The 60,948-nt window shown below is 45.5% G+C and overlaps 1 protein-coding gene across 4 annotated transcripts; it reads left to right on the top strand.

Annotated features, from left to right (window-relative positions):
- Window positions 1-9,339: 9,339 nt before the first annotated feature.
- Window positions 9,340-35,435, top strand: LOC309345753 (sialic acid-binding Ig-like lectin 13). Of its 4 annotated transcripts, XR_014158363.1 has the most exons (10): window positions 9,340-9,454; window positions 9,772-10,149; window positions 11,832-12,116; window positions 13,394-13,441; window positions 15,089-15,346; window positions 16,967-17,263; window positions 23,241-23,343; window positions 30,960-30,991; window positions 32,245-32,335; window positions 33,869-33,999. XR_014158363.1 is itself a non-coding variant. In XM_081869100.1 (9 exons), exons 1-9 carry the CDS (start codon window positions 9,394-9,396, stop codon window positions 34,064-34,066), a joined length of 1,719 nt encoding a protein of 572 aa, XP_081725226.1. In that variant the 5' UTR covers window positions 9,340-9,393; the 3' UTR covers window positions 34,067-35,435. The 4 variants fall into 4 exon arrangements, 3 of the variants coding, with proteins under 3 accessions (XP_081725226.1, XP_081725228.1, XP_081725227.1); XM_081869100.1 differs by lacking the exon at window positions 30,960-30,991 and having other exon boundaries at window positions 33,869-35,435; XM_081869102.1 differs by lacking the exon at window positions 32,245-32,335.
- The last annotated feature ends 25,513 nt before the right edge of the window (window positions 35,436-60,948 follow it).

The following is a 60,948-nucleotide window of genomic DNA, read 5'->3' as shown; positions in this document are numbered from 1 at the left end:
TTACGAGGTAGACGGAAGTTAAGCATTATAGAGAAACTGATGAATATGAATATGTAATGAAATAAAAACAGATTATAAATATAATTGTAAAGAGAAAAGATGGTGTGTAAGATGTGTAAAGTTTTAAATTGCAATAATTTTTTTTATTATTTTTTTAAAAAGAGTGATGCAATCAACGTTAGTCATGATACAGAGAAAAAGCCTCCATTTTCTTCCTAATTATGAATCATGCTACAGGTCCCATTGCTGTTATCCTGTTGGCGACATATGCCCAGTTTAGGAAGAAGATTGCCTGAGGAAAAAAAAAAATTGGTTAAGACCATCTGGTATATTCCTTATTATAGGATGAAACTCATTGAACCAGACTCAGTTCATGACATAAAGGAAATTGGGCTGAGGACTTAGTTCATATGAATGCCCACACCAACCCCCCGTCCCCCACACCACTGGGTCTTCTAAGACTTGAAAGGAAATTCTGCAGAATTTCAGAACATGTTGGACAGTGGGAAGATTTGGGGAGGACTGGCAATGGGGGGGCACTTGGATGAACCATAATCCTCAGGCTCACAGATTTCATTTTGTTAAAGAGTAAGTTTCTAGCATTTGTAGAACCTGAGACAAGAGACAGAAAAGGTACAGCATGACTAAGCCGCTTCTGGCGAAACCAAAGAAGCGCACAGAAACGCCATTTACCTTCCCTCCAGAGCGGTACCTATTTATCTACTTGCACTTTGACGTGCTTTCGAACTGCTAGGTTGGCAGGAGCAGGGACCAAGCAACGGGAGCTCACTCTGGGGATTCGAATCGCCAACCTTCTGATCGGCAAGCCCAAGAGGCTCAGTGGTTTAGACCACAGGCTCACCCTATTCATACCCAAATGTGCCCTTAAGGCAGGATTTGTGAGCACAGAGACAATGGGGAGGCTGTTCCCGTTTCCATCCAAACCGCAGAGGAATATTTGAGGTCACTGAAAAAGTCAAAATGGCTTTAGGACTGTTTTCCTGTACTGTTTCAGACATGTGGTTTATGTATTTATGTATGTGTTTGCCTGGTACATTTATGAACATTTATTTTATATTTTAGACCTTATAATTCTCATAACAGTCTATATTATTACATGCACACAATAGACTCCTTGGGGAAGGGCCATGGCTCAGTGGGAGAGAAACAGGCTTTGTATTTATGGATGAAGTGCGGCATACAAATTTAATAAATAATAATAAGATTGGGACGCGGGTGGCACTGTGGGTTAAACCACAGAGCCTAGGACTTGCCGATCAGAAGGTCGGCGGTTCAAATCCCTGCGACGGGGTGAGCTCCCGTTCCTTGGTCCCTACTCCTGCCAACCTAGCAGTTCGAAAGCACATCAAAGTGCAAGTAGATAAATAGGTACCGCTCCGGCGGGAAGGTAAACAGCATTTCTGTACTCTCCTCTGGTTCGCCAGAAGTGGCTTAGTCATGCTGGCCACATGACCCGGAAGCTGTACGCCAGCTCCCTTGGCCAATAAAGCGAGATGAGCGCTGCAACCCCAGAGTCGGCCACGACTGGACCTAATGGTCAGGGGTCCCTTTACCTTTAATAAAATTATTTCAAAACGATGGTAAATCCTTGTTTTAGGAGTACTTCTAGAACAGCAGGTCTAAATGACACAGACCCCACACCATGGTATCTGGATAAATAGCTCCCTGACCATGTAAGAGTTTTCAAAACTATTTGGGCAAAGATGGGCAGCTCAACAAGAACACGTGGCAGGAAAATTATATGGAGCACTCAAATGTTAATGAGTTTCTTCCAAGCAAAAGGTTATAATTTCATCCCTGCTGTGCTTGACGTTTTTAAGGTTAAACCTTCAGTTCAATAATTTTATGGGATTCAGATTTGGGCTGAAGCCAATTCATGCCCACTGGAAGTTGTACAGTCTGAATTCTTCAGGTAAATTTTCCCTGAACCAGGATATGTTTTGAATGCATCTTTATGATTTGACACAGATCTCCCCTCCATTTTCATCCAGGCCTGGCTCAGGACATTTAAAGATAGATACTGAATGGCTTCCTTCCTTTATTTCTGCTTCATTTGCATGAAATCAGCTGGATGAAAGCCATCGGTTTAAGATTACGCCCTTTGGACTTTTCACTATAACAGTTAACTAAACTGAGGTCTCAACAAAGCAAAAGATGTAAGGAGTCAGTGCCTATTTGATAATGAACAACAACCAGCCTGCAATGAGAAAACTGTGCCCCTGGTATGACTGTTTTCCAACTTCTCCATACAATGGCATCTTATCTACAGCATCTAACTATTCTAAAATATTGAAGAGCTCTCTCAGGTTCGCGGTTTTAATGTGCCACTCTCAGCAGTACTTGAGGGCTGTTTTAAGAGAACTCCTTTTCAGAATCACATGTGTTCATGCAGAGATGGTAATACTGAAATACCAGCTCCTGTATTGCTGTTTTGCTCCTTTTGCAGAGATTTGTGTGGAGAGTTAATCACCCCATTATCATCATCTCAACCGTGGTGTTCAGCTGATTCTTTATGTGACTTTTCTCCTTGCAGATCCAGATAAGCCGGTGACTGCAAAGACTGCAAATTTTCTAGCGGCAGCTGTTAAAATAAGGGCCACAATGATGCTCTCTGAGTTTTAATGTGTGTAATTTTTAATTTAATGTTGCAGATGAATTTGCCTATTTGGGCTCATCTATGTCACTTTGCACACAAATCGCAATGGCTGGGGGCTGGATGGAAATGCCTTTGAAAAAGCAAAGTGAAATCAGACAGATTTATCTAGTTCGGCAGGGGGCAATTTTAATCAAGACCAGGCTGGGTGGGGGGTTAAATTCTCCTCTCTATGTGCCACCATCCCATACCCTGATCATGTTCCCCTGCTCCACAGTCACTATTTAAGAAGAACTGAAATCTTGGCATATTCAGTGTAATTATGCATTAAACATCACATCTCCTAGGGTTGCCATATGTCAGGAATTTATTGGACATAGCCGGAACACTGCAATTGGAAGCAGTGTCTGGGCAGAAATCGCTCAAAATGTCCAAGAAAATTTGGATGTATGGTAACCCGTGTTGGCAGTGTTGTTTCTAGCGATTTCCCCTAAAAATTGCATTTTTGCCAAAAAAGTTCAACAACAACAACAACAAAACTTTTGTCTTTGGATTTTCACTTTTTGAAATATGGCGACCCTATTCTAGACTGGCCGTAAGCCTTCTCACAACCCAAGTCACAGCAATGTCCTCTTAAACCCATTGATGTGGGGGGGTGGAGGGCAAGGTGAATAAACTGCCTTTTCCCCTTTCGCATAAACTTTTGCTTAAATTGTAAGTGTTTCCTTTTTCTCTCTGCATTCCCTCTGAATAGATATTGCATTTCCTGTCTTTTCCCAGCATAGTATCCATTTCTTCTCCCCTGGGTTTGTTATCACTTGGCACACAACTGCAGGAGTGAGACAGCCTTCAGATGAAGATCAGGAGACTTCAAAGCAGAAGAGAAACAGTAACTCAAGTGTAACAGTCACTGTAATTTAGATAATAGAATATTAGAATTGTAGAGCTGGAACGGACCCTGAGGAACATCTAGCCCAACCCCTGCAATACAGGAATATGTAGCTGTCCCATACAGGGATCGGACCTGCAACCTTGGTGTTATCAGCACCACGCTCTAACCAAATGAGGACAGGTTAAAAAGACATTTTCCAGGCTGTTCAGAATATACACCTATTGCCAAAACACTTGGGAATGTATCTGCCACAAGGAGAGGCTTGGCCCCCCTGCCCCAGATCCATTTGAGACAAATCCTGCATCACTGATGCTCAAGCAACCATCCCCAGTGACCCATTGCTTGCCCAACCCGTCATCATGTATTTCACTATTCATGGCCCATCGGCTTTGCAAAACTGATTGCAAAGCATAACCACTTCTGCTTTTTGCAGGTATTTATTTCTGGCAAACCTTCTCCCCGGCACTGCTATTCTGATCAGAGAGCAGGTCAGGCTCATTGGCAGAAGGGCTCCTGGCGAGGGTTTGGGTGAACACTACAGCCATTGTAAGCAGGTAAGAACATTTTTCTTTTTGTTGAATACAAAATTCTGCCAAAACATAAGAAGCTTTAGAAACCATCGTTTTCAGAGGGCTGAGACCAAAAGGACTTTGGAAGTGCATAATGTTGGCTGTGTTTGACTCTCATTGAATTTGCTTTCTTTTTCCTACAGTCATTTCTTTTCTTAATTAGTGGTGGTTCTTCAGCTTAGTCAAGTGGGATATCTCAGCGCTTAAGCCTGTTAGTTGTTTTGGAATTTCCTGGTTATATGACAAGCAATTTCATAATGTCGCTAAAGAGGCCTGTCTTGTTGTATGACGCTCCTGCCCTCTCACTAGAGGGAATCCTATTGAATGATATTTTCATTTTGACTCATGCCCTTGCTGTTAAGTATATGCAGGGTTTATAAATCACAGAGGATTCTGTACCACAGATAATGCTGAAGAGTTTTGTGTAACTGACCCCCACCTGTAAGAATAGGAAGTGTGCAGATCTATTTTGATTAATAGTACTGAAACAGGTTTAGAGACAGATCTAATTTTGGGGGGAAAACTCAGGTGGCAGTTTTGAAATCTCTCACATGTATAATTGCAGAACTTTTGAAATCTCTCACATGTATAATTGCAGAACTTTGAAATGCCCAGGAAGAACTTTATGTTCTAGGAAGAGTGTTGTGTGGTTTGAGTTGGCTGTATGGCATTTACAGTACAACTCAAGCAGGCTTACTCAACTTCCGTTTAATGAAACTTAAGTCTACGATCCATTCACATTTCCCTAGGCACATGTCCCCACAAACCCACAAAGGTTTACTGTTCCGCATAGGTATGTTCAGGGATGCCTCAGTTAGTGGCTGTGGGTTGTATCTGACAATAGTCCTACTCAGATAAGACCCTGGAGTCAAAGGGTTCAAATCTATTAATTCTGATCAGCTTACTCTGAGTAGGACCAACAAGGGATACAATGCTGTGTATGGAATTGCTGCGCAACAGGGAAACGAATGGTAAGGAGAGGAATTTGAATGGGCAAATTAAGCTTGCTTTATGAGAAGGCATTTTGGGGTGTTTATCTTAGTAACCTATCACTCTGGTTCCTCTCTGCTTTCCTGTATAATATGGTGGTCACCAGTGAGTCTTTTTAATGAAAAAATAAAGGGGGGAGAGAGAGAGAGAGAGAGAGAGAGAGAGAGAGAGAGAGAGAGAGGAATTATGGGAGTTCCCAGACTGGTTGTTTATTGGACACTCAGGCTATGCTTGCCCAGAGCTTGCATGTTGCTGGAGGTTCTATGACACCACCAGTTTATAGAGCATTGATCCTGATCTGCCCGGGCAACAGTTACATGGCATGGCCAGCTAAAGTTTGTTAACCTGCACTTTCCAGTTTCAATTACCCATCACTTTTCCATGGGACTTTTGCGCTGTTTGTATGCACTATATTTGGTTGTTATCCCACGTTTTCTAGCGCAACGATTCCTTTGCTTTTCTCATCACAAAAAGGCGAAGGAATCTTACCAATGGAAAATGTGGGATAACAACCAAATATGATGCGCACAAACAGCCCATCTGCAAGCGCCCCGTGACTAGGAATGTTGACATTCCTTCACCTGACCCCCAGGGGCATCTAATAGTGGCTGCCTGCTCTGTGACTGCTTTAGTATTACAAAACCCAGAAAGTCAGGGCAAGAAGACAACCTTGGTTTATAAAACTATACGTGCTGTGGAGAAAGTGACTAGAGATTTTTTTTTTCACCCTCTCTTGCCAATGCTAGAACTCAGGGCCATCTAAAGAAGCTGAACCTTGAGAAATTCTGGACAGACAAAAGTTTCCTCACAATGCACATAGTTAAACTATGAGGTTTGCTACCCCAAGATGTGGTGATGATCACCAGTTTCAATGGCTTTAAACAGTGCTTTTTTCTGGGGGGACGCAGGGGGACGTGTACCCCTAAACATTTTGTGAATCTAACAGGAGAAAAAACTTTTTTAAACAAAACAAAACAAATGTTTCTTCTCTAGAACGGTGAATCGTCAGTTCCGTTGTTACCCCTATGCATGTTCTTTGTACTTTTGTCCATTTACTGTATTTATTTCCCCCGATTTAAACTATAACATTCTAATTTTCTTGAGTCAAAATGAGAGTACCCTTAAACATTTTTTAAAGAAAAAACCCCCACTGGCTTTAAAAGTGAAATGGGCAAATTTATGGATAAGCCTATCAGTGGCTGCTAGGCATGTTGTCAGTTCGTATCTGTACCCAGTTGAAGCTGCACACGTTTAAAGCCCTTCATGACTTTGACCTGAAAGACTTTGTCCTTCCCTACAACCCTCTTAGCTCTGAAGATCAAGGAAGGGAGCCATCTTGGTTGTTCCACCATCCTCAGAAGCTCAGGGTGGTGGTGGCCCAGGAGAGGGCATTTTCGGTGGTGGCCCCTAAGTTGTGAAACTCCCTCCCCAGAGCTGCCTCTGGCACCTTCATTATTACAGCTTTCTTCAAATGCTGAAGAGGCCCCTGTTTACCCTGGCCTTTGACACCTGAGGTGTATATTTCTAGGACCCACCTTGTTTCTGAGTTTTAAGTGGATTAAAAACTGTTTTTAATCTTGTGTTTTAAGGCTGCAACTTACCCTTGAATGCCGGTTGCTGGAGAGCAACAGTGGGCGTCGGCATTTGCACTCACTTCCTGCTTATGGGTTTGCCAACGGCATCTGTGTGGCCACTGTGAGAAACAGGAAGGTGGAGAAGCATCCACTGGTCTGATCCAGAGTATGACTCAGTGATTTCTGCACCACTATCAATCTCTTCCTATCACGTACAGCCACAGAAGGGCCTTGGGTGTGCTTTAGGTCACTTTCTCCAGTAGGAACTACTTGGTGTGGTTCAGATGTTGTAATATTTAGTTCTCTCAGTTCAATAATGCATACACTCCAACATTTATCTGATGAAAATAGGGACATCCTTAATAATAATGATAACAACAACAACAACAACAATACTGTGGTACCTCGGTTTTTGGATGTCTCCACTGCCAAACATTTTGGTTTTCAAACACCAAAAACATGGAAGTAAATGCTTCCGTTTTCAAACTTGCCTCGGAAGTTGAATGGCTTCTGCTGCATATATCAGTTGTTTTTCACAATTCTATCTATTGAATTGGCAGACTGTACCTCAGTATTCGAATGTTTTGGAAGTCAAATGGTCTTCCGGAATGGATTATGTTCGAAAACTGAGGTACCACTGTACTTTTATTATTTATCCCTCATCTATATCACTGGTTGTTTATTGAGCATGCATGATATGTTTGCCCAGTGCTTGCATGTTGCTGAAGGTTCTATGACATCACCAGTATACAGAGCATTGATCCTGATACGTCCGGGCAACAGTCACATGGCATTGCCAGCTAAAGGTTGTCATCCTGCACTTTCCAGTTTCAATTACCCATCACTTTTCCATGGGACTTTTGTGCTGTTTGTATGCACCATATTTGGTCATTATCCCACGTTTTCTAACACAACGATTCCTTCGCTTTTCTCATCACAAAAAGGCAAAGGAATCTTTGCAATGGAAAATGTGGGATAACAACCAAATATGATGCGCACAAACAGCCCATCTGCAAGCGCCCCGTGACTAGGAATGTTGACATTCCTTCACCTGACCCCCAGGGGCATCTAATAGTGGCAGCCTGCTTTGTGACTTTGTAAATAATAATAAGAATAGGAATAAGAATAAGAATAAGAATAAGAATACAGTGGCACCTTGGTTCTCAAACTTAATCTGCTCTGGAAATCCATTCCAAAACCAAAGCGTTCTAAAACCAAGGTGTGCTTTCCCATAGAAAGTAATGCAAAATGGATTAATCCATTCCAGACTTTTAAAAACAACCCCTAAAACAGCAATTTAACATGAATTTTATGATCTAATGAGACCATTAATCCATAAAATGAAAGCAATAATATATGTACTATAGTATAAAATAAATAAGACAGTCTTGTAGATGATAAAAATTAACTTTTTTTTCCTTACCTGCACTGATGATAGTCATTGTTTGGATGGGGGGGCTGTTCTCCATTTCCACATACAATTAAGCAATCAGTAGCTTAACTGGGTTCCACACAGTCACAAAAACAAATTAACTGAAAAAGCCTCAAAAAAAAAAACAAAAAAAAAACGAAATAAATAGCAAAAACAAAAGTGCCAAACTTAATCCATTCCAGAAGTCAGTTTGACTTCCGAAATGATCGAAAACCAAGGCGCAGCTTCTGATTGGCGAAGGTGCCCCAGAAACAATAGCCGACAGCCACATCGGATATTCGACTTCCAAAAAACATTTGAAAACCAGAATACTCACTTCTGGGTTTTCAGCGTTTGAAAACCAAGGTATTTTAGTACCAATGCGTTTGAGAACCAAGGTACCACTGTAATAATAATAATAATAATAATAATAATAATAATAATAATAATACTGTAATTTATCCCTCATCTAACGGACTGGCTTTTATTGGGTTACTGTAATTGAAAACTAATAAAAATTATTATACGAAAATGGGATCACGTATGACTTTTCCAGAGAGCACAATGAGCACAAATCATCATAAATGCCGGGGGGGGGGGGAGGATGTCTGGAGGGGGCCCTGAAAAATATACTCTCCTCATTGTCTTCTGACATACCAACCAGACAAGTTATTTGTGTCTTGTGTATCAAAGACACTTATGGTGATTTAAATCTTTCAAATAAAGGAGTCAATAATTCAATGTGGCAGTACCTAGGCTTTGGCACTCCTTGCCTGATAGAATCATAAAATCCTAGAGTTGGAAGGGACCCTGGGGTTCATCTAGTCCAACCCCTTGCAATGCAGGAATTTCAGCTAAAGCATTCAGGACAGAGGGCCATCTGACTTCTGCTTAAAGACCTCCAAGGATAGAGAGTCTACACCCTCTCCGGGGAAGTGTATTCCACTGTCCAAAAGCTCTTACTTAGGGCTGGCAACCTCTGGTATTAGATGCCCACTAAAACCTTTGTTGTTGTTGTTGTTGCAGCAAGTCTATCAAGACTCATAATAATAAGTTACACATCTTCGTTTTTAACTTTTTGCTCACACCATCTGTGTAATATTGATAACTATGTTATATTACTTTCTCCATACTCCTTAGACATCATCATCATCATCATTAAGTGCTTTATATTTTTCTATGTAGAAATAAAATCATTAAAACAGGCTGAGAGTGGCATAGTTCCTAAATTATTCGAAAGCAGACCCATTTTTTTTCTGAACTCACTTTTCCTGCTTGTTCTTTCAGTTTTTTTGGGCTCCTTTCCAGCAGAGGGACAAAGAGCTTTTGGAAGGAGACGCAAGATGAGTTATCCCCTTAGAGCCTTCATTTTCGGACTGCTTTCAACCTGCCTGCATTGGGAAGGTAAAGAGAAGACTGAAAGGGCAGCGCTATGGGGACAACGCAGGGGGCTCATCCATGCTTCCTCTAGTCCTGCTTCTTCTTGCCAGGAAAAGCTGCTCTTTAGCGCTCAATTGGAGCATATGGCAATTTGAGTTTTCTCTGGATTGATGTTTGCTCCCATTTAGCACTAAAGAGTGGGAAAGGAGCAGGGCAAGTGGAAATGTTGAGGAACCCAGGATCTACACCCTGAAATATCCAGTCTTTTCCAGTAATGGGGGAGGGAGGAGTGGGTGTTCTGGAATAGGCTGATGAAGTTTCTTATTGTCTTCTCCACACAGGTGCTCAATGCCTTCCAGGGTACAACCTGACAGTCCCCCCTGAAGTGAGAGTACAGGAGGGGTTCTGTGTCATCATCCCCTGCAAATTCACTTACCCAGCATCAACTGACACCAGGGGTGTTGAATTGCATGGATATTGGTATACCGTAGGCAGCAGAACTCACAATGATGCAGTGGCCACCAATGATGGGAATAAATATATAGAACGCTTCGCTCGCAATCGCTTCCTTCTGTCAGGGGACTTGGAACAAGGAGACTGTTCCCTCACCATCAACAATACCCGCAAAAGCTCCGATGAAAGAGCATACTATTTCAGAGTAGAGAAAGGCACAATAAAATTTAGCTACTCAGATTTACCTACATTAGTGAAAGTGGCAGGTGAGTGGCTGGAAGAATGCCTGGCTCTCTGCTGTCTGTCTGTCTGCCCCTGAGCCTTTGGGTGAAGGAACCTGTCTCAGCACTCTTGACCTCACCGCCAACACGGCCAGAGTGACCTCTCCCTGCCTCGGAGCCAAGCAGGGCCACACTGTGGTGCCTGCCCATTCACACAGGGGGAGCCCAGCCAGATGAACTGGCACTTGTCGGGTGCAAAGAAGGTGTCTGGCACCCCCAGTGTGGCCCAGCACTGTGCTCCTCTCTGCAGGCATTGGTATCACCTACGCTGGGAGAGAAGCACCAGAAAATTAAAATCTGCTGTGTATGAACCGACACATCTACCTGTGCTTAAACCCCCCAATTAATCTAACCTGTTAAGACAGCTTGGGAAAACACTTGGCTTTGCAAGAATTTTCTTTATTTCTTCCAGAGTACTGGAAAAAGCCCTTGAGATTTTGAGCATTGTTTGCTGTTATACAGTTGTACCTTGGTTCTGGAATGCCTTGTGACTCGAATATTTTGGCTCCAAAATGCCACAAACCCGGAAGTGAGTGTTCCGGTTTGCAAACGTTCTTTGGAACTCGAATGTCCGATGTGGCTTCTGAACGTTTTGGAAGTCGAACAGACTTCTGGAACGGATTCTGTCCAACTTCTGAGGTACCACTGTATTCTAATGGATCATGGAATATTGCTTTGTTTTATATAAGTTAGGGTTGCCATATGTCCGGGATTTGGTCATCAGAAACAGTGCCCAGGCAGAAATTACTGGAACGTCTGGGGGGGGGGGGAAAGCTGTGTCGGAAGTGTATATTTTGTTGAATTTTCTTAAAAGTAGCTCAACAACTTTGACAAAGTTTCACTTCCTGAAATATGGCAACCCCAATAAAAGTTGTTAGTTTTAAAGTTATGTTCTTATGACTTTCCCCCCCATTGGATCAGGTTATTAGGTGTGTGATCTTTGCTTTCTACTTTGTTGTTTCTTCAGCTTGTAAACTGCCTTGCATATAGTAATATAGAAAGTATACAAATTAAAAATTAAAATGAAATGGAACAGAGAGCTCACACCCACTTTTGTCTTTCCCATGCCTGGAAAGCATGTATCTGAGCGGTTTTCTGCTTTTTCCATATTTTCTAGGAGGGCTCTAAGCGGCTTTGCCTTGACCCCGCCACTCCGCCCCCGAAAGCATGCTCTTCTGCATTAAATCAGACCAAAGGGCAATCTGAGGGCAACCTGCTTGCCATTTGCTCTGAATCAGTGCTGAATAGTGGGTTTTTCCGGGAGAAAGTGGTGGGGGGAAACGCAAGCGTGGATGAGCTCAAATGCTCACTGAAAAAAGACTGACTCTCCATGTTGGTGCATCCCTCAGCCCATTCTTTTGCCCATGGAATTAGCAAAGCTCCTTTCCCCACTCATCACTTATCAGCCCCCATTTCCATGCCCCTTTTCTTGCTCAAAATACTCTGCATTGCCATAAAGGTGCTCAGAATTCCAGAGCTGTGCAGATAAGGATGCATGTCAAGTCTCCAACAGAACTAATATAGCAAAGGATCATGGCTTTAAAGAGCAACAACAAATGATCAGAAACCCATTATCTCTTTTTCTGAAGTGATGCCAATGGCCATCACAAATATAAGGCTGGTTGAGGTTGCGATATACTCATGCATCTTCTTTCCCATAAATCCAGAGAAACCTGAAATACAGATACCAGGAAAGCTTCGGGCAGGACATCCAGTGAATATCAGTTGTACAACCCCAGGAAGCTGTTCTTCGCAGGTGGACCTCACCTGGCGAGGCGTTTCTGTAGCCAACACATCGAGGACCACAAGCGAGCTGACAAATGAAATCAAGGTTTACGGTACCTTCATACCCTCAATTGCTGACCATGGCCAGAATCTCATCTGCAATGCCAGCTACAACCAAGGGACCCATCCTGTGAAAACGGAGGAGAGGATCCAGTTGGACGTCAGCTGTGAGTGACTCTGGGTGTTGTTGTTCTTGTTGCTGCTGCTGCTGCTGCCGTTTTAAACACCAAACTTCTAATCTAGCTGAGCTGGAACTGAAACGACATGGGGGAAAGACTTGTTAAGGAAACTCTAGCTCAATTTTGCCTAGAAGAGTTGTGAGCCATGACGCTCACTCTCTTGCCTCTGAGGGCAGGTCTGTAGTCTGGCTTTTGCCCCTGGGCATCCCTTTTGTGGGGGACCTCTTCCTCTTTTTATGTTTCAGGAAGAGTGAGGCCACCTGAGACAGACCAGTGTGCTTAACTATGAGTTAATTACAGAGCTAATTCAAGGCAAAACTATGAAGCAGACAATCTGAGGCAAGGCTAGAGAAGCACAAAGCGTTAGCGTGTATCTCAGTTTGTCATTTGAGGCTGGCTCCTCCTGTGTCCATTACTTGGTGGAACAGCAACTGTCTATATCCTGGAAACAGTGTGGTCTCCTTCGGATCAATGGGCTGCAAAACTGGGGTAGAGCAACTTGAGTTCAGTAGGGCAATAGAAAACTACATTCTGCAATAGAAAACTACTGATGCTGAAAAATGCAGGAAGACACAACATTGCCACCAGGGCTGGCTTTGCCACAGGTATGGGCAACCTGCTGCCCCCCAGATGTTGGTGGCATCTATCTCCCTTTAGCCCCATCCAGCATGACCAGTAGTGAGGAATGGTGGGAGATGGAGTCCATAAAAATCTGGAAGGCCACAGGATCCCCATGCCTTCTATATAGTGCCTATGACACATTTTTTTGGGGGGGGACTAGAAGTACCCCACTTTATATGGCATGGCTCACCATAACCTCCATCTGGAAGGAACAGAATGCTGGAGATGGTCAATTTTGGTCTTCTAAACCAGCAATGTCTTCCGCATTCAAAGTACCAGACAGGAAAATGGCCAAGGATGTTGGTCATCTGTTGCAGAATGGGGAACCACCAGCCCACCCAGGTTGACTACAACTCCCATCAGCCCCATCCAGCATGGCAGATGCTTAGGAATGATGGGAAGTGCAGTGTGACATCTGGAAGGCAACAGGTTCTCCATCTCTGTGCAATGATGATCAGAGGACAAAGTGGCAAAACCTTGACTGGGTGGGCAGATGAAGCAGGTTGGATGTGGGCCCCCAAAACTACTTACAGAGAAAGATGCCTGTGGATGCAATATCCTAGGATTAGACTCTCTCCCTGCCTTTGCTAAATCCCCACTTGACAGGGCCACTCCCTCACAGGGCTTGTGCTTGCCTTTTACAGACCCACCAATGCTGTGGTTCAGTGGGATACTTGAACATCCTGGTGGAAGTAAGTATTTTACGTATTTTTTAGCCATTATACAGACCATGAAAATAAAGATGGCTGCCTAAACCGTGGTAGCCACAGTTCCTTGGAGCAAGCAGCACTAAATGTATGTGAGTCTATTTGTGTGTGGATTTTACTTGTTTTTAAAGCACGGACTCTTCCACGGATAAGTGTCAGGATGCTGTCAGTGGCTGTTGGCTGGTTGCCCAGGAAAGTACAAAGACGAGGGAAAGTTTCTTGCAGTCCTTTTTTATTTCAGTCTTTACAGAGTGAGGCTCTAGAACCCAGCCTCTTGGATGATGGCGTTGTCCCAAATGAATCTCCACCCCCCTTCTCTCCCACTTCCTCATTCATCATCATCATCACCTCCTCTATGGGTGCTGCTACATGCCCTCTGTCTTCAAGTTCTTTGCTCTCCTACTTTCAAGGCTTGCCCGGTTCTGGGAGATGGTGGGTCTGGAATGCTTTCTAGTGATAACGTATCAGCCAGCTGCTGCTGTGGCTCTGCCTCCTCCTCTCCCATTATTTCCCAACTTTCCCCCTCATCTGCCTCTGAGCTGCGATCTCCCACAAACCCCTGTTGTAAATCTATACTGTCTTCCTCTTCCTCCTCCCTGGAAGGGTCAGGATGGGGAGGCTGTCTCCACAACTCCTCATCCTCTGCCCAGTCCCTGACAATAAGGTTCTGCCAGTGGCAGACCTTGGCATCTCAAATTTCGGTGTTCCGTGAGATGCCAAAATCCACCCCCCCGCCTCTCACCTTCACTTGGATGTCATAGCTGCATCACCTACTGTGGTCCCCTGGAAGCTCAGTGCTCAGTACAATTGCAGTGGTCACACTCCCCTGGATTCACCTTTGGTTGCGTGCCTTGAAAGTAAACACTGCCCAGTAAATAGGATGTTACACTTGAGGAGCAAGAGAGAGTGATGCTTTGCCCCAAGGCAGGCATATGTCCCTAGTCGATCACTGAGACCACCTTGGGGAGCAGCATCACTGCTCCCACATGGACCAGAAGCACCACCAGTGCCATTTTCCTAGAAAAAGAGGTGCCCAAACTCACCATGAACATTCTCTTAGAATGGCAATGGTGCCCACCTGAGAGGTGCCGGAACTGAGTTCTGGGGAGTTCCTCAGAAAAAGAGCCCTGAGCACCACTCATGTTAATGAGGAATCATGTCTTCAGTTTTGTGGGCCCAACTCATCAGAACCTCCCTGTGGAAACCAGATAGGCATCATCCCTGTTATATTTCAGGTGCCTGGTTCAAACGGTTTTTCTCCTAGTAGGCTTTGCTCCATGAATGTTGCTGTAATGTTTCAATCACCTGATGTTTCAATCGCTCATGTTCAGTTTATGTTTTATGTTTTAGATAGTGTAAATATTGTATGCTTTTTATTTGTTTGTCGTTGGGCGCTGCAACCACCCAGCCTTTGTTTCCTGTCTGCAAAATGGGGATTTTGAAGATTTGGCAGCCCAACCATTATTTGAAACATTGTCCTCCTCTGACAAGCAAGCTGTCATCTCTTCATATTGTGTTGCATCTGGAGATGGTTGGATAAGAACTGTTTTCTTTGACTGGGATGGGAGGGCGGCCAGACCAGAAGCTTGATAACCGCTGTGACATCCCACTGTCCTGTCTGGAATCTTGCAGGTCGGAGAAACTTCACAGGAGTTTCCCATATCGAAGTCCAGGAAGGTGACTCCATCACGTTGTTCTGCGAGATAAAGAGCAACCCCTCAGCCAATGCGGCCTGGGTGACAAAATCACAAACGACCACTGGTTGGCAATCCTCCAAAACTAATATCCTGACAATTTTGAATTTGAAGCTGGCGGACATAGGGGGATACAAATGCCGTGCATCGAACACAGAGGGCGAGACTGATGCCACCTTCCAGCTCTATGTAGCATGTAAGGAAGACAAAACTGGGGTTCATGAAGTTGGGTGTTGCTGAGAGATAAAATAAAACCTTTCAAGGAGATTCAGACATGGTAGAGGATATTGTTGGGAACGTTGGGGATGACTCTGGAACTCCTTGCTACAACGGGGCATTGTTGTGGCAAATATGGGGAATTACGGTAGCTAGGTATATTGCTGCAAAAGACATCAGGTTGCGCCGGGAAACCTCTTCCTGCATGACTAGTGCTATTGGGGTTTGCTCCTGTGCATTTCCCAGGCGATGGAATCACCCTTTGAATTTCCCCACTCCATGTCAGGAAGACTTCATACAGGCCTTGGTCACACACATACGGCTTGTCCACACTCCCGCTTGTCTCATGCCTAGAATACATGGGTCTGAGTGGTTTTCTGCTTGACCCATGCTTTGTAGGGACAGGTCTGAGTGCATACTCTCCCATGAAAATCATGGGAGCATCTTTTGATGCTGCGCTGCCATGCAAGTTAGCTGGTTCACAAAGGAGCATCTTTGGGTGCCATGCTCTTACAGGAGCCAGATGGCTCGCATGAGAGCACAACACTGCTACAAGTGCCCGCTGTAAGCACCGACTCACCCTCCTTCCGGAGCTTGGGGGCGGTACTTGAGGGGGTGGGAAATTCCAGGATCAAATTGGAAGATGGGATGGCTTCTGTAATTGTGTGATGTCAAGGGGAAATTGCAACACTTGAAGGGCATGTGAGTGGTTTTCCCTCGGCCCTCTCCTTTCCAGGGAAAACCCATTCTTTAGTGCTAAATTGGAGCAAACGTCAATTCAGAGAAAACCCAAATTGCCATTTGCTCCAATTGCGTGGTTAAGAGCTCTTTCCCTCAGGGGAAGCAGAGGGACAAGAGTAAGTGTGGATTAGCCCAGAGGCTCTCTATTCCCGCCACACAGAAAAATCACAGGGCTCACAGATCTGATTTTGCTTTCTTGGTCACATTTTGGGAATTACTGGCCTAGCAGAGGGAATTTGCCTCTCTTGATCTCAAAGTGAAAAAGAAAAACAGCTGCTAGGGCCACAAATGCAGCCAGAGTGATGTATCTGGGCCAGAAACCATATCGAGATGGGTCCAGGAAATGGATGGCTCAAGTTCATTAGTTTATTGTTGGAGTCAAAGCCCATGACAAGCTTGTATTAAGCAATAGTATTGATAAAATAATACAGAACATACATCCATAATATAAAAATCCATAATACAAAAAAGGCTTTTCAAAGTTCCTGAGCATTAAAAGACAGTTTCCTTTGTGCATCTCTGACAACTCCAATTCTAATGTTATTTCTGCCTTTCAAAAATCCAGTTTGCCAACATCCATGATGTAAGAGAAAGAAGTTACCAGAGACACTAACAAACTCAAATCCATCTTCACTGTTAGAGCGCATGCTTTGCATTCATAAAGTGAATCCCTAGTTTTTCCCCGAGAGCCATACCCACTGCTATAGTGTAGAGAGGATAGCCAACATGGTATACAGAGCCAAAAGAAGATTGGGCTGTTGTTGGAACTAATAGTCTGGCCTTGCTGGAGCAAAAGGAAACTAGAATAAGCGGTGGCAGAAGATCCTGACACTGATCATTCTGTTTCATCCTTTTCCAGACAGCCCCAGGCCATGTGAACAGAATAATTCCCGATGTTGGAAAGATGGCAATGGATTCCAGTGCAACTGTTCCGTCTGCTCCTATCCTGCATCTAGAATTCAGTGGCAAGTGAATGGGAAGAACTTGGAGGGGAACTACTCTGATGAGACCATGAAGGTCACTTCCTGGAATAAGACGGAAGAAGCCACCAGCACTCTGCACTTGACAGGGGACTTGGATGGAGAGCAGCATATTGTCTGCCTTGGAACCAACCCCAGCGGACAGATTCCCTTGAAGTTCTTTGTGGCTAGTTCAGGTAAGTCTCTGGGATGCAGATCGGTCCAATAGAGTTACCTAGAGCCCTGCTTTAGATAGCAGCCACACTTAGGGTTGCCATATTTCAAAAAGTAAAAACCAGGACACCCCAAAAGCCTTTGAAATCCCGGTCATATGGCAGCCTAGGCACACTCACAAACTACATACAGGATTGCCAATTGATGCTGCACTTAAACCCCAGCTTTTGGAGGAAAAAGTGAAAACACCATATTTATTGAATACTTTTCAGATAGCCAAAGACTGCTGCAGAATTCTGTAGTAATGTGTGAGTGTGTTAACAAACATTCGGGGCTTTTTTTTCAGCCGGAACTTACCGGAACTCAGTTCCGGCATTTTTCAGGACGGTAATAGATTGAGGACACAGAGTTGCTGCAGATGAACTGTTTATCTAGTATTCATCCTGATTTGCTTACAGAAAGTTAACACAGTGGTTAAACTGCACTCAAGTTTGCTCTTATTTGTTTATGGGGCACTGATAGGACAACAAGCCTTAGTCCTGATTTTCATGTGGGGCCTCAACACAGCTTTCTGTTAAACGTTTATCCACCCCACTCTGCTGGGTGCATTTCACTATCCATTTCCCGACTGCAAAAAGTAGCCCATTGTTTAAAAAGTGGGTTTGTTGCATTAGGGCACCAGAGCTCTTTAACATGTTTTAATTGTGCAAATCTACATTTCCAGTATGTGCTCAGATCCCTGTCCCAAAACAGTAGGTCTGGTTGCCCCTGCAATCCTTCCATAGAATGACAGAGTGATTGAACTAAGGTTAGCTTTTGGTTGTCCCCCCCCCCCCCCGCCAAAGAAGCCAGCCAGAGCATGAAGACATGATCCAACTGTGCATTAAAGACGGGGTGATAGTACCTTCTTTCAATTCTGAGTGGCAATGAATTCCTACAGAGGCCTCAGGCTTTGGGATTGCTTGGTAGCGGTGATGACTGGCCTGGAAGCTTACGTTTTCCCCACCTCTGTCTCAGTGGGCTGGGAAATGCACTCTGCACATGTTCAGAGGCACCCATTTCTTTACTCACATCCTGTGGCCTTGAAAGCAGCTCCTAGGGGCTGATCCCTGGCTGAAATGAAGCCCCAGCTTGTCATGTGCTTCAAAACGAGGCTTTTACGATCCAATCTCCAATCTCCTAAAGAGCTTTCGGCGTCTGGCCTGCAGACAAGCCCAAGTGCGGTTTTTATTAAGTGTATCTGTGTTAATAACTTTAATTTTAGAGATAAATGATTGCCATTAGAATAATTTAGTACTGAAGTATTAAAAGTTTATTATTTTCTTCTAATAGCCGGGGGGGGGGGGAGAGAGGGGGAGAGATTATCGCCAGTACTTCCATGTATTTATTTTTTAATTGAAGAGATAATGCCTTCGATCTTTTAAAATCATCACAATGATTTTAAGTGCTATTTTAATGGGGGATAATGCTGGCAATTACCGCTCATTTGATGCTAGACGGATCACTGGAAGATGCAGATGCATGTGGTGGATGCTGCTTAGGAGAGCTGTCGCAATGGAGTGGCAGCCAAAATTGCAATCTGATGCTTTAGTTGGGTTTCCTGCATTGCAGGGGGTCGGACTAGATGACCGTTGGGGGTCCCTTCCCACACTACAATTCTATGACACCCCCTTCCTTCGTATGAACTCAATGGCACCTGCTTCTGAGTAGGCATGTGTAGAATTTCACTGGAAGAGGCGTGAGCCCCGAAGTTGGGGTGGGCACAGATGCATTAACCAAGAATGAAGAAGCGCATCTCTGCAAAAGAGGGCATATTTGCATAAAATTCTGATATGTAAATTTCCATGCCTATCTGCAAATTTAGGGGGAATCTGTGATTTAAATAAAATACAATACATCTCACCATAGTCAGGAAGATGGATCCAGTGACTTGCGTATCAGTCCAGTCTGTTGCTTCATGGGCAACTTCAAGGCAATACAATTTCAGGGCAATAAGGACTCCGCTCTGTGTAGGGTTTCATCCTCATACAGATGCAGTTGAAACTTTTCCCTGTTTAGGGAAGCTTTTAATGTTTGATGTTTTATCGTGTTTTTAATATTCTGTTGAGAGCTGCCCAGAGTGGCTGGGGAAACCCGGCCAGATGGGCGGGGTATAAATAATATATTACTACTACTACAGGGACGCGGGTGGCGCTGTGGGTTAAACCACAGAGCCTAGGACTTGCCAATCAGAAGGTTGGCAGTTCAAATCCCCGCGACGGTGTGAGCTCCCGTGTCTCGGTCCCTGCTCCTGCCAACCTAGCAGTTCGAAAGCACATCAAAGTGCAAGTAGATAAATAGGTACTGCTCTGGTGGGAAGGTCAACGGCGTTTCCATGCGCTGCTCTGGTTTGCCAGAAGCGGCTTAGTCATGCTGGCCACATGACCCGGAAGCTGTACGCCAGCTCCCTCGGCCAATAAAGCGAGATGAGCACCGCAACCCCAGAGTCGCCCACGACTGGACCTAATGGTCAGGGGTCCCTTTACCTTTACCTTTACTACTACTACTATTTCAGAGAGAGTAAAAGGACATCTCCCTCCATGGTTTTCGAAGGCAACCGGCAACCTTAGGGGATTGCATGGCTCTGCTATCTACAAAGGGGAATTGGTTGGGGACACCATTAGCCAGTGGAGGCTGTTTCATGGGGCATCTCTGGCATAGCCCCACCAGCTCAACCTGCTGTCAGCTATTCCCTGCCTACCTGCTTCTTTATGGACACTCAAATGGTTCTGCCTGTCATTGGTTCTGGCAACCTCCACTGTTGGGTTCCGTGACTTGATGGGCACCAGCCGCTGCTGGCAGGGGCATCACAAGGGGTGTGTGTGGGGGGGTGCGGTCCACCTTGGGTGTCATGTCTGGGTGTGTGTGACAAAATCCCCCCAGGCGGTTAGCGCTATCGACTAATGGCGGATTCCCTCTGAGCTCCGGAGGGAATCGGCTCCGCAGGATCGGGTCTTGCCGCGGCGGCGACGTGGGGACCCCTAAAAATCACAGGCGCAGAAGCCTGTGAGCGTGGTGACTCGGTGGGCACCATTTGCGCCCCCCCAGCTGCGAAAGAGCCTTTTTAAAGGCTCCGGAACGGTGTGGGGTGAGCGGCGCGGTGCTGAGAGTAGACTGCTTCTTCTGCGGAGTGAAGCCGCAATGCCATTGTCGGAGAGCACTGACTTTTGCCTTTGAACAACCAGACTCTAAAGTAACAACCCGTGAGTAGTATGGAAATTGGAATTTTTTAAAAAAAAAATTGACGAATTTGGCACGAGCGGGGGAGGTTTAAAAAGGAAGTCCGCCCCCCCTCTTTGTAAATAATTTAAAGCAAAGGACCTGCTAACTAAGGTCGAGAGAATCCTTTTCTTTTTTGTAAAAGACTTTAATTTCACGGTTTGGCTTTACGAGAAATTTTACTGGAGGGCGCTGAAGCTTCACCCCCCCGGACCCGGGAGCGTCCCGTGAGAGAGCCTGATGATGAAGTATTGAAGAGTTTGACAGCTGTCAAGTTAGCTGTCAAGACGGAAAAAAGAGAACTTTGTTTCTGTTGCTTCTGCTGGCTATATTTGTTACAATTTGTTGAAAATAAGGAAGGGCTGATACAAACTAACTTGACTTTTGGATTTGAGCTGAAAGGAACATTAAGGAACCAAAATCCCCCTATAGGGGGTTTAGGGACATTACAAGAATGGCTGGAGGAGGGAAAATCCAGGCTGAACTGGACAGAGCATTTGTTCTCTTGGGAAAGTTACAAGGCCAAATTGATGTTTTGGCTATAAATGTTACAACTCTGGACTTAACAGTAAATAACATTGTTGAATCTGATAAGGATTTGGACAAATAGAGAAACTTGAGAGCTTTGAGAATATGGAGAAGGAGATATATGTTGCCCCTGAAGAAAAGAAAGGAGGAGCTGTAATATCGCAGATGTTAAAGGAGAGCCGTAACTTGAGGCCTGACATGACGGCAACAAAGGAAAATAAAAATTTGATGTGGAAAACCTGGCCTGAATTGGAGAGTGAAAAATTGAGAGATCTCCTTATGTGGAGATCTGAAGACCGAAGGATTATAAACTTGATTAAGGTGGAAGTTGGAGCCTTGGGGACATTTGGACTTGAAAGGAGTATGAAACAAGATTTTGAATACCCCATAGGCCTTACTTTCAAGTATGGAGGTCTGGCTGGAAGAAATATGGACCCTGTTGGGCCGGAGCCTCTCCGAGACTTGGGGTTGAATATTAAGGACTATCAAAATGACCGGCAGAGAGGAACTGAGAGAGAATTACGAGCCTCAGATGTGAGATCTCCAGGCTAATAGTATATTGAGGCTGATGGACACTTGTTGGGGACTGAAACCGGGAAAGGGGTGGGTGGACTCTGGGAATCCAAAGGATACATAATTATAATTTGTTCTGTTTTTATTTTGTTTTGTTATTTGTACAAAAAATGGGAAAGCCGTGGAAGGGAATTTTGGTCGATTTTAGGAAAAATGGTTAAGAATGAGTATTGATCTATAAGTATTGATGTCTAAGTTTGGATAAGTTTAAAACTGGTTTTTAAAATGACCTAAATTAAGTGAAAATAAGGTTTGCAAAAATAAATTGAGGAAATGGATGAAAGAGAAAAAGTAAAATAATAACATGTAAAAATTAATTATTAAGCTAAAGTTGAGAAATAAGTAATAAGCATTTGCTGAGCTAATAATTAGTATTGGAATACAAGAAGGGGAGGTGTGAAGAGGTCTGAGAAACAAGTTGAAGAAAATAAGCAATTGAAATTTTATGTGTTTTTTTAATTGTTTTTTAAGTTTTGTATTTTTGTATTTTTGTCATTTTTTTTGTTTTATTTTTGTTTTTGTATTATTGAAAATGCTAATAAATATTCATTTAAAAAAAACAAAAAGCAAAATCCCCCCAGGCGGATCGTTGTGGTGGTGCTCGCACCCCCATGGGTGAATTTTTGTGATTGGTGCAATAGTTGTTGTGAAAATTGGCCCGCTGATTGTGCAAATATGCCCGGCGATCAGACCGGCAACCCCCGGCGGGGGGTATTTGCACCCCCCGGCAGGCAGCGCTCGAATCCCCGGTGGGCTGTTTTATGTGATTGCACAGGGGTAGGCAACCTAAGACCCGGGGGCTAGATGTGGCCCAATTACCTTCTCAATCCGGCCCACGGACAGTCCAGGAATCAGCGTGTTTTTACATGAGTAGAATGTGTCCTTTTATTTAAAATGCATCTCTGGGTTATTTGTGGGGCATAGGAATTCGTTCATTCCCCCCCACCAAAAATAAAATACTCCGGCCCACCACATGGTCTGAGAGATGGTGGACTGGCCCATAGCTGAAAAAGGTTGCTGACCCCTGCGATCGCCTATGGGCAGGTGGATTTTTGTGGGCGGCGCTGACACAGTGTGATGTGATCATCGGTCGGATTTGCGACCTGTGGGCGTATCTGTTTCACGGCCAACCCTCCCTTAAAAAAGTTCAATGACTTTAGGGTACCATCCCTAAAAAAAGCTCACCGGGTAAATTTTTGCACTGGGTATCACCTGACCTTGCTATGCCTCTGGCTGCTGGTTACCACCACTGCCTTCCTCCCTCATTAGCATTTTAGCATCTTCCTGCCATGGCTGCAGCAATGCTTCTCAATACCAGTTGCTGGAAGCCACAGGAGGCAAGAGTGCTCTTGTGCTCAGGTCCTCCTTCCCAGATTCCCAGAAGCATCTGGGTGGCCAGTGTGAGAGCAGGATCCTGACTGGGCAATTGTCCTGTTCCAGCAATACTCTTTTGATGTCCTTAGCATTTTCTGCCTGAGGCACTGGCCTCATTCTGCCTATTGATAGCCCTGGATTCTCTTAGCTCTTTGGGACAAACAGAACGAAGTCACTTCAAACGTTGGGTTGAGATGTGGGGTGGGTGGGAATGGAGAAGCTGGTTCTCTGTGGCTTCACCAGACCTGTTCTCCTCTGGACCAACAGGAGACTCTCTAAAAAGGAACCTAATCAGCGGCGTAATGGGTGCCCTCGTCATGTTGGCTGTCGTCATGCTGATCGTTATCATCGTCGTTCTGATTTCCAGAAGGTAAGTAACGGTTAGCATCTGTCTGTTTCCGTAGTACTTGAGGGGAGCGGAGTCTCTTTTGCGCTGGACGTTGATGGAGAGGAAGGCTCCACCTGGAGTGAATTTTTTGGTTCGGTACTATGTTCTGCAGGAGGGAGGGCCCAATGCTGTCGTTGGCAGTACGTTGAAACGTCAACACCAATGTTGTGACTGAGCAGACTCCAAGCCAATCACCGCCTTGCACCTTCATGGAAGGTGGATGGCGGTGGTGCTTTTTTGGCTTGCAAAAAACTGTGTGTTGGTGCTGGCCTACTCTGCAGAGCTTTCCAGACACTCATCTTTCCTCCGGGAGACTGATCAGGCATGACACAGCCGCTTGGTGTCGCCCTAGCAAGTGCCGCTGTTGCTGGCAAATGACTATTGTCCAGCAATCAGTCCGCTGATTTGAAGTCTGGGAATTGTCAGGTTTTTGCAGTGATCTTGGCCATTGGGGTGCACAGGTGGGGAGGGGAGTGAGTTCTCAGCCCAGGTGATCAGGAAGCATGTAAAATAGCCCAGATTAGGCAGGTATCTGGTTCCAGAGCCAGCGGCTGCTCTATTCTCCATCCCTGGATTAGGGTGTGTGCATGGAATACATTCTATTATTACAGTTTTGTTATTATTTCCTTGGCTTTTCATTAGTTTGGTTTGCTAGCCTTTGTTAGGAATTTGGGCATATTTAAAGACGGGGCAAAATGTTAGTCAATAAAAGCAATACGGGTAATACATAAATGTGCTTTTTTTGTACTGGTATGTGGCCTCCGAAGAACTGCCCATAAGGGAGCAATAATAATAATAATAATAATAATAATAATAATAATAATAATACCCCACGCATCTGGCTGGGTTTAAATATGAGGTTCCCAACCCCTTGTGCAAAGAGTTTGCGCTACACTGAAGCACATGGGAACAGTGGCGTAGCGTGGGTTGTCAGCACCCGGGGCAAGGCAAATAATTTGCGCCCCCTAACCCATGGATTTGCGCCCCCTAATCCTAACCCCCAGATGTTGCGCCCGGTGCGGCCGGCCCCCCCCCTGCACCCCCCACGCTACGCCACTGCATGGGAAGCACAGCATTTGGGAACATACGGGAACCTGGGGCTACCTTTGAAGGTGACCCGGAAACTGCAATTAATCCAGAATGAGGCAGCTAGACTGGTGACTGGGAGTGGCTGCTGGGACCACATAACAGAGTGGCTGGGGAAACTCAGCCAGATGGGTGGGGTAAAAGTAATAAATTATTATTACTATTACTATTATTATTAACCTCCATAAGATATTGGACACCACTTCCCATCACCCCCGACCACTGGCCATGCGAGAAACATTGGGAGGGCCACAGACACCCCTTCCCTGTGAATGGGGTTTTCCCCCCATAAAATTAGACATGGTGGGGAGAAAGTTGGTAGGCTTTCTCTCTCTTTCTCCTCCTCCTTGCTTTGATGGTTTTAAAAGAGGATGAGAGAAGTTCAGGAGGGTAAGACTATCTCTGGCAATTGGGTCCTAATAACAATGGCTCAACAACTTGCGCCCCCCCCACTTTGCCAAAAATGCTCAACAATTTCTGTGTCCAGATTTTCACTCTTTGAAATATGGCAACCCTAACTAAAGGAAGGGCTAACACGAACGGTAACTGATTGAAGAAGCAGGAGGAAGGAAGTAAAGCCTGATGGAGAAAACACAATCTGTAGGTTGTTATTTAAGAAGGAATCACCGAGGGAAGACTAGGGGCTTATCCTCACCTCTGTTTGCCCTGCTTCATTCCCCTGGGGAAAACCCGTGGCTTAGCACTGAATCGGAACAAATGGCAATCAGGTTTCCTGCAGATTGCTGTTTGTTCCAATTTAGTGCTAAAGAACAGGGTTTTCTGGGGGAAGGTGTCAGGGCAAAGGCAAAACCTCCTGGACCCATGCCTAGAAAACCCATTATTTTTTGGCACAAGACAACTGAAAGTGTGGATGAGGTCTTCATTACCTTTCTGCCTACTGTCCCTCACTGGTTCAGGCAATTTATTGCAAGCGTTGTTGCCTTAATCGCAACACTTTGGACTCATGCACTCTTCTGCTCGTCCCATGCCTAGATAACACGGGTCAGAGCGGTTTCCCCCTTTCCCCACTTCTTTCCCAGGGAAAACCCGCTCTTTAGTGCTCAGTTGGAGCAAACGTCAATCTGGAGAAAACCCCAAATTATGTTTGCTCTGATTGGGAGTGGTCTTCTCCAGGAGAAAGCAGGGGGCAAGAGGAAGGGTGGATCAGCCCTCAATGAAAGAGGAGGCTTTCTGAGCATTCAAGCCAACCCAAATGCCAGCTCCAGCCAGCTGCTCTGCCTCCCCTAGGGACTCAAATAAAATAAACCACCTTGGGGAAAGCAGCCAGCAGGGGGTTGGAGGTGCAAAGGCAGACAGAGGCAGAGAGGCCTGCTCTAGGTGTGCTGTTTCTACTGACTTCCACCATGTCAAGCAGGTGTGCTCCCAAGTTTAAGTGCATCCCTGCTTCAAATTTTTTTGGGGGGTCAGCAGACTGAGGGGTTGCACAATACCAAAGCAGCCTAGAAAGGTACAAAAACGCACATTCAGACGTTGCCTATACTGTTTTTATTGACCCGTTTCAACTTTGTAGCCCATCAACGATGCATCTTTAAGATTTGTTGCACAAGCATCCTTTGTATTTCCTACGGAAGCTGACCTCTTCCTCTTTTGTCTATCCGCCGCTTGCAACATCTCAGTCTCGCTAATATATTCCTCCCTCCCTTTGCCTCTTTCTCCTTTAATTCAAGTATGAAGAAACTGTTATGAATCCCTCCACATACAAGCTTTATTAGTTTCTCATACAGTTAGTTTATTCTTCTCAGGAGTATTATTAAGTCTGAAAAATCCCCTTAGTTCATCAGTACGCAACCTCGTTGTCTGACAGTAACAAATTATTTAATTTCCTCGAGCAAAGTTGCTCTTATTTATAATTGATCAAGTTAAATGTGTTGCAGTCAGTTTATATACTGAGGCATCTATTGGGAAGCTGGCAAAAGCTATTTCTTATGTGGAGAAGTAATCAGACGTATGAAATCTGCCTTACTGCTCAACCTGGTTTACGCAATCATACCCTGACTTAGAACTCTTGTGCTCTTGGAGACAGAATGTCTCTGAATACTAGTTGCTGGCCAGCACAAGGGAGGAGAGGGTGGTTGTGCTCAAGTCTTGCTTGCAGGCTTCCCAAAAGCATTAGGCTGGCCATTGTGAGAACAGGATTCTGGACTAGATGGGTCTTTGGTCTGATCCAGCAGAGTTCTTCTTTATCTCTTTGTGTTCTGCACAAGCAGAGGGAGAATGCAAGAAGCATGAACTACAGCTTTCTGTTAAGTCTAAACTGGGGAAACTGAAACAAGATTTGTTTCCTAAGTCAACTTTTCACCCATGGCTACATACCCTGGTTGTTTGGAAGCCATTAACCATGGTTTCCTGGTGCAGAAGTCACGGGAACCATGGTTAGCTGAACACCTCCTCTCCCGTTCTACTTCCACTGCAGACCACAGGAGTGGGATTGTGCTCTTGTGCTTGGCTCCTGCTTGTGGACTTTCCATAGGCATCCAGTCAGCCACTGCGAGAACAAGATGCTGGGATGATGGGCCTGATCCTGCAGAGCTCTTCTTATGTTCTGTAATAGAGGGCAGCAAAATGAGGGCAAAGGGACTGCATGCAACTCATTGCATTTCTTGGCTTCTTGAGTCAGGATTTGACTGTCCAAACTTGGCCACTGACCTATTTAGCCTCGTATTGTATTCTGACAAGAAGGGCAGGTGGTGCTGTGGTCTAAACCACTGAGACTCTTGAGCAGGCATAGGCAAACTCGGCCCTCCAGATGTTTTGGGACTACAACTCCTATCATACCTGACCACTGGTCCTGTTAGCTAGGGATGATGGGAGTTGTAGTCCCAAAACATCTGGAGGGCCGAGTTTGCCTATGCCTGTTCTTGGGAATGTCGATCAGAAGGTCGGCGGTTTGAATCCCTGCAACAGGGTGAGCTCCTGTTGCTCTGTCCCAGCTCCTGTCAATCTAGCAGTTCAAAAGCACACCAGTGCAAGTAGATAAATAGGTACCGCTGCAGCGGGAAGGTAAACAACGTTTTAGTGCGCTCTGGCACTGGTCACGGTGTTCCATTGCGCCAGAAGCAGTTTAGTCATGCTGGCCACATGACCCGGAAAGCTTGGCTGGAAAAGCAAGATGAGTGCTGCAACCCCATAGTCACCTTTGACTGGACTTAACCGTCCAGGGGCCCTTTACCTTTACCTTTTACCTGTATTCTGACTGGCAGTGACTCTCAAAAGGAAAGGTCCTTTGCTAGTGCTCTTGCTTGAGATCTTATTTTTTCTAAAAAAAGCTGGAGGGCCTAGGGCAGCTTTCCTCAACTTGATGCCCTCTTTATGTTGTTCGATTTCAGCCCCCATCATCCTTGACCCTTGAACAAGCTGGCTGGAGGATGAGGGACTTGATGGAGAGGAATTACAGCTCAGTAGTGAAGGTTCAATCTCTGGCATCTTCAGGCTGGGCTGGCAAAAACTCCCTGCCTGGAACCCTGAATAGCTGCTACCTGTCAGGTAGATGATACTGAGCTAGACTGACCAGTGTTTATCACTTGGTCGAAAGCAGCTTCTGATGGGCACCAGGTTGAAGAAGGCTAAGCCATAGACTGAACCAGGGACCTTCTGCATCTGCTCTACCAGATGCATCCTCCAATTTTTAGAATCATAGAATTTTAGAATTGGAAGGGACCCCAAGGGTCATCTAGTCCAACCCCCTGCAAAGCAGGAATGCTTCATTTTTTAAAATAATGTATTTTATTGATTTTTAAGAAGGCTTCCTTAGGTACATTGGAGCAGCAAGCCTAATGTCTATAAAGTTGGAGTCTTCTAGGCCTCGTTTGCTTAAGAAACAGTGTACACCTTTATTCAACACTTTAGAAGCATGAAGTGTTATAAACATTACTCTGACCCAATCTGCCAACATAAGTGACCCATAACACTCCTCATTTCTTGACCTATCAAAGTGTCTCCTTCTATGAAGTCTAATAAAATATCGACCTTGTTTTCTAAACCTCCCTCCCTCTTTCTCCCCTGTTTGTGATTTGGTGCGTGAGCCCACAGAAGCATTAGTTTCGCTCAGGAATAAATCCTTCATCATCAAGATTCTCCCATCCTTGTCAATATATTGATAGACTACAACATATTTTACATTGCAAAAATCCAAGTTGGCTTGTTTTCCCCTCATGCAGATTGTTTGACACAGTAGTAACTGGAGATGAAAATGTCTCCCTCGATTTTAATTTTGTAATGAATTCTGGTGCCTTCAGCCTAAATCAATATGCATTTCCTGAATTATTAACATAGTCTTACTTTCCTTGCATACCTTTTGAGAGAGAGAGAAATTCTCCCTTACTTATCGTGTTATGTAACAACCCAGGAGAAGGCAGAAAGTAAATCAGGATCTTCTTGTAAATCTCTGGGTGATTTGCAGTAGATCACCAGGGTTTTCAGACTTCCAGTTATTTTAATTACTGTAACAATAAAAAGGCAGCCCTAGCCACCATCAAATTGCAACTGCCTTCTCAACTGAACTGCTGGGATGAAGAAACCTGGAATGGATTCTTGTGTAGCAGGACTGTAAGCTTCGTTCCGGTGCTGAAGACATGTTATTGGGATCTGCATGCACTCAGAGGCACCCTGTTTGTTAATTCCTTATTGCCCCATTTGAAGCAACTATTTGCACAAGGCTTCAGTTGCTGTATTTTGTGGTCCTAGTAACACCTCTAGTATTAAACATTGTGGTTCTAGCAAAAAAAAAAAAAAAAATCAATCAAATCCCAAATAGAACTCACAAGCCTGAAATCTCCATGCCCCAATTAAATCCATTTAGTATTTTTAGAATGCATTTAATCAGTGGTGCCTGGTGCCCAATGAAACCAGTAGGGGGGCAGGCAGGGAGCCCACCAAAAAGGCGGAGCCAGAGCCCAGGGTGGGAGGAGCCAACTAATTCTACTTTTGTCCCGATGAGTTCTACAAAGGCAGCACTGAGTAAGAAGGAGGAAGGGGGGGGGTAAAGGGGACCCCTGACCGTTTGGGCCAGTCGCAGACGACTCTGGGGTTGCAGCGCTCAACTTGCTTTATTGGCTGAGGGAGCTGGTGTACAGCTTCCGAGTCATGTGGCCAGCATGACTAAGCCGCTTCTGGCGAACCAGAGCAGCACATGGAAACACCGTTTACCTTCCTGCCAGAGTGGTAGTTATTTATCTACTTGCACTTTGATGTGCTTTCGAACTGCTAGGTTGGCAGGAGTAGGGACCGAGCAATGGGAGCTCACCCCGTCGCAGGGATTCGAACCGCCGACCTTCTGATCGGCAAGCCCTAGGCTCTGTGGTTTAGACCACAGCACCACCCGCGTCCCTCAAGGAGGAGGAAGCTGGCTGCCAATGGACCGGTTTGTAAGTAAGAAGGCAGGTGGGGGGGGGGGCCCTGGCTGAGATCAGACTGAGGCTGGTGGGGCAGTGCCCCATTTGCCCTCACGAAGTAGCCTCCCCAAAGAAAACTGCAACAGGAAGCAGGTGGGGAATTATACAACAGGTGCAAGGAAGTTGTACCATGGGCCCAAGCATGGTGAGATACGGGGAGGCATAACAGAGTCCTGCTCCTCCATCTTCCGGCGGTGTACAGAGGTGCAGGCAAGTCCCCAAGCTGTCTCTGAGGACTATGAAAGTGCATGTCCTAGGGTCAAAAGACACTTCTGTCGTGTTTGCATTCAGGTAATGCACCTGGGGTAAGAGAGTAGATCTGTCCCCATAGAAGAAAGTAGAAGAAAGTAATATACTACATGACTGCAAATGATTTTCCTCTATCAGTGGGAGGATTACTAGTGCAGCATTTGCTGTGCTATCTTGTTTGTCTTATTTATCTGAACACAGAGCATACCCATGAATAATCTTTCGAACAATTCCAGGAAATCACTGCAAAGTTTTCAATTAACCCCCCCCCCAATAAAACCATTTCTATCGAAACAGAACCTTAAAATGTTATCTGTATACAGTGGTACCTTGGTAGTCGAATGGCTTGGCTCCTGAACAAATCGGCTGCTGAACGCTGCAAACCCGGAAGTGAGTGTTCCGGTGTGTGAACGTTTTTCAGAAGCTGAACATCCAACATGGCTTCCACGGCTTCCGACTGAGTGCAGGAAGCTCCTGCAGCCAATCGGAAGCTGTGCCTTGGTTTTCGAACCGTTTGGGGAGTTGAATGGACTCCCTGAATGGATTAAATTTGAGAACCAAGTTTCCTTGGTTCTTGTTCCTTGGTACTTGTTTTCTTTGGTTACTTTATCTGTTAAGAATTTTCCTCACTTTCTCTCTTATCTCAAAGTAATCCCCAGTCAAAGTGATAAGCAGATTCTTTGTATGTATTCCATTTTGTTTGCATAGCAGCACCTTTGGAATTGTAGTTCTGAAACCGAACCAAGGCACCTCATGTTTATAAGAATATACACTGTTAGTTCTCAGAGCTGCTTAAAACAGCGTTGCTCATTCACAAGGCTTCCCACTAAACTAGCCAATAATCTTTTCCAGGTCTTCTGCTAAATTTTCTCCATCCACTTCAGGTAAGCCTCTTGACTTGAACATTTCTCTCACCCTGTTGTCTGATTCATCATTGTTCTCTTCTAACCGTCTTTTAATCTTCTTGGTCACTTACAATCTCAACTACTTTTGTAGCCGAATCAAAACTTCCCAAATTTTGCTTCTATATACCGTACATGTAACCTCTCTCCTCATCTCCTCCAGCTCTTTGTTTATGATGTCAGGAATTTCTGTCTGTCTCTTTCTGGCTGCGATCCAGAACACACTTTCCACCTCTATGATTCTGTGATTTCTTTGAAATCTGGGTTCACTACTGAATAACATCCATAGGACCAGATTGTGATGTACATAGCCTTGATTCCAGCGTCATCTGTCCCCCACAATCTGGGGCTAAGCCATCTCGTTGATATTTGTGTTTTCCTCACCCTGGCCTCTGCTGGCCTGTATAACTCAAACTTTTTTTTCCTTCAATTTTTATTTTATTTTAGGGTTCCCCATCTCCTTTGGTACATGAGGAATAGCAGGCATGGTGTCAGGGTTTAGGGCTTGTACAACACTTAAAAGAGACATGAGATCATTTCCTTGGGGAGATGGTGGCTGCATTCACATGGCAGTCTATTCTGCTCTCCCAACATTTCCCTGCTAATTTTTGCATTATGCTTGTGTGCATCCCCTCTAGAAATATAGCAGAATATAGCAAAAGTCCAGAGCTTATTTTCATGTTTTTTTGCTTCTGCAAAAAAAAAATATGTTTTTGCAAATAACTGAGAAATGAGCACTAAACTTGTGCTATAGTTGGCTACATACTAGGAGTGGCTTACACACTGTGTGAAAGCTCAAATATAAAGCAAAAATTAATGGTTGGGGAAATGCTGGGGAAATGGAATGAACTGCTGTATGAATGCAGCTGGTGAGTGTCTGGAACAGCTCCTGTAACGAGGGAAGAAATTGGAGTTTCTCATCTGTGCACACCAAGCACTGCAAGTTTTGACTTCCACCAGTGGTGGCTGGTGCCAGGTTTGTAAGTAAGAAGGCAGGCAAGTGGGGGCTGCCTGGGATTGGTGGGGAAGTTCCCCATTTGCCCTAAGAAACCAGCCTCCTCCGACTTACACAACTGCAGCTTATGCCAATGCTAAGATTCAGCACTCCTGTCCCTGTTGTGCGCATGTTCTGGACATTAAAAATAAAAATAAAAATGGATTGAGAAGTGGCATGAGCCAACTGGAGGTGGCGTGAGGTCAGTTAAATGAAAAGGGGATGAAATTTCTCTCTGCAGGTACCCAAAGGACAGAAAACCTTTGACTGCCTCAGAATCTTTCGCAAAGCCCTTGACTCACGTCCACAGCGAGCTTTCCCCAGATGTCAAGGTCTGTAGCACCTGCCTCTCAGCTGTCACGTTAAAAAAGTCCACATGGCGGTGGACAAATGCCAGCCTCACTCCCTCCCCAAAGTCATCATTTTCATGTACATGTCCCCTGTCCCTGCTCAATCCCTGACCTTCCTCGTGCTGCATAGAGAAGACCTCCACAGGGAGTTTTGCTTGGCATCCATCTGTCTCAGGAGATGATGAAAGAATAAGCCTTTGAGGGTGAAGTCAAACCATTGGGAGAGTTACAGCGTCTGCTGTGGCTGTAGGGAGCGATGGGGGAGAGACATGTTTTGCTGCAGCTGGGTCAGATGAAGGCGTCCGGTTGTTTGCTGCTGCAGAAGCACCACAGGGTTTCTTCTCCCAGCGGTCATTACTGTTGGTCATGGCTGTGGATTTACAACCTGACTGCCTGTCTCCAGGTGCTGTGGTTATCTGCAAGGGATTCCCACACAGCGGGGTTGATGTTGCAAGGCTTCATGCCATGTTGGCAGCTGAATCCCTTGAACAATGGGGGACCCTTCTTTATCAGATCGCACATTGCAGGGAGGGAAACCTCAGTCTTGAAGGCTGAATGTAGCCCTCCAAGCCCCTTGGGACTCTGCAGTGGCGGAGCAAGCCTATTGGGTGCCTGGCGCCCATGGGGAGGGGCAAGCCAGGGCAGGACGCTCCGCAGGCCCTCCGAGGAGTCTGCCTGCCTCCTCCCACTCAGCCGCCCTACAGCTGGGGGGGGGGAGAGGCAGTGGGCAGACCATTTGGGGAAGCCTGAGGGTTTCCAAGCCATTGCGTCACTCCCAGGAGAGACACATGGCTTGGGCGCACTGCAGGCCCCGCGGTGAGTGCCGCCCGGCATTTTGTCACACCCCCCCAGTGGTGACACCCGGGGTGACCCGCCCCCACCGCACCCACTTCCTCCGCCCCTGGAACTCTGCCCAGGCCCCATTGACCCAGCTCATGCCTCTCACAGCTCAACACCCTCCTGTAGTGAGTTTTCCTGGCTGGGATATTTCCTTGAACTGTAAATTTTCACCTTGCTTGTCAGGCTGGAGAATGGTTACACACATTTTTTACACTCCCGCCACTGGGATGCAGCTCCCAAAGGGCTTCCCACAAGGCATGTGTCCCTTGGGTGGAAAAAAAGTTCCCAACTCCGGACAGAAATCATTCCACTTGTGTTCAAGGAAAGGTTTATAGGTTCCTGAAGCAATACGAGGAAAGTCAGGGACTGAGCAAGGCAGACATGAGGACACTGGGAATGGGGCTTGTGTATATCCCCATGGCCTCAGATTACCATGCACCCCTTCATTCATTCACAGAGATTAAACTTGGGTTTTGTTTGTTTCTAATTTAAAAGGAAAAAGCTTCAAGGGCCTTTTAAGGTTAGAAATAAGGCAAAGAAGGAAGAGCGTGCTCAAGATTTGGGGGAGGGAGAAGCTGTTTGTTCTTAAGTTTCACAGTCCAGGTTATGGATAAGCTTTAAAGTAGCTCAATCCTGGGTTTTGCATAATGTTTGCTTGTTGTTTTTCACCAACAGCGTAACAGCCTCACGGTCCCTAATCTGGACAACGGCGCTCCTGAAGATCAAGAGAAGTTTGACGAATTCCCCGACCAAATCTCCAACGACCCCGAAGAGTTGCATTACGCATCTCTCAACTTTGGTGAACTGAAATGTTTACCGGAACCCACTTCAGAAGAATCCAAATCAGATTATGCTGAAATCAAGAAGGTCTAGTCTGCAGATGTTGAAAGAGGAGCCGAAGAGGCAGTTTTAAGAGGATTTCTCAAGTCTAGTTGGCACTGCGAACAAAGGAGGTCACCTCCTGGTTCTGATCTGCTGTCTGCCCTCTGAAGAAACCTCTTCCTCATAGTGTGCATGTGTCAATTACCGGTACCCTTCCTGCTCTTGTCCATTTCTCTATACCCCCTTTGGGGGAAGCATAGGCTGCCCATTGTTTACTCTGAAACGTGATCTGCAGCAAGTGAAGGAAGGGGGAAAGGGGCCTGTAGCTTTGTGGCAGAGCACATGCTTTTCATGCGCAAAACCCTGGGTTCAACCCTCCAGCCAAAGGCCCCGAGGCTTCAGAGGTGGGAGACAATGCCCACCTGGGATCCTTAGAAACCACCTCTTGTCAGTAAGGCCGGCCTGAACATTAGGCAGAGTAAGGTGACTGCCTCAGGTGGCAAATGTTGAGGAGCAGCAGGGGCAGCTGCCTAGCTGTTTGCCAGTATTGAAGTGAGATTCAACTGCCACTCTAGGCAGCTCCTTTGTGTAGAAAGCAGGGGGCACCATCTTGTCCTATACCTCAACAGCAAAATGTATTGGGACAGCTCTGGCCATCGGAGCAAAGAGCATTTATTTTAAGGGAGCTTTGTTGGCTCAGTTTAGCCCCCTCCTGCAAAAAGCTCCACCCTCTGCTTTTTAACGGGTGTCAAACTTGCTAAAAGCAGAGGTGAGAGCCTGAGCAATGTCTCTACCCCACCTCACTCGTGTCTCATCAAAACATAGGAAGATGTTTTCTACTGTGTCAAGCCATCTGTCCATTAAGCTCAGGACTGCCTACACTGGCTGGTAGCAGAACTCCAAGGTTTGGGGCAGTGGGAAGTCCCTATCTGGAGATGTCAGGGTTGAACCCTCAATGCAGAGCAGGTGCTCTTCAAAAATTTGCGTGCACGCAGAGGACTTCTGAGCACAGCCTTTTCGATTTCAGCCGTGTGTTTCAGAAATAAGATCTCAGGCTGAATATGTGTTATTCATTCTATAGGAATGGCATTGCAAGAATTAAGGCTGCAACACCATGGTAGCTAGTTGGAGACTCCTAAGGATACAGACAAGGGAGCAACTCCCAGGATATTTTATTTAGGATAGATGTTTCTAGCTGTCTTCATTTGCTAATAATCTTATTGTTTTGTTCTTTATGTAAACCGCTTTGAGGGTTTGCGACAATCGAGCGGCATATAAATATTGCGAAATGAACGAATAAAATCAACAAAGTCTTGCAGCTCCGCCTGCCAGTCAACCAAAGAGTGACATCTCACAGCATGTGCTTTTGTGCAGGCATTGATTTGCAGCCTGCTGCAGGCTTTGAAATGGAATCCTCAGAGTCCCAGTGTTGTTGTTTTCCATTAAAGAAAGAAACAACCAGCCATATCACAAAATGCCATTTACTACAGACTCATAAATAACCACTTGTCCAATCGCCTATGGAAAGCCAGAGCTGCCTCTGGGGCAGTCTTGACTTTTGCAGGCTGGAATATAGCGGAGGCCGGTCCATTACGGGGACCTCAGCCTGCCTTCAGGCATGGGATGGGCAGGTAAAGATGTGGCTGGGGCTGCCTTGTCCACAAACCCCCTGCAGTTTAATAGATGAATCCCAGGATAACTTCCTGCGTGGGAATTACATCCTCCTCAAGGCCATTTGGATGCCTGTAAAGACTGCATTGTGCCTACAGTACGACTAGTTTCTGGTTTATTTATTTTTTACTTCCCCCTAGCCTTCTATCTTTTCCAGCTACATGCATAAACACACACACTCTTTAACTGCATTGTTGGCATGATTCTGATGAAAAGGTGTGTTCTCGTTTTGTAAACAATGCATTATAATCAGTGTTTTATTTCTAGAAAAATAGGGGCAGGTACTCACCACGAAGTTGTAACAGTAAATACAGTGGTACCTCGGGTTAAGAACTTAATTCGTTCCGGAGGTCCGTTCTTAACCTGAAACTGTTCTTAACCTGAGGTACCACTTTAGCTAATGGGGCCTCCTGCTGCGGCAACGCGATTTCTGTTCTCATCCTGAAGCAAAGTTCTTAACCCCGAGGTACTATTTCTGGGTTAGCGAAGTCTGTAACCTGAAGCGCCTGTAACCTGAAGCGTCTGTAACCCAAAGTACCACTGTATCACACTTCTTAACAATAACAAAATTAGGTGCCAGTACTGCATACCCTGGAGAGAGAGGGGGAAAGCACTGATTATAGTCCTGCTGTTTTTTTAAAAAAACCCTGCAAAACAAAGCATACAAAAATGATGCCAACAATGACTCAGAAATTGCAGGACACGGAGAGTACAAAATGAACGAAGGAGAAATATCTTGCCCTGCCTTCTCTGGAAGAAAAGTGAGTGCTGGGGAGAGAGTAATAAAACCTTCTGTCCACCTGTCAATGTGTATTGGAATGCTTTGCGACAGCGCAGCCTGTGTGACGATTCCAATGGCCCTTTCCGCCGCTTGCTGCCCGGCACAAACCAAGCTGCGCAATCCTCTGGCCGCAAGAATGAGACGGTTGCCTCCTCTATAAATAAATAGCCGCTCACTGTCGAACCAGCTGGTGGTGCTCATTCTGCAGGCAGGCCTGCTGGCTGTGCGATGTCATGGTGCCAGTGCGGTTGCAAGATCCGCAGAGAGGAGCTTTCTTTGTTGGAAAGGTGTGAGGAGGATGAGTCAGTGCAAGAAATCACACGGCAACAGTGACATCAGCTGGCCGGAAAGGGACAGGGATGACACCGTCCAAGCATAAAAGCAGTACAAATGACGCAGCCTAAGCAAACCTGGATATCTATTTCTTTTGGAAGCAGGTCATGGGTCCATCTATTAAAACTGGCAGCAACTTTCTAGGGACTCAGGCAGAGTTGTCTTCCATCACTAGAGATGTCAAGGGTTAGGAATGTCTGCATGCATGCTATAGCATGTGCTCTTCAAGGGAGGGGCTCACCCATGAGACAGGCTGAGGTAGCCACCTCGGGCGGCAGAACCCCAAGACACAGCACCGTACTCCCCAACATTTCTCCGATGAAAATAGGGACATCCTTTAAAAAAAAAAAGTAAATTTTATTAGTATTTTCCACACAACAACAACAAAATGGAAAATAACAATACACAAAACACAAAAACAAGCTTATGAAAAACAAACCCAAATCTTACAAATTATTAATATAAACACTAAAAAGGAAAACAAACATTGACTTCCACCAACCCCACAGCACCTCCTTTACCTCTCATTGTATCTTCCTGTTTTCCTGTTTTCCTTATCATCTCTATCCTAGCATCTAGATATAAATCCCTCTTTCTTCTCCTTTCACTTCACAAGGTTATTCCAGACTCAGCCAGATTTCTGTCCTCGATCCTTGGCATTAAGGTATTCGTTTAGGTACTCCCATTCCTTTTTCACTTCACTTTTGGGTTTTTGTCTTATTATATCTGTCAATTTGGCTAATTCTAAACATTCTGAAAGCTTGCATAACCATCCTATTTGATAATAATTATAATAATATCCCGCCTATCTGACTGGGTTGCCCCAGCCACTCTGAGAAGCTTCCAACATACCGTATATAGAAACATAATAAAACATTAAACATGCAAAAAGTTTCTTATACAGGGCTGCCTTCAGGTGTCTTCTAAAGGTTGTATAGTTACTTATCTCCTTGGCTTGGGGGTCGCATAACTCCATACCCTCCACCATTTCTCCAATTGAAACAGGGATGTCCTAAGGAAAAGCGGGACATTCCAGGGTCAAATCAGAAACCGGGACGGCTTCTGTAAATTATTCTGTAAATTATTCTGTAAATTATTCTGTAAATCCGGGACCGTCCCTGGAAAATAGGGATGGTCGGCAGCACCCCTGTGGGCACCCAGCAGGCCCTGCCACCTCTGCCAATGGTGAAGAACTCTCAAGATCTCACTGAAATCTCAAGAGAGCTTGTGCACTTGCAGGTTCTCGACTGAACCCCCAGCCCCTGTTTTGCGAGTGCCGCCAAAAACACAAGTAAGGGAGACTGTGGTGGTGGGGCAGCACCCTCACATGTTGCCTCGGGCAATGAAACAGGATGGGCCACTTCAGTGCTCTACCATTTACTAGGGACCTTCCATGTCTCTGGTATAATAATAATAATAATAATAATAATAATAATAATAATAATAAAATTTATTTATACCCCGCCCAGCCCGGCCAGAGCCGGGCTCAGGGCAGCTGACACCAGTAAAATTACAGTAAAAAACCCCACCAATTTAAAATACAGGTTAAAATGCAATTTAAAATGCAGCCTCATTTTAAAAGTAGCCTATAGATCAAAACCATAAGGGGAGGGAAAACATAAGGGTCAGACTGAGTCCAAAGCAAAGGCCTGGCGGAGCAGCTCTGTCTTGCAGGCCCTGCGGAAAGATGTCAAGTCCTGCAGGGCCCTAGTCTCTTGTGACAGAGCGTTCCACCAAATCGGGGCCAGTACTGAAAAGGCCCTGGCCCTAGTATGGATGTGTGGTCATTTTCTCCAGAGGCTCTCTCTGCGGTGCTTCAGGGGAATGCAAGGGGTCATTGAGCTGCAAAGGGAAAGGTGCATGTGCGAATGCTCATTGCCCAGAACTTCATTCAAGCCAGGGCTGTTTCGCAGGGTTACCAGCTGCACACAGAGACTCAACAAATGTATAGCTTACATTCTTATAGAGAACCTGCAACCCTTCGGATGCCGCCTCTTTCTGAGCACTTGAACTCAGGGGCATCCAATGGAATGTTGGGAGAGTCAGAACAGATACAATACTTTTTCATGCATTGTTGAACTATAGAACTCACTCCCACTGGAAGCAGCGGTGGCCACCAATTAGGATGGCTTCAAAAGAAAGTTCATGGAGGGAAAAGCTACCAGTGGCTACTAACCTTGATGGCTATACTCTGCCTCCATGGCTGGAGTCAGAAATGCTTCTGAATACCAGTTACTGGAAACCGCAAAAGGGGAATAGTTTCTTGCACTCGGGTTCTTCTTGAGAGTTTCCCACAGGTTGCTGGACTAGGTTGGGCCACTGGGTGCAACTGGGACAGAAGTACTGCCCTTATCTAGGACTAAGACTGACGGACTGTTGTTGCCACAACACCAGAGCTCCATTTGCCTTTAATAGCCTAGCCTACAGAGAATTTTAATGGAAACAGGAGCAGAAATTGCTGAAGTTTACTTATCAGCCCTGTGTCCGGAATGGCAATCAATCTTCTGACTGCAACTGGCATTCGCTGCTGTTGCTTTCAGTCCACAATTGATACTTAATAGATTGCATACTTTCCCGATCACATTGTGTTTCCTTTGCATGGAAACGTATGGGGGGAAATAATGCAACAACAACATATGTTACATGATTATGTCACAGTGGACCGCAAAATAAATAACGTAGCTTTTTGGCAGAAGATGAACTGCAGTGGAACGGAAGCGGCGCTGCATGCAAAGAACACAGAGTAGACCAAAAAACAATACACCCCTACTTACAAGTGGCAAGAGCCTTAAATGGCAAGGACTAGTCTGGATAGTTAGCCTTGGTGAAGACTTGACGTTTCCATCCCCAAAAAAGTTTTTGATTTGAGTTTCCATTGAAATAAGGCTGTATTTTAATATTTTAATGTTGTATTTTAATCTTGTTTTTAAGTTGTATTCCAATCAATTTGTTTTTATATCAGGTGTTAGCCGCCCTGAGTCCAGTCTTGGCTGGGGAGGGCGGGGCATAAATAAAATTATTTATTATTATTATTATTATTATTACTACTACTACCACCAGTGGATAGGAAGAGTTGTGGGGAATAAAGTTAAACCACATCACCTGTAGTAGGCACTCAGTAGGCAAGCTGCTCACTTGCACAATGAACATATTTGAAAATGCCTAATTTAGACATGCATATAAAATATTTAACAAACGTAAGGTGTAAAGGCAAACCTTCGAGAGCGGCAGTAGAACATTTAATCCACTTTTGTTGCCAAGAGTTGGTAATAAAATGATGGCACCTTCAATCGCACCAGCTTTTTAAGTGAATAACTTGTATGTTCAAAGCATTTCTCTCTCTCTTCCTGTGGCCCTGGGTACCGCAACCTGAGATCTTTTTGCAGCAAGATGTGCTTAATTAAGAACAAACTGAAAGTCTATACCCACTTACCTGGGAATGTGCCTCGCTGGGGATCAGGGAGTATTTGATTTGGTTCACATTTAAAGGTGAATCTATCTCATTTGCACTTCCTGAAACAATATGCCGCCTGAAACAAAGCCTTCCTTTGATATTCACAAATTTTTCCATGCAGTTTTTCAGCCAAAGTGTGCCTAGCGCTGCATATATTGGGGAGAGTAACATACAGAAGTGCCTTAGATTAAGGAAAATATAAATATCAGAGCAGACATATATATATCAGATTGCACTCTAACAGTGCAAGCCTGTTCTTCTTTGCTCAGAAGTTACGTAAGTCTCCTTGTGTTCAGTGGGGCTTGCTGCCAGGTAATTGTGTTGAGAGTTGCTGCCTTAGGCTTCAGTCCTAAGTACACTTCCCTGGGAGGAAGCCTCATTGTACACAGCAAGGCTACCTTCAGAACAAACATGTGCAGGATCGTCCTGTAAGTCTGCACAGCAGCCCCTTCACTCCATTTTAAGAACATCACAAACTGCAGATTGGCTTCTCTCTCCACCACCATTACATCCATTTTTACACTTCATTGATACAAGGCCAGGAGGCCCCAGCAGGTGGCACTATTCACCAGCCTATGATGCCTTGAGCTCAGCTGTAGTGACTGCTGCCAGATCTCTCTCTCTCTCTCTCTCTCTCTCTCTCTCTCTCTCTCTCTCTCTCTCTCTCTCTCTCTCTCTCTCTCCTGTGTGCCTCAAGCATGTTTGCCAATGCATGAATCTTTCATACAGAGAGCATGTGGGAGAACATTCTGTGGCAGGGGTCAGGAATTGCCTGGGGATCTGTGCTCCAGACACAGAACATGCTTCAGGGCCTGACTTCTGTCTAGGTATTTATTTATGTGAAGGCCAGGGACACCTTAACTTCACTTTTCTGCTAATGTGCGTTCAGTTTGCTGAACCAGTTTGGAATGTCAGCCATTCCCTGAAACATGGAAAGTGCTAATGGACAAGAGTGCCTCTGATCGTCTGCAAAGTGTGATTCTGTAATCACAAATGGCCTGTGCACCTGCTTATTATTATTTTTTAATAGTTTAATAGTTTTTAATTGTTCCTGTGCTTTTAACAGTGGCTTGACACACAGAAGCCCACCTGCTATAGAATCTCCTAGGATGAGGATAGGAAAAAGCTTCAGCCAAAGAGGAAAGGCAACCATCTAATCAGATCCAAATGTTCCTTTTTTCCAGGGACGTCCCTGATTTAGAGAAGCCGTCCTGGTTTCTGATTTGATATCGGAATGTCCCACTCTTCCTTAGGTAAAGGTAAAGGGACCCCTGACCATTAGGTCCAGTCGTGGCCGACTCTGGGGTTGCGGCGCTCATCTCGCTTTACAGGCTGAGGGAGCTGGCGTACAGCTTCCGGGTCATGTGGCCAGCATGACTAAGCCGCTTCTGGCGAACCAGAGCAGCGCACGGAAATGCCGTTTACCTTCCCGCCGGATTGGTACCTATTTATCTACTTGCACTTTGATGTGCTTTCGAACTGCTAGGTTGGCAGGAGCAGGGACCGAGCAACACTTTTCCTTAGGACGTCCCTATTTACATTGGAGAAATGTTGGAGGTTATGGAGTTATCTGACCCCCGAGCCATCTGAAGTCAATCCTGTATAGGGAAGTTTTGTTTAATGTTTGATGTTTTATGATGTTTTTATATATGTTGGAAGCTGCCCAGAGTAGCTGGTGCAACCCAATCAGATGTGTGGGGTATAAACATGAAAATTATCATTATGGAATGGGACGTCCCTATTTTCATCAGAGAAATGTTGGAGGGTATGTGTAATGGGTTTCTGCTGGTTGGAAGGAGGCCTCTTGTTGAGGTGTGGACCTCATCAGGTACCCAACATTGCCAACTTCAGCATCAGCCTGGGTCTTAGTTCTGGCCCTACGGTCGTCTGCTGCTGCACCAGCCCAAAGTGCCGCCTTATAGCTGATTCTCCAATGAAAGTTTGAACTTCCTCCATTGAAGATCAAAGGGTTGAAGGGCGGGATTTGTTTGGCTTGTGCATTCTTGGCCTCGAGCAATCGGAACAGATTAGAGATTCTGCTGGTTTACTGGCCACTTTGCTGCCCAGCAGTCTCCCTGCCTGAGCTGACAGAGCTGGTCTCAGAGGCTGTGTTGAGGGCTGCTGGTTCAAATCCCTACTTGGCTATGAAGCTCACTTGGGTGGGTAACATTGGGCCAGCCTCTGCCTCTCAACCTAAGCTACCTCACAGGGTTGTGTGGATTAAATGAGGAGATGAAGAACCATGTATGCTACCTTGAGTTTCTTGGAATAAAAGGTGGGATATGTTTCAAAAACAAATGAATGAACTTCTGGCTCCATTTGCGCATACACACACACACACACACATATATAGGTGGGATGTGGGTGGTGCTGTGGGTTAAACCACAGCGCCAAGGACTTGCAGATCAGAAGGTCGGCGGTTCGAATTCCTGTGACGGGGTGAGCTCCCGTTGCCCGGTCCCTGCTCCTGCCAACCTAGCAGTTTGAAAGCACGTCAAAGTGCAAGTAGATAAATAGGTACCACTCCAGCGGGAAGGTAAACGGCGTTTCCATGCGCTGCTCTGGTTTGCCAGAAGCAGCTTAGTAATGCTGGCCACATGACCCAGAAGCTGTACACTGGCTCCCTTGGCCAAGAAAGCGAGATGAGCGTCACAACCCCAGAGTCGTCCACGACTGGACCTAATGGTCAGGGGTCCCTTTACCTTTTTACACACATACATTTACATACATACACATACATGTATAGATATCTGTGCAGGCATGCATATATGCACAGATATCCATACACTTTCTTCTTTGCATGCATTTATCCCAATGCACACTCTTTTGTGCACAACTTTTCAAAGTCTATGCATTTTTCTGCAAGCAACATAGATTTCTGTATGTTATTTTGCAGCCACTTTTCACCAGTATACATATTTTATATGTCCTTTGGTAGAAGAACTGCATTACGCAAGTGGGATAAGTGGAAATTTCCTAGCAGAGCTGCATTTAGGTTGCATCTGTTGTTTCTGGGGAAGTGTGAATTTCCTAACGAATTCCTCTTCCATCCCTTAGTCTCAGGTGATGGGAGATGACAGTCCCCAAACTGCCTCTGCACCATTGCCTCCAAATCCAGACTCTGGATTTCTCCTGCTTCTGCATTTCAGAGAACCTTGCACCCAACTACCTGAAGTCTTCCACTCCTATTTTTCCGTTCCCCAGTGTTTCTTCCTTCTTGTCACTCCGGGGGAAATGCCATCTCTCTGGGGAGAAGGGAGAACAGTTTTATCCAACGGCCACTATAGTTCTCAGGGTGGTTCTTTCCTCTCCTTTTTTTATTTGATCACTTATTCATGAAGGCATTAAAGCTGATGTACGACTCGCTTGGGATCCCCTCCTCCATTCCCCAAACAAAATCAAAAGCGCGTCACTGGCAAATTTATTAGCCCTCTGTGAAGTCCCCGGAACTAGCCTCCGGGGAGCCGTAGTCGCAGCGTGCGTTTGACTGCCTCCTAACACAATAGTAAACTGGAAAATCTGTATCGGCCTGCTTTTTCTGCAGAGATAGACAACCAAAGGGGTGAATTTTAAGATCTGACAATACCAAACAATGCAGTACTCCTTTATAATATAGCAGCACCCAGCCACTGGCTCAATGACTGGTTTTAAACAGACAGAAGTACTGTTTTTTTTTGGGGGGGGGGCGGGCAGGTGTGGAGGACTCCTTGGTCCTGAATGGGGTAACTGTGCCCCTGAAGGACCAGGTATGCAGCCTGGGAGTCATTCTGGACTCATAGCTGTCCATGGAGGCGCAGGTTAATTCTGTGTCCAGGGTAGCTGTCTACCAGCTTCATCTGGTACGCAGGCTGAGACCCTATCTGCCTGCAGACTGTCTCGCCAGAGTGGTACATGCTTTAGTTATCTCCCACTTGGACTACTGCAATGCTCTCTAAGTGGGGCTACCTTTGAAGGTGACCTGGAAACTACAACTAATCCAGAATGAATAAACTAGACTGGTGACTGGGAGTGGCCGCTGAGACCATATAACACTGGTCCTGAAAGACCGACATTGGCTCCCAGTACATTACCAAGCACAATTCAAAGTGTCAGTGCTGACCTTTAAAGCCCTAAACGGCCCCGGCCCAGTATACCTGAAAGAGTGTCTCCACCCCCATCGTTCAACCTGGACACTGAGGTCCAGCTCTGAGGGCCTTCTGGCAGTTCCCTCACTGTGAGAAGTGAGGTTACAGGGAACCAGGCAGAAGGCCTTCTCAGTAGTGGCACCTGCCCTGTGGAATGCCCTCTTATCAGATGTCAAGGAAATAAACAGCTGACTTTTAGAATACATCTGAAGGCAGCCCTGTTTAGGGAAGTTTTTAATGTTTTATCGTGTTTTTAATATTCTGTTGGGAGCCGCAAAGAGTGGCTGGGCAAACCAGGCCAGGTGGGCGGGGTATAAGTAACTAATAGTAGTAGTAGTAGTAGCAGTAATAATAATAATAATAATAATAATAATAATAATAATAATAATAATAATTTTTCACTGGGAGTCTTTTTTACTCCAGTTGGTTGCAAATTCGGCTGCCTTTCCGTGGTGGGTGGCCAGAGTCTTGTGACATGGGTGTCACAAGTGACACTGGCAGTGAGCATCTGTGCCACACCTGAACTGTGCAGGTGAGTCTATCAGCCTGGAAACACAGGTGGGGAACCTTTTTTTCACCCTGAGGGCCATATTCTGTTCTAGGCAATCTTCTGGGGGCTGTATGGCAGTTGTGGGTGAGGCCAGAAACAAAAGTGGGCACAATAATGGTAATTTTACTTTAGCACAGTAGGTGTGCTTCTGTGTGCACCTTCTACTCCACTCCAACAAGAAAGAGGCATTATCAGAGTTCAGTAGTATATTCTAGCTTCAGGCTTGGACCCAAGGTGGATCTACACACAGGGGGGGGGGGGAAACCCGCTGTAAATAAATCATAAATTAAATTGTTATAACCAAAGAAAAAGAAAAACACTGTGTAAATTCACATAGAAAAGTTTTGTGCTCTACAGCGCCATCTGGTGCTGCATGTTTATAATGCAGTTAAAACACTGTTTTTTGACTAATGTAGCTGAGTCCCCCAATGTAGCACTAAGTGACCATCCCTTCAGTGCAAGGACTTACCCTTGTGCAACAGAATTCCTTTGCCTCTCCCACTCCCACCCTCTCTAAATCTGTTCTGTTACCCCCCCCAACAATCCAGAGCAGATTTTGGAAGCATGCATGGGGCGTGGAGGTGGAGGAATTCCCATTACACAAGCACAAATCCTTGCACTGATTGGGTGATTACGCAGCACCACATTGTACACAAACCTCAATGAGGCATGTATAGCCTGGTGATAAGCAGATTTACTGCCAATAAGAAAATCCCACGAGTTCAGTAGGATTTACATCCTGGTAAGGATGCTTTGGAATTCAGTGTTATAGGTTTGGGGGTCAGTCTGGATGATGCCCAAGGGTCTCTTCCAAACCTGTGATCCTGCGAGGTTAGAATCTATAACCGCAAACCTGCTGAACCAGCTCCCTTGTTCAGGTAACAGCCTTAACTGGTTAGTGAAGTGCTGCCATTTACATGTCCAAAGAGGTTGCCCTGTTGCCATAGAGACAAATGGGGTGGGGAGGGCTATTGCCAGCTCATTTGGTTGGATGCTGTGTCATCCTGCAAGGGAGAAAAATAGGCCAAGGAGGACTGTGTGTGAGAGAGTTTTGGGTTGATGCTAGAAGCTGAGGACAGAGAGGCTTATTTGCAACTCAAAGCTATGGCTTGGGGATCTTCCTGGGAACCTTATGGAGGAGGCGAGATCTGTTGTAGGGTTGATGCCGTGAGCCCCTCCATCCTGTACTCAGGTTGTATATATGTGTACATAAAACCATATATCCTAAAGACACCACAGTCTCTGTTGAGCTTCTGCCCAAGGAAAACAGACTCTGGGTAAGCGCTGGAACCACTGTTACCCCTCACCGCTCAGAGACTGGGGTTTTGTGCAACATCAGTTTGAAAGGCACATCGCTGGAGAACAACAATAGCAGTTCCGCCCCAGCCAGCCAGCCACTTCTGCCCTCTGCCTCCTTCTGCATGGTGGGCATCACTCCTTTGGAAGTCAGGTGGGCTTTTGCCAAATGCCAGACATCCCTTGCAAAGACAGAGGGGTGCCACGGACCACACCCCCCCTCTGCTTTTCCAGCCAGGTAATGAGTCCCTGACCGTGGGTACCTCTTCTTCAGTGGTGCTCAATGAAACTGATAGGGCAAAAAGCAGGGAGCCCAACAGTAGGTGGCGCCAGAGTCAATGCAAGGCAGTGATAGCAATGTTCCCCTTTTTGTCCCATATCCTCCTCCTGGCCAGCATCTACAAGGGCAACACCAAGAGGAAGGAAGAGGAAGGTGACAGGCAGAGTCACCCCCTAACCCCCCTTGGTTGCAAGTAGGAAGGCAGGCAGTTGGGGGCTGTGTGAGAATAGAGTGAGGTTGGTGGGACACTGCCCCGTCTGCCCCAAATGTGGACCAGCCTCCACTGATCCTCTCTCCTTCCTGCCAACCCATCAGCCGGCCTCTCTTTATTTCCCAACCTTCGACACCAATTTCACAGCAAGCTGGTTCCATCATTCCCAGACTTTCTGTGCCTGTTAATCATCCCTCTTCCACGTCAACCCCTAGCCCACCAAAAAAAAAAGGGGGGGAACCCTCTCTGCTTCTTGTCTCAGTCCAGGCTGCCTTGATCACTAGGGAGACACCTAAAGCCGGTCTGCTTGTCTTCGCTATCTGCATTTGCGAACTTTTATCAGTCTGTATCTGTTTTATCCGTTGCTGGCAATCTGCAGGGCTATCATTTAGGTAGAAAAGATAAGAGCGGGCAGTGCTGGATTAGACATGATTCGATTAGAATAGCTTCATTAGATTGAGAGACTTAGATGAGTAAAGATAGATAGACCAGCAGACAGACGGACAGGCAGACAGGCAGACCTCGAGGCTGTTAAACTGAAATGATGGAATGCCACCCTCACACAATTCTTCATCTGGGGTATGGAGCAAACACCAACCGACTTTGTACAACTCCCATCCATTTAGGCTGACCATGTGTCCTATTTTACAGAGGACAGCCCCCTGTTTGAATACATCTTCTGCCTGAAGGACTTCTTGGTCCAAGTCTGGTTTAAAGATGGTGGACGGAGCCCTAAGAAGGGGGTGCTGTTGTGAGTAAAGCAACAAGGCTTGCAATACTCTATTTGAACCAGTTGGAGGCAATAGAGAGAAAGGCAACTTGTTCCTCCTCCTCACTGGTTCCTTCTCTTCTTCCTGATAAAGTGGGATGCAGGTGGCGCTGTGGTCTAAACCACTGAGCCTCTTGGGCTTGCCTATCAGAAGGTCGGCTGTTCTAATCCCCTTAATGGGATGAGCTCCCATTGCTCTGTCCTAGCTCCTGCCAACCTAGCAGTTTGAAAGTATACCAGTGCAAGTAGATAAATAGATACCACTGCGGTGGGAAGGAAAATGGTGTTTCCATGTGCTCTGGCACTCTCATGGTGTCCTGTTGTGCCAGAGGTAGTTTAGTCATGCTGGCTACATGACCCGGAAAGCTGTCTGCGGACAAACGCCAGCTCCCTCGGCCTGAAAGCGAGATGAGCGCCGCAACCCCATAGTTGCCTTGGACTGGACTTAACCCTCCAGGGTTCCTTTACCTTTACCCCCTGATACAGTAGATCACTTCCTTTTAGGCTTTGCTTCTTGCTTTTTCATCAAGTTAGTTAAGGATAGAGTAAGCATGCGGCCATGTTAACCCCTTGACTCCATTTCTGGCCGCATATTAAGCCTGTGCTCTGAACGGCTTTGTTTGCCATGAGTCATGAACCTCAAGTTTTCTTTATCCTTTCAACCAGCTGCCTCGCCAGACTCTTTCTTTCAACAGACCACTGCAATTTTCCAAATTCCATCAAAAACAAGCACCTGAGCAGCAGACCAAGAAGACACACAAGTCACCTGGGCACTGTCTTCCCCATGATGGTGAGATGCATTGTATTTCGATTGAGATGATAGAATGATAGAGATGCATTGTATTTCGATTGAGATGATAGAATGTGAAAAAGCTGGTGTGATGCCCTCCAGATGTTCTTGCACCACAACGTCCACAATCCCTCGCCAGTATTGCTAATGGCCATGTTTGATGGGGCTTGTAGTTCAACAACATCTGGATTGGGGCTTCCAGAAACACTCGAACCAAGGCTGTTTTTTGAGACGTTGCACTCAAGAGCTTAATCCCTGGATTCCCCAGAATCAGGCAGGTCAGGAATGGGGCTATGGCAGAATCTAGCTGGGTCACAGCAGAACCTGGAGTTTACTGGCTTCTTAGATATCAGTAATGGGTATTCCTGAAGAACGTGGTTTTACAGGGGTTGTAGCTCAGCAGTGGAGTGTCTGCTTTGTATTCAGAAAGTCTCTGGTTTAATCCCCAATATATCCAAGTAGGGTTGGGAATGTCTCCCAGAGAGTCACTATTAGTCATTGCAGACATTAATGAGCTAGGTGGTTCAATGGTTTTCCTTAGCTTCCTGTGTTCCTACCTGCTAGACAAGTAAAGCACTGGTATATTGGCAACCCTGATGGAAAGAGTATGGCATTATGTCTATGGAATATTCTCCTTTGAGACCTAGAGTTGACCATGCTGGTTTTCTGATTCCCCCTTTTATCTCTGTGATTCCTGGGTTCATAAATCGGCCCACCAAAGCTCAATAAGAATGGGCACAACAAGTTGATACAGCATGTCTGGAGTGAGGGTTGGAACGAAGGCAGACTCTAGAGAAAGGTTCTCCATGGCTCAGAAGAAGGTTCCGGAAAGCAGCAGGCTAGCATTGGCAAGCGTTCCATTAGGTGTCTCCAACCTCGCAGCATTTTGCAGGTGGGATTCAAGCACATTGCATGACTTTGGTTTTGCAGAACTGAAGTGGTTTTACCCACTTGATTCACACACACACAAATACATGCACGACATTTTGCTGTTTGGAAAGTGATGGGGAAATCCCCTGAAAAGTGCAGGATGGGTGGATGATTAACTGGAAGACGTGTGGACACCTAGTACAGCGGTACCTCGGGTTAAGTACTTAATTCGTTCCGGAGGTCCGTTCTTAACCTGAAACTGTTCTTAACCTGAAGCACCACTTTAGCTAATGGGGCCTCCTGCTGCCTCTGCGCTGCCGCTGCACGGTTTCTGTTCTCATCCTGAAGCAAAGTTCTTAACCCGAGGTAATATTTCTGGGTTAGGGGAGTCTGTAACCTAAAGCATATGTAACCTGAAGCATATGTAACCCGAGGTACCACTGTAAAGCAGTTCAGAGTGGGTGCAGGATGAATGCTGGTAGTCATAGTGCCGCCCGGCAAACAAATCACAACAAAGGCTCAATAAAGACTGGCCGTAGCCTAACCACCACATAAGGTTTGAGCAAGGAAATCGAGGGAGATGCTGAGTCAACAGGTTCATGGAATCATAGAACTGGAGGGTTGGAAGGTACACCAAGGGTCATCTAGTCCAACCCCCTGCAATGCAGGAATCTCAGCTAGAGCATCCATGACAGGGCCATCCAACCTCTGCTTAAAAACCTCCAAGGCTGTTTGGAGGAACTTAACCAAAACATCCTTTGTCTCCCCCTCCTCCATTTCAAGAGCCGGCAGCGCAAAGACTTGCACCTCTCTCTAACCACTAGACATCCCTCTCCTTCTAGAAAGCCAGGGATCCCAACTCCCATCTCTTCCCCCCTGCCGCTGCTGCCAGCCTTCCTCCCCCCCCCCCCCCCGTGTGCAAGCACTTAACCACTAGACCTCACTTCTCACTTGCCAATTAAATTCTCCGGCTGCTGTGTGCCTTATTGGTTCTAAATTTTTATTTTCCTTTGGAAATTGCCCTGTAATCTGCTTTGTAATCGCCACGGTGCTAATTATGCAAATGGAATGCAAATGAGGCACTAATCATTGTGAGGTTATGGGGGAATGGCAAAGCGTTTAAGGGCTGGGGAAGGGGGCATAGAGAGGCGACAGCCCGCGGCGGTGGGGAGGGAGGGACGTCGGAAGCCTTGGGCAGGCAAGGGTTACGGAGGGATACTCGAGAGAGCAGAACAGGCAGAGCAAGGAGAAAATGTTATATGGACACACTCACCCTTCTGCTCCGCAACCAACTGACCCCCTTAGAAATATCACAGGCGATAAAACTGACCTTGAAACAGGAACGCTTTCCCCCTTTTTTGTATGTGTGTACAAAAGACACGTCCAGGGCTAGTCCTAAGTCTTTGGGTGGGCTGCGATGAGGCCTGGGGGGGCAGGGAATAATTGTTGAGCCGGCAGAGCATAAATACAGGTAGCCTAATACGTTCAAAGTCATTTAATTACTTCTCAGCGAGCTATTGGATGGAAGGCCGCCTGATCGCTTTCCCTTAGATTTTTCCTCCTTATAGCTAGGCAATCGAAAGGACTAAAGGCTTACTTTAAAGAAATGGAAGCTGAACGTTCAGGCAGTGGGGGAGCAGGATACCCTCGAGGGAGCCGGGAATTGACAGCCTCCCTTTTTTGCATCTTCACCACCATATTTGAGGGGGCCACCCCCCACCCCATGGCTCCCTCTCCTTCGAATCTGCAGCCCACTTTCCTTTCCAAGTTGTGCATGCTATTTTAAATTGTTTATAGGTCGCCTTAAGCTCAGGGACAGCAGGGGCAGAAGTGTTTAAGGTAACTTTCCATTTAAAATGAAAAAGCAAAACACACACACATCATTATACCATGAGAGGGAAATTGGATTCAGACAGCAGATCCTGATCTCCTCCACTACAGTGGAGCACATTGGATTGTTGGTTACGGCTTGCATTCAGAAGGGACCAGTCCTGATATTGCCAGTTAAAAGAACCAGGTAAACGATTGGGGGGGGGGCAATGTTTGCCTGACACCCTGGAAAGTGGTTGCAGTCAGAGTAGGCAACATAGCAAGGCAGTTGCCAGTGTACCTCAGTCCTGATGTATGAACATAGATAGGGGGAAAAAATTGTTCAGTCGACATGTAAAGGCGAATTCACCTAATTTGCGCTTCCCAAAGCAACGCACGAACCAAAGCACTTCAAAATCCATAAATTTCCAAATTTTGCAATGCGGTTCGCTGGCCAAATGATGTTTACGAAAACATGTACGTTAAGGAGAAGTGTGTACACACAAAAAAATAAAATGCATATGTTCATTAAAGGCAATGTGGAAGAATGCATTATAGTGGGGGAAGGGACTGCTTTTCAGAAATGTGTGTATGAGGCAGAATTGCATACAAGATGATGATGAATTTTCATGAGGACTAAAAAAAAAGGGGGGGCAAACGGATGTGTAAATGTGGGTAACTGAACTTAAGTTGTCTACCCAGACATGTTGACATGGTCTTTAATCTGGTTTAAACTTAATCTGGTTTAATTAATTTTTAACTGCTTTTTAAACTGATAATTTCATGGTTTTATTTCCCACCCACCCCCATAAACAGCTTTGATGTGGTTAGTTTTTTTTAATATATGTATAAAAAACAATCATGTAGCATGGAGATTTTATGAAATAAATAAAAAGTACAATAGACAAACTCTGAAACAAGAAGAAGACGAAGAGTGCTTCTGAGCATACACAAAATGCTCCCCCACTCCGAAAAACAAGCAGACAAACTTAACCCCAGAACCACAGCCAGGGGGGTGCACGTGCCTGTCTGCAAAACATGTGGTTTACAGGCAAGCCTCTGGTGTGTCCCGGAGGCACTCAGCACCTTAGAACCAAAAGCTTGGCAGCCAGTCTGGGTCTTCATCTACAGTTTCCAGGAAACACAATTGACAACAAAAGGTTTCTTCCCCGCTCAGTCACTCAGTCATTGCTGGGAAGTCTCCCACAGCTGTCTGCAAGTTATTCCAGCTGCTACGGTCCAGGCAGAAGCAAAGGAGGGATGATGGAGGCAGGAAGGCGGCTGCAGAAGAGCCATTAGCACCATCATGCCACCCTCATTAGTTCCACTCTCTCCCCTCGCAAGTTCTGTCTTTCCTTGGGTGCCATCCAGGAAAATTTAGTCGAGGGGGGGGGGGTGAGTTGGCAGCGAAGCAGTAAACCATCAGAGGTGGGCCGTCCCAGGGGCCCCCCATCCCCAAAACTCTCTCAAACCACTTTCTTTTGCTTAGAAAGGAACAGCAGAGCAACCTTTTCTCTGCTGTGCTGATTTCCTGCAGATTCTTCTTCTTCTTTGGCGATCACTCGTAGCCTAGTAAGATTGTCCTCCATGAACATGGGTCTGTAAGTGACTGTGGAGGCCAACCTGTGGATTTGTGCGATCTGCGGGCGTATCTGTTTCATGGTCAACCCTCCCTTAAGAAAGGTCAACAACTCTGGGTAACATTCCCAAAAATTGCAATGTGTGTGGGGGGTGACAAACACTTTTTCGCACTGGGTACCTTGCTACGCCTCTGCTTCCACAAACACAGTTTTAACAGTGAGCCCATAAGTGACTGTGGAGGCCAATTCTGGATCCACACATCCTTCCACAGTGGGGGCATAGGTTTGCGGGTGGGAGTTGATCATGGTGAGGGTTTGCTAAATGTGCCTTCTTCTTAGCTCGTTTCCCCCTTTTGTCCTGAGTTTGAGTGTTTTCAAAGCCCACAACACCTTTGGTAAAGGCTGTTTTTTCAATTGGAATACTCGCAAGAACGTAAGACCATTGGTCCTTCTCTTTGGGGTTTACAGGAGGTTGACTCCAGGCAAGCGAAAGGCATGGTCAGAGTTAAAGGACACATGCCAGCCAGGCAAAGAACATTCAGAGTGTGGAGGAAGGGCCAGTGTGTCCTGGGGAGAGTTCTGAGGGCCACAAAGAGAGTTCTAGAGGGCCGCCTTTTGGACATCAGGCCTGAGGTTCTGCCTTCTTGAGCTACGGTATTGTCATGTCTGAAATATTGTAAGTACGTTGCAAGGCAGCGTATGAAATTTTCCCAAGGAGAGAATGAATAGTTCCGCTTCTCTTTACCACCACCCCTCTCTGTTACACCCACACACCATGGGATAATTGCGCCATAAGAAAAAAAAGCTCCTGTCTGCATTCATAGCCATCTTTTCAAGTGAAATGGCTCCAGGTATCTCTGAAAGCCAATTAATTAGTTGACAAATGAGTGCCTAATCCAATTAAGATCCATTTTCCAGGGTGTAATGAAAAGGGTTTCAACACAGGAAAAGGTAGCAGCGGAGTTAATTTTTTAAATGGTCAATTTGGCCTCCGAACAGGAAAAATAATCATAACATCTTAAAAGTGTTTGTACAGAAATCGGTCACCGACCACTGAGAAGCATCTGCCTCCGAAAGGGATGAGGCGGAGACCTGGTATTCCAGCGATCCTTCGGATATGAAAAAACATGTGCCTCGGGTGGGGGAGGGAAATAATGTGGCAGGTGCTTAACAGTGCCATTTCAGGGCAGATAAAATCTGTTCCGTGCTTTGCAAGGCACCTGCGTTTTTGCTGCGGCTACATCCACCGGCATCACCCAGAAGAAAAATGTTGAATATGAAGTAGAGTAGATGGGGCCTGCCCTACCATTGGACAGAATAAAATACTGCTTCAAGCTGCAAGTGCCAAAGGGTTGCTTCATGAGCCACAAGGCCTGTACTGACCCTGAGGTAGCCTGCTGCTGTTGGGTGCTGAGGAGGACTCTCTCGCATTGCCTGTATTCCATGTAAGGTCACCTCTGCACCATATGTTTAAAGCTCTATAACACCCATATCTTCCAACATTTCTCTGATGAAATTAGAAATGTTTGATTCCGTAGTAATAATAATAATTGCATTATTTATACACCACCCAGGAAACATCAAAAAACATCCCTATACAGAGCTGCCTTCAGATATGGTCTAAAGGAGGGGTCTGCAAAGTTTTTGTGGCTTGGGCCAGTTCACAATCCCGCAGACACCATGGTGGCAATGGCACCCACCTGAGAGGTGCTGGAACTGAGTTCCAGTGAGTTCCGGCTGAAAAAGCCCAACTGCTAGGGAGGGGAGAGTTTTCTGGTTTGCAAACTTCTCTGGTTTGCAAACCACTTCTCTGGTTTGCAAATATAGGTGCCAACTCCCTGGGGTCCTGGGTGCCGGAGCACCCACAAAATCCCCCATGAGGGGCCGGGCACCCACGAATTTCGGTGCTATGGCCATGCACAGTGTATGGCACCCACAGCCCTGGCACACATTGTCGCAGGGCCAGGCAAACTCCTGTTTGTGAAAATACTAATACTAATACAGTGGTACCTCTGGTTAAGAATTTACCGTAATTCGTTCCAGAGGTCCGTTCTTAACCTGAAACTGTTCTTAATCTGAGGTACCACTTTAGCTAATGGGGCCTCCTGCTGCTGCCGTGCCGCCGCCACGCAATTTCTGTTCTCATCCTGAGGTAAAGTTCTTAACCTGAGGTACTACTTCTGGGTTAGCGGAGTCTGTAACCTGAAGCGTTTGTAACCCTAAGTGTTTGTAACCCGAGGTACCACTGTACTAATACTACTAATGATTTATTATTTATACCCCACCCATCTGGCTGGGTTTTCCCCGCCACTCTGGGCTGCTTCCAACAAAAGATGAATGTGCCAACAGGCCAAAAATGTTGACAACCACTGCCTGACTGGCTTTACCTCTGTTCACATATGCCAGTCCAGTCCAGCCCAGGGTTGTTGAACGATCAATCCCACTTCACAGAGAACTCTGGGAATTGCAGCTCTGTGAAAACAGGGGGTCTCCTAACAACTTTAACAAACTACGATACCTAGGGTTCTTTGGGGGAAGCCGTGGCTGCTAAAAGTGGTATCGTAGTGCTTTAAACACACTGTGTGGCAAAACAACTGCAGGCATGGAAACCTTCGCCTCATAGTGGTGAGTTGTGCCACTCCTTGCCCAAAGCCACTTCTTCTCTTCCTTTAATTACTCAGCAAAGGCAAGTGGGCAGCTGGGCTCCCATGGTCGCTGTTGCGCGTGGCTCGCTGCAAACTGGGATTGCCAGCGCCAAGGCAGAAGGAGGGAGCCGATGTCGCTTCCCTTTACTTCGCAAGGGATGACACTGTGCAGAAAAAAGAGAGCCATTTCTTCTCTCTTTAAAAGGTCTCTGTAAAAGAAAAGGAAGCGTAAACATTTCCTCTTCCCGGGGATATTTGTGGTTTCACTTTGTGGCACGATAATGGCAGCTGCTCAGCTGCCGGCGCACCTTGCGGTTTAAGTAAGGAAGCCTGTTTGTTGAGCATTCATCCTGATTTACTTGTTCAGAACTTGTGCGATGGTGAGTCTTAACTGAGCATTCATTCCTCAGATTCATGGATATATGACAATGAGCACCAATCCTGCACCCATCCTGATTTGCTCGCGGGGTGGTTTCACATCTTCTTATTCATCATTTGTTCACTGCACATTTTATCCCCCCCCCTTTAATATTAAAGCACATTTATTCAAAAGTTACCATGAAGCTTTACCCACTGCCATAATATCACAGAATGATCCCTCCAGTCATCTACCCTTCATCACTGTCATGTTGGCATGCTAAATATCCTCAATAGGAACCCAGCTACCAATCTGGTTTACTTATATATCCCTTCCGCACACAACTCTGTGATGAGGATGTCATTAAAAGAATCTGTTCTTCTTCAATGAAAGAGGAAAAAAGGAGACCAAATTGTGTCAAAGGTATCTTTTTTTTTGAGATGCCTTTGATTAGTTGCTGATGGTATGTGAAGCGTTCTGATAGAGCAGTGCTCCAGATGTTATTAACCCAAGCCTCTGTTGATATATTAGATGTTTCCTTTCACTGTTGGGTATTTTTAAAAATGCATTTCCCTTTCACTTTCCTCATTGCAAAAAGACTGGGTTTGTTTGTTTGTTTTTAAGTGGAATTCTTGTGCTAGGGTGCCAGAGTGTTTTCGTTCCCTTTAATTCCACAAACCTGAAGTTCTGAACATAAGAAAAGCTGTGCAAGATCAGGTCCATATCCCATCTAGTCCAGCCAATTGTTCTCACAGTGGCCACATAATCGCATGAGCACTATTCCAGAGTATTTTTCATTATATCTATTCGAAAAAAGATTGGTTAATGAAGAAACTACATATCTTTCTACTTACAAGTGTTGAACTAATTGGCTGTTGAAGAATTCAATGAAACAGTAGTTGTTATATGGAAACACTGTTCAGTAGAGTTCAGAGTTGGACATCAGAATCGGACATTTGCTGATTATACAGTGGTACCTCGGGTTACAGATGCTTCAGGTTACAGACTCCGCTAACCCAGAAATAGTACCTTGGGTTAAGAACTTTGCTTCAGGATGAGAACAGATCTCGTGCAGCAGTGGTGCGGCAGCAGCGGGAGGCCCCGTTAGCAAAAGTGGTGCTTCAGGTTAAGAACAGTTTCAGGTTAAGGACGGACCTCCAGAACGAATTAAGTTCTTAACCTGAGGTACCACTGTACAAAGCTTCACAGCTTGCTCTCTGCCGGGTAAAGTCTGGCACCGTGATTCATTTAAGGACTTTCAGAGACTTTCAAAGACTTCAGTTTGTTAGTTTTGATGTTTTGAATTATTCCATAAAGTTTTTCACATTGTTACTGTTTCTGGCCATCGTGTTGCTTTTTTATGCGAAGGAAGAATGGATACAAAACTTAAGGAACATGCAGAAATGGCGAAACTTACTGGAAGAATAAGAAATCAAGATAACCAACTTTTTATAAAAGAATGGAAATGGTTTATTGAATATTTACAGATAAATTGCAAACAGATAAAAACTTTAGCAGGATTATTGTAATAATCTGCAGTTTCATAAGAGTATATATTTGAAGTACAGTCATACATCATGTTACGTCCGCTTCATGTTACGTTCTTTCAGGTTATGTCCCGCAGCGACCAGGAAGTACCAGAAAGGGTTACTTCTGGGTTTCACCGTTCACGCCTGCGCAGAAGCACAAAATGATGTCACGCGCATGTGCAGAAGTGGTGAATCGCAACCCGCGCATGCGCGGGCGCGCCACTGCGTGTTGCGCTCTTTTCATGTTGCGAACGGGCCTCTGGAACGGATCCCGTTCACAACCAGAGTACCACTGTAGATAATTAAAGGAGCAAATTAAATGAATTTGGATATGCAGAAGATATTAAAAAATACATTTAAGGAACTGCAGAAAGAAGGTGAAGGAAGTCATAGAATCATAGAATCATAGAGTTAAGTCAAACTTTGAAATGTTAAATTGATTGTAAAACTTAGGAAATGTATAAACTTGAAAAGTATAAATAAAAACTTTTTTAAAAAGAAAAAGAAAGGACAATGCAGAGGTTTTAAATACGAAACAGGCCAAGTTTGGGGCTCCGTGCAACTTTGCCCCTCAAATGTAGTGCCTTTGACTATCCTCCAAAGAGAAGCACAGTAGCTCTTCAGTTATATGGGAGAACAAAGGATCATAAGAATAAAAAACCCCCCAAAAGCTTTTAATGCAGAGATTGGATGACCTTCTGTCATGGGTGCCTTAGTTGAGATTCCTGCATTGCAGGGGGTTGGACTAGATGACCCTCGGGTCCCTTCCACTTTTACAAGTCTGTGATTACTGTCCCAACCATGGAGCCAGAGTAGAGCTAGTAGCCATTGATAGCCCTGTCATCCATGAATTTCTATAATGTTCATTTAAAGTTATCCACACTTTCTGACATACTGTATTTGAATTTCTTCTGTGAGATACTGGTATTCTGGAGGTACCCTAAATTCTTTCTTTCTTTTTAAAGAAGAGATACCATTGCTGGCAAATTTTATTCCACAGTAAAAAAATCCTCCTCCCTCCAGCACCTGAACAGAATCATGATGTGTACCTTATTCTTAACTTAATTAATTAATTATTATTTTTTTGAAGATGTGGGATGGCAATAATTTGATGGTTAATGAATGGGGGTACCGGAAGAGAAAATGATTTTGCAGCAGGAACTGGATCATCTGGGTGGGAAATTAATTAGAGGTAATGGAGGAAAATTAATTGAACTGATCTGAGTGATCAGGGTTGGGTGCAAATTAATTGAAAAATTTATTGGGGTATTTGATTTTGGATATGGCATTAATTGGCTTGCCTTCCATGAAGTTCTAGTAATTATTTTTAAACCTTCATATAAGTTAACGCATGCAAATGTATGCAGATTTGTGCAAATGGGGCTGGGTCACAGGTAGTAAGGCACCATGGTGTACTCCTTAGCTGTTGGGGAATGTATGTGTAAATATCACCACTTTAAGGTTGGGTGCTGTTCTTGCCAGCAATCAAGAGTGTCTATTCACCTAGTCCACAGTCTACTTCTGGGTAGGATGCTTATCATGCGGGCAGAGGTGAGGGAAGAGTCACATGATCATCCCTGATCCACATGGATACCTAGCAGCATTGGCTTGCAGAAGTACTGTTTCTGGGAGACAGGAAGTGGGCAGGTGTGTAGGCCTCCTTGGTCCTGAATGGGGTAACTGTGCCCCTGAAGGACCAGGTGCACCGTCTGGGAGTCATTTTGGACTCACAGCTGTCCATGGAGGTGCAGGTCAATTCTATGTCCAGGTCGGCTGTCTACAAGCTCCATCTGGTACGCAGGCTGAGACCCTACCTGCTTGTGGACTGTGTCACCAGAGTGGTGCATGCTCTGGTTATCTCCTGCTTGGACTACTGCAATGTGCTCTACGTGGGGCTACCTTTGAAGGTGACCCGGAAACTACAATTAATCCAGAATGCAGCAGCTAGACTGGTGACTGGGAGTGGCCGCTGAGACCATATAACACCGGTCTTGAAAGACCTACATTGGCTCCCTGTACGTTTCCGAGCACAATTCAAAGTGTTGGTGCTGACCTTTAAAGCCCAAATGGCTTTGGCCAAATATACCTGAAGGAGCGTCTCCACCCCTATTGCTCCAGCTCTGAGATCTTTCTGGCAGTTCCCTCACTGCGATAAATGAGGTTGCAGGGAACCAGACAGAGGGCCTTCTCGGTATTGGTGCCCGCCCTTTGGAACACCCTCCCATCAGAGGTCAAGGAAAGAAACAACTATTTGAATTTAGAAGACATCAGGGAAGTTTTTAATGTTTGATCGTGTTTTTAATATTCGGTTCAGAGCCACCCAGAGTGGCTGGGAAAACCAAGCCAGATGGGCGGGGTATAAATAGTGAATTATTATTATAGTATTATTATTGCATCATGGGACAACAGTAACCACATGTGTGTGTAAGAAACTGGGGGTGGCGGCATTGCGAAGGGGGGGGGCAGTTTCTACCTTGCAAATATTACTTCTCCACGAGCTGCTTTTAATGCTGCTAAAGCATTGCTTTTCCACAATTAGCCAGAAATGGAATTAAAATGATGGTTCCACACTGTGAATGTATCGTTATATTTTCTAGTAATGCTCATCCTCCGGCCATGATCCTACTGAAACCTTTCCGCAGAAGTACTTTCTGTTTAAGCAAACATCCTCATCATCTTTAATTGCAACCTCCCTGCAGCATCTGCCTTTAATTGTTTCCTGTTCATCATGGCCAGGGGTCCTTAGCCAAACTTTAATTTACTTATCTCTTGCTTCCTTTGAGGGGGGCAGGTGGGAATTTAGCTACTTGTCTTCTCCCATTTTTCTTTTCTGTAGTTGCAAAATAGCTCCATTTCTCGATTTGAAAAAGGAGGAGTGGGAATGAACGAGAGCAATCGCTTAATAACACTCTCCTCACCACCACCACAATGGAGAGGAGAAAACAAGAACTAACAGTCAGTTAAGGGATTATTATTTCACTAGTAATCGCTTACTTGTGCTGAACAGGAAGTAATTAAAGGCAGACTCCAATAGAAGAAAGCTTCTCGTTTAATGCGCCAAAGCACCAAAAAGCAGCGATTTGCTAGTCCATGTTAAACAGAAAAGCACCGAGTCTGAAAAGAGAGAGGTGAACCACACAAGAAAGACTGAAATGCAATGGGATGGTAATGATGCCTGGATTCTTTGTAAAAGGCGAGTTCAAAAAAGGATGGGTGTTCCAAGTGAGTGTGGAAGTAACCCAAGTGACAAGGTTTCCACCAAGAAATCCTCAGATGCTCAGTGGGGTTTTGAGATCTGCACATACTTGCTGCCAATGAAACTTCTGTTTTCCCCATTTAAACCTGTACTGCGGATATACATGTCTTTGTATTGCGTGTTCAGACCCAGAGACCTCCCCCCTAAATAAACAGAACGGAATACCCTTCACATAGGGATGGTGAGACCGTTCTCCCATCCCTATCACATGAACCAGTGCCTATCTGCAACTTTATTTGCTACGTGGCAGGCGAAACCCAAATGGCAACAGCCAATCAGCCAAGTGGGGAAAATTGCTGCCGTGCCCCTTTCCCAACAACAGACGACACGTGACAGCATAGCAAGGTCAATCGCAAAATGCCCTAAAAATAGGGAGAGGTGGGTGGGTGTTCTGATGCACGAGCCGAAAGAGGAAGCTCTGGGTCACGTGCATAGGCGTATATATAGGTCCCTTGATCCATTTAGTCTGCACCCCATTGGCCAGATTAAACCCAGCAATGAGGGACCTACCAATCGGGTGTTGTGGCTATCCATTAGATCCACCCACAACCAGGAGGTCAGTCTCCAGGTCTCACCGCAACACGTGCCCTCTTTTAGGGAGGACACGATTTGTAAGCAGTTGCTCTT

This window comes from Podarcis erhardii (genome assembly GCF_964252035.2).
Source record: "Podarcis erhardii genome assembly, chromosome: 7".
Lineage (NCBI taxonomy): Eukaryota > Metazoa > Chordata > Lepidosauria > Squamata > Lacertidae > Podarcis > Podarcis erhardii.
The sequence above is the reverse complement of the archived record's forward strand: the minus strand, read 5'-3'. Positions and strand labels throughout refer to the sequence as shown.

What these genes read in the sequence shown, in the direction of transcription:
- LOC309345753 (XM_081869100.1), top strand. Translation starts at nt 9,394, where the DNA reads ATGAGTTATCCCCTTAGAGCCTTCATTTTCGGACTGCTTTCAACCTGC. An exon ending in GATCCAGTTGGACGTCAGCT is followed by an intron (nt 12,117 to 13,393) that starts GTGAGTGACTCT and finishes TGCCTTTTACAG; the next exon opens with ACCCACCAATGCTGTGGTTC. An exon ending in ACTTGAACATCCTGGTGGAA is followed by an intron (nt 13,442 to 15,088) that starts GTAAGTATTTTA and finishes GGAATCTTGCAG; the next exon opens with GTCGGAGAAACTTCACAGGA.